Source organism: Primulina huaijiensis, chromosome 13 (genome assembly GCF_012295235.1).
Source record: "Primulina huaijiensis isolate GDHJ02 chromosome 13, ASM1229523v2, whole genome shotgun sequence".
Taxonomy (NCBI): domain Eukaryota; kingdom Viridiplantae; phylum Streptophyta; class Magnoliopsida; order Lamiales; family Gesneriaceae; genus Primulina; species Primulina huaijiensis.
In genome coordinates, this window is record NC_133318.1 from 11,392,405 (window position 1) to 11,464,493 (window position 72,089).

At 37.9% G+C, this 72,089-nt stretch overlaps 3 protein-coding genes across 4 annotated transcripts; 1 reads left to right on the forward strand and 2 right to left on the reverse strand.

Annotated features, from left to right (window-relative positions):
• Positions 1–8,882: 8,882 nt before the first annotated feature.
• Positions 8,883–11,098, forward strand: LOC140991062 (uncharacterized). Of its 2 annotated transcripts, XM_073460970.1 has the most exons (6): positions 8,883–9,162; positions 9,277–9,453; positions 9,520–9,627; positions 9,711–9,764; positions 9,856–9,954; positions 10,831–11,098. In XM_073460970.1, the coding sequence occupies exons 1-4, from the start codon at positions 8,981–8,983 to the stop codon at positions 9,760–9,762; spliced, it is 519 nt and encodes a 172-aa protein (XP_073317071.1). In that variant the 5' UTR covers positions 8,883–8,980; the 3' UTR covers positions 9,763–9,764; positions 9,856–9,954; positions 10,831–11,098. The 2 variants fall into 2 exon arrangements, with proteins under 2 accessions (XP_073317071.1, XP_073317072.1); XM_073460971.1 differs by lacking the exon at positions 9,711–9,764 and having other exon boundaries at positions 8,884–9,162.
• A 7,320-nt stretch (positions 11,099–18,418) lies between these two features.
• On the reverse strand, positions 18,419–20,068 carry LOC140991211 (uncharacterized). Its single transcript, XM_073461157.1, has 4 exons — positions 19,907–20,068; positions 19,233–19,768; positions 18,714–19,171; positions 18,419–18,669 (listed from the first exon to the last, which is right to left on the reverse strand). The coding sequence occupies exons 1-4, from the start codon at positions 20,066–20,068 to the stop codon at positions 18,419–18,421; spliced, it is 1,407 nt and encodes a 468-aa protein (XP_073317258.1).
• Positions 20,069–26,732: 6,664 nt separating this feature from the next.
• LOC140956256 (uncharacterized) lies at positions 26,733–32,639 on the reverse strand. The gene is made up of 2 exons (XM_073412955.1): positions 31,667–32,639; positions 26,733–27,066 (listed from the first exon to the last, which is right to left on the reverse strand). The coding sequence occupies exons 1-2, from the start codon at positions 32,637–32,639 to the stop codon at positions 27,011–27,013; spliced, it is 1,029 nt and encodes a 342-aa protein (XP_073269056.1). The 3' UTR covers positions 26,733–27,010.
• Between the last annotated feature and the right edge of the window lie 39,450 nt (positions 32,640–72,089).

Below are 72,089 nucleotides of genomic sequence, written 5' to 3' on the forward strand. Positions count from 1 at the left end.
CCCCTAAACCCTAAAACTAAATATATTAAGTGGCCACCCCTCCCTCTGATTCCGCAGCCTTTTCGAAAGAAAATAAATCAGCAACTCGAGTTCTTCAAGATTTTATCAAGAAAAGCTCCTCCCCCGCCTCTCCGATTCACGTCCCCTGCGTAGTTCTTCTAGTTTTCAAGCGTATAAACATTGAGGCACGCCTTGTATCACTCTTTTTCTCATCATTCATGCTATGTATGCTGATATATATGTATATTCATGAAAACTCCTTTGATTTATCATGTGGTGCCATCTTTGCAAAGGTTTGATACTAATCATGCACTTTATGGTTTCTTACTCATGTTTTTGTGATTTGCGTGCAAGGAGGCTGCCGTCTTGGGTAGATAGGAAGCTAATAATTTCGAGAAGGAAGAGGGTTAAGGGCTGGAGTCAAAGCTTGGGCGGTTAGGTGATAATGTTTGAGGGCCGATCGGTGCTAGTGGTGGTTTGGGTTCGGTATGGCAAGTTCTTGGGTTGGTGGTGCGCCGGCTGTGCAAGGGTCATCCCTAGCCATCGGCCAGACCCTGGTGGGTCTGATCCGTGGCCTAGTGTGGCTCGAGCATGGCTGGAGTTAGAAGAGAAGCCGACCGAGGGTGAGTGAGTCAAGTTGGTCGCAGGTGGAGGTCCCTTGGTGGCTCTCGGCTGTCGGCATGTTGCAGCATGCATGGGGCTGTGAGCTTGGGTTAGGTCGGTCTAGGAGGGTCCTAAGGTGGGCTAAGAAGGGTTTGTCCATGCCTGATCCGAGCCAGCAGGGCCTAGGGTCAAAAATGGGCAAGTTAAATGTACTAGGGTTTGAAGATATATTGTGCAAAAAATTCCAGCAACCTTTGGGGCTTGTTTCATGGGTCATAAGTGGTCTGGAAGGGGTGATTTAGAGGCTGGTCATGTAGGTTTAAGTCATGGTTTAAGTTGAGAAAAATTTGGTTAAGTTTCGGGTTGATTCGGGTTAAAATTGGGACTCCTATCCAAATTTTAAAACGAATCACATAAGTTTTGAATCGAGCTCGAGTTTACGTCTAAAAAATGCTTATAAATATGTTTTATGATGTTTTATGGAGTTTTATAAGCTTTGGGTCGAAATTTTGATGTCTAGGGGTAAAATGGTCATTTAGGGTTTCCATGGGCAAAATGGTCTAAGGAGTTTTATAAACTTTGGGTCGAAATTTTGATGTCCAGGGGTAAAATTGTCATTTAGGATTTCCATAGGCAAAATGGTCATTTTGAACCTGGTTCGAGTTTTTAGTCCTGGCAGAGCGCTGATCACAAATTGATCATGTTTTTAAACATTATGTATCACGAATATGATTTTTATGTAATTATGAAAATACATTGCATGTTTGATTTTAAGGAAAACTACGTATGTGTATGATTTTGATAAGTGATGAAAATAATGATGTTTTTGAAGGATGAGAGTTGGTTTTGACTGACGATATATGTATATGATGAGTAGTAAGGCCAAGGCTCAGTGGATGGGCAATACTGTCGCTGATGTCCCCGCCGCCGAGTATCACGGTTACATGTAGATGAATTCATCGAATAGAGCTGATACGGTAGAGCTGATATAAAATCACAACTAACGAACTGAATTCGATTAAAGAAAATGAACAATTATATGATGATACGATGAGATGATTTGACACGTCATGCTTTTACAATATGTTTAAGTTTACGTTTTTAAGATCATGAAATGTATTTTTTATGACAAAACTTTTAACTGTTGCTTGTTATGTATATGTATTCGTTATAAAGTTACAGGTGTGTTGAGTCTTTAGACTCACTAGGTGTAAATGATGTAGTTGAGCAAATTGATTAAGATGTTGGATGTGCCGAAGACTGAGTAGGCGGAGCTGGATATGCGCACGCGAACCTGAGGACCTTATTTCTTCCGCACATCACGTTTATGAGATAGGAGTGGACATGAATATTTTTACTCATTCATTTTATTATGTTATTGGTTATCAGGATTTTTACTCGTTCATATTTGTTTTATTTTTTTTAAATTGCAGTATTTTTATTCGGTAGATGATTACTATTATTTTTGAAAGGTGAATTTTCAGCAGTGTTGTATGCATGCATAATTTATGAATTTTCGAGAATGAGCTTGTAAAAAAAATTTGAAGCATTTTTAAGTAGTAGATGTTTCAATATATATGTTTGTATATAACCATACAAAAAATCATGATAATCTTAAAAACCTCTCATAAGGTCCCCAAATCATGGCTACAAAGATTGGGAATAGAACATGCTATTTTACAATGGTTTGAATGGTCAAACAAAAACTAAAGTTGATGCAGCCGTGGGTGGAACCATATTTGCCAAATCACCAAAACAAGTCTATGATTTACTTGAACAGATGAACATCAATGGCCGAGCGATCGATCTAGAGTAAAGAGAAATTCTGGAGTATATGTAGTGGATCTCATCACATCACTTACTGCACAAGTTTCGGCATTGAGCACTCAAATTGCAGCAATGTATAAAGGTCAAGGCGTTCTTGAAGCAGCTACATTTTCTAAAAAGGAGGGGCCTAGTATGGAAGAAGTGCAGTACGTGAATAACAGAGGTTATGGAGGCTATCAAAGTAACCGTACACCTAATGTCTATCACCATAACTTGCCTAATCATAAAAATTTCTCGTATCCTGATGGATTGGTTCGGGCACCCTTGAAGGTGCTTCAAAGACAATATTCTCCATGAGCTTCAATAGCTCATGTTTTAAGAATGTTTACACCGATGAATTAAATAGAGTTTGGTATTAAACCAAGCAGAAAATGCGTGAAATAATCCTTCGTCAAGAAAGCTGACTGATTTGAAAGAAATTTAACTTGTGTAAACTGATTAACTGAAGTAAATGGAATCAGTTCTTGCATATATCAGTTCAGTTATGGTAAGAACTGAACTGATAACTGCTCGAACTGATCAAATCAGTTTTAAAATGAAAGTTATGCAGTTAAGTACACAAGATATTTTATGGATGTTCGTAGACTTCAACTGCTCCTACGTCACCCCTTCTACAACCTCAGGTTGGATTCACTAAAAAACTACAACTTGTACGAACCTACTCAGCTTAGGACATACCCTAGTGCCAACTGAACTCCTAGCCTAGACTAAAGGCAACACCTTTCAGCCAACATTTGTTTAACGTCTGTATGTCAACGACTACATACATAAGTTTTACGTCTTTGTGCAAGACCCACTCAGCTATTCTATAAGCTCAAGTCTTTGTATTTGTGAGTGGTGGTATGTGTGTGTGAGAGCTGAACAATGATTACAACGGGAAGACGTTCTCACACATTGAGAGAAATAAGTTTCTAAACTAAGCCGATATAACTTTGGTGTATTCCATCAACTGGACTGATTGCTTCATTTTTTAAGCTGATATGCAATATGCGTACTCTTTCTTTTCTCTCTTGTTTTTCTCACAACTTCTTACCGATCTTCATTTTCTATTTATAGGTGGGAAGCTTGATCGTACAGTGAGACTCAATAAATGTGTCCGTTGCATCTTGAATGCGTTTCTTGAAATTTGTGTCTCAACTTTTCCGACAACCATTCTGGAACATTTTGACGTTAAGCTTTTCTGCAACGTGCATTGTTGTACTATTGATAGTACAAATGCTTTTGTATCGTTGTGCGTAGCTGGATTTCATTATATAAGCTTGACGTGTTCTGCAAACTAATTGATTTATAACTGATGCTTTGAACTGGTACGCTAAAATCAGTTGGCTCTTCAGCTGAACTGATTTCACTGATTCAATTGAACTGGATAGTTGGGCAGTTGAACTCTTCATCAGCTGACCGGGCTTCTGAAGGTCTTCTGCTGAATCACCTATCAATTGAACAATCAGTTGAATTGGACTTTGATACATCAGTTAGACTGGTTTAGTTTGGGCAATCAGTTGGCACTTTCAGTTTGCTTCTCGAAAGCTTCAGTTTTTGCTGAGTTAACTGATCAGTTCGAAACTTGATCAGTTACAGCTACCTGCGCACTTCGATAAATCATTAGTAACAAAATAACAAGTTTTTTTAACATCAAAGAACATGAAATGTTCCAACATATCCCAATAGTAAGAATGTGTTGAACCCTTTATAGGGGTTCAATAATCAAAGAGGTGAAGGCAAACCATAATTTGAAGACTTTGTGCACCTTTGTCACTTAATCATCAAAGAAAATGGAAAAAGACAGAGACTAGGCTTGACAGTCTTGAGACACACATGACCAACATGGGCGCTACATTAAATATCTTTAAAAATTATTCAGATAAAGAGTAAAATCATGCCTCTAACCCTTGGAACAGAGCCTGATAATGAAAAAAAAAAAGATCTTAAAGAGGTCAATGCTCTTTTTGTACAACATGAGGAAGCAAAAGTATTGAAGGAGAAAGAGGAGAAGGTCAAATCCATATGCAGCCAATGCGAGTTGTCCGTGGAGGTTCTTATACCTTTTGTAATTGAAAATATGTCATGTGATAGGACTTTATGTGATCTGGGTTTTGGTATCAATTTAATGTGAAACGTCCACTACTCGTTTTCCTTAAAATGTACTAGATTTTTTTTTCATTTTTCATTACTTTCGGCCGACNTATATATATATATATATATATATAATATTTTTTACACCATTTTAAAAACAAAACAACCAACTATATTTAAAAATCCAAAAGAAAGTAATTCAAAACATAAAATCGTAAATCGTTTACCAAACATAACTTTAACATCATCTCAAAAACCTCTCAACTCATCATAAGTCATAAAATCTTAAAAGTATTTAAATCATTAAAATAATTCATGAATGTAAGTGCGGAAAAACTAGCGCTGGTCCTCGGGTTGTGTGCACCTTCAGTCTAGAAAGATCAACCATCAAGTCCTTCATTAATATCAACATCATGCTGACCTGCATCGATCACATCTAGTGAGTCTATTGACTCAGCAAACCTTAAACATTATAACAAGTAATACATATACAATCACAAGCAACAATGAAAATATTTTTACTTAAAATACTTTTCATGAACATACTTAAACTTAAACATTTTTCTTTTCATCATATAAATTTCTTTTTTCATCATTTATGTATACGTTTTCCTTTTATTGAATTTGAGTTCTTAATTGTGACTTTCGTTTCAGCTGAACGTCGATGGATCCATCTACTTGTAACCATATTACTGGGCGGCAGGGACATCAGCGACACTCTCACCAGTCAACTGAGCCTTGACCTTACATATCATCATATCATCATAATCATTGTATCATCGTATTAGTCACAATCACTTCACGTCCTTCAATTTTTCATATTTTCATCACTTATAAAAATTGATGCACCTATAAATCATTTTTCTTTTAAACCAAGCATGCAACATGTATTTTAGCATTAACGTTTCGTCATATATTTCATAAACATTTAAAATAAACATTTTATCATATATTACAGCATTCAGGGCACCACCAGGACGTCTGCTATTTTTGACGTGTAAAATGACTGTTTTACCCTAGGACATAAGATTTCTCGATTTTGACTTTTTCTTACTTTTATTGACTATAGACCATCCCGATTAATTATTTAAACTTAAATTAAATTTCTAATATTTTTATTTAGCTTAAGTTCGAGGCTTTCGATTTAATTTCGTATTTATTAATTCCTAGAGCGTTTAGTACCCGAATTAATTCAAATTTTAATATTTTAATCCCAAACTTTTGTCATGGACTTTTCATACCTAAATTACTCTCGTGAACTATGAATCGACCCCTTGGACCATGGTTCGATCCCTTAGCCATTTAAACCAAAAACCCAAACCCTAGCATACTACCCCTTGAGCCAACGTTTTCTTCGAGCCACGCCAGAGCCGCCTCGAGCCAACCCCCGACCAGACCACCTAGAGACCCTACTGACCAACCCTGATCCCTAGCCCACACCACCATTTCTGAACGTGATCCGCGGCCGTAACATGCAATATAACACTCCAACTCGACGAGGACCCTTCTACCCGAGCCACCACCGAGACCTCATACTCCTGACCCACACTGGACCCTGTCAGACCTAGCCTGGACCCCCTGGCCAAGCTGTTACCCTTCGCCCAGCTGTTGTAATTGAATCGCATGGGAAGAGTCCTAACTTTCAAGGAATCTTCCCTAGCCACTGTGCGTGAGTCCTAACCATGCTAGGACTTTTCCTCACACCCAACCATGTCCAGCCCGAGCCCTGGTCGAGCCGCACGCTTGTTTTTCCTCTAGCAAAACCCTAACTCATGAAACTTCAATTTTTTCTTGTTAGCTTCCTCCCAACCCTTGCAGCCCTTGTCTATGCTTGTCTAGGCCCTTAAAACCTCTTAAACTTGTTCCTGTTTATTTTCCTAGTATGGCAGCCCCTTTGTGAAACATATACATGAGTTTGAAATCACACAAACACGAGTTCTTGATCATGGCATGTCAAAAACTAAATAAATACATGGTGAACATATTTTTTCATGCAAACGTGCTTCAAATTAATATTATGATGTGGTAGATGAGGAAAAAGAGATTAAGACGTGCTTTTGCGTATATTACGCACAAAAACGAGTTGGCGATGCGAAGAACGGCGACGTAGAAACATAGGCTGAAACCCCTTCCAAGAACCGTGGCTTTTCCTTCCAAAATTACATGTGGTGTGTGTGTTTTGGGGGAGAGGAGAGTCCTTGTAATTTTTAAGAGGGGTGGGCGTGAGTTTGAGGGGTTATGGGTAGGGTTTTTAGGCTTTTAATTTTATATAAAACAAGTGTTGTAAGTTTAGACCCATTAACATGTATAATAGGCCCATTAAGTAATTTTTAAAATATTTTATTTAGTAAAGTTCGTGAAAATATTAGCCGAGTTTTCAAAAAGGTCATATTTTTGTCGAAAATCCAATATCGTTTAAAAATACGACTAAGTGTATAACATCACCTCAAAACATCTCATTTTCAAAAATACCATATAGCATGCACCGTATTTTAAATAATTTAAAAAAATTATTTAATAAAAATATTTTCTCTTTTTCAGCTCTCGGTCTCCGTTCCTTGATCGCGTCTCGAGTAACCTTTAAAAATACAGTTTTATGCATTCTAACAGTTAAAACTATTTTTAAACATGAAATAATGCATATCATAATTATTTCATGCCATTAAAACTATTTAATTATTCGTTTCTCATTTTTCCTAGATTTGCATGCAGTTGGATTACGTCATCGTATTTTGGACGTTACAATTACTCCCAACTTTAAATAAAATTTCGTTCTCGAAATTAGAACTTACCGAATAGCTCCAGGTATCATGTAACACTCGTGACTAAACTAAATAATCATTGAGGAAGCTTTTAAATATAATTTGGAGAAAATGTGTAATTTTATAAAAAAAAATTGGACAGCATGTCCCCGCAATTAGGACATGCCACTTGCCTAAAGCAAACTATACACTAGTAGAAAAATCAGATTTTACTTTGACTAGTAGATTTGTTTGGCCGAACAAAGATAATCCTCAAAAGTTGATTTCTCCACCAAGTCAGTATCAACTCCCACTAGCGGATTGGAAAGCATTTGTGGATACGAGATTGGATCAATCATGGGAGGTACTTTAATAATTGATATGTTTCCTCACGAATTTATTAAATTCAATACTTAACTGAGCCAACATAATGATGCAGGTTACTCATGAAAAACAAAAACAACGGACCATGCATTGTAAATATCACCACAGAATGTCTCGCAAGGGTTACATCGGCTTGGAGGCTGAACTGGTAAGAAACAGAGCAATATATTTGTAATTTTTAGCATGTTCTTCATGTTATTAAACATGAGTTTTGCAATTGTAGCGGAACAAAAAATTGGTTGCTGAAGATGAGGAAGTTGATAGATATGTGCTTTGGCGTAAAGCTCGAGAAGATAAATCTGGCAACATAACATGTTCGGAGACATCAGAAGTAGCTGAAAAAATTTTAAATTTTTAGTTTTATTCAATCGCCATATTGCCTAGATAAATAACAATGTAGTTTGTGAATTGATTTGCCATGTCTCCAATTGTAGGATGAATTGCTGAAAAAGAATGGCAAAGGAGAGTTCAAATCTTCTGGAATGAATCACGTGTTAACCGCTGCCTTAGGAAGCCAAGAACACTATGGAAGGGTTCGAGGTGTGGGAGGTTTCGTAAAACCACAAGTATACTTTAAAACTCCAAGAAAGAAGAGAGAAACAATCTCAAAAGCTGTGATTGAAAATGTAAAAGCACAATCGGAGGAGACTAAAAGTTTGAAAGCTGAATTGGAGATGCTGAGGTCTCAACTTGCTGTTGTGATTCCATTAATCAATGATCGATCTTTTGAGACTGTAGCATCAAACACGTTCTCAGGAGTGAAAGACTCAAAATTGTCAGATGACGTGGAAGAAGTTTATGATTGCGGCACTTCAAATACAAAGGTTGTATGTCTCTGAATTTTGATGTCAATTAAATTCAATTCACCTCCATATAAAAATATATCATGTCTTTTTGTTCTTGAAAGGGGAAAAAATGTCACCTGGCTGTAAAAGAACACGAAAACGTGGTGGCTTATGGCACAATAATATCAGAAGGAGGTCCAAATGTTATGATTCACCATGTTCCACTTGGGGAAGAGAACTTCAAGGTATCTATTGATGTTGTCTTAGATGAAAAAGCACAGTTTCCGATCCCAATTAAGTTTGGACCAACAATCATCAATGATGCTGTTGGAGTCATTGTTGGTTGGCCTAAAGAGTTGGTTATTTTTCCAACGACAATGGTACTTCAGGTTTTCATTTGACTTTGTGTTTGCAACTGTCAGATATGTTGCTCGAACAATGTTTTATTTTAAAATATTTGTATAAATAATATTTTAAATTGTAGAGGAGGGGAAACCTCAATCATTTGCGCTTGCGGATGTTCCTGGTCAGCGCGACAAGTTCAAAGAAATTGAGAAAACATTACCCATGTCGTGCAAGTATATCTACTCTCATGTTGTTAGATTGCTGAATGAATCGGATACCATGTACATTGAGTTTAAGGACGCTATGTTTGGACGTCCTAAAAGCATACGGTTGCTAAGAGAAGATATCTTACGCTTTATGGAGATGAGGGAGATAGGTGCCAGACAAATTTTAGTTTACATGGGGTATATATAATGTCTAACTTACAATATTTGTGCATTTATATAATATTTTTTGTGGTACTTGTTCATATTTTGAAAATTTTCTAAACGATATATTTGTGCATCTATATCATGCAGTCACCTCTACCAAGATTTGAAGAAAAAAGACAAGGCTGATTATTTTTCGTTTGTGGATCCCGGTAATATACCTACATGCCTGATTGGCACAGATGGCCGTGACTTATCACAACATATTGCTGACCAGTTGGAAGCAGTGAGTAGAGATAGCATCTGCCTCATCCCATACAACACTGGGTAAGAATTTAGTTATTTATAGATTTATACTTCATGATAGTCAATGCTGTAATTTCATTTTTTCAGGTACCATTGGATCTTGACAATCGTCAACGAAGATAAGAATATGATATATTTATTGGATTCTACGTCTAACAGGAACCGAGATGATACATGGAAAACTATTGTGACAAAGTAGGTAGTAGCTTATGTTGATTTTGAATACATTAACTTATAAATATGCAAAAAAAAAACTTCTTACTTTTTAAAATGTAGAGATGTACAATGCCTCGAAGGGTATTTCTAAAGGGCCATGTTTTAAAATATTGACTGTATGTATCGTACTTATTTATGAATACATGAATTGGTAGTGGTTATTAATTAGATTGTGATTGTTGCATTTACTTTTCAATTCCATTATAGGGTAATCTGAAACAAAGTGGTTTGGTTGAATATGGATATTGTGTGATGAGGTACATGAAAGAGATAGTCGATCGCGATGATCCACAGTTGGAGAAGATTGTGAGTTTCTTCTTGGGATAAATTTGTTGATTGATTGAGATGAATTGTTGCCATTAAGATATATTTTATTGTTGAGATAATGTGTTGTCATTGGGATATATTTTATTGTTGAGATAATTGCTTGAGATGAATTGTTGTCATTGTGATATATTTTATATTAGTGATATTTTAGTTATCCAAGTTGTCATCTTCATGTCTTCTGTTATTATTTGATTATTCGGAGAACGTCGTGTCATGATTTAATAATTTTCAATTTTATGATTTCTTTTTTATTTGTAGTTTCTGGGATATGTACTCTATTCTATACCATTATTTTGTTTGCTTGATTCTTGTTGATTGGCTTTCGACATATGCATTTAGTAGTCTAAATAAATTACTCAACAACTACTGCACTTAGTTTATTGTTGTTTTGTTTCTTTGCATTAGAGCTAATGAATTTGTTTTATGCTTTCCATTTGTTGCTTGAGTAGTTCATTTATCGGTGTTGATTGAATGAGCTTCAGTACTTCTGTCTTTTGACAATTTTCCTTCTGATTTCTGTAATATGTTTTTTCGTGAGCTGCATTATTCTTTTCCAATCTCTTTCTTGCGTTGGCTTCAACAGAGATTAGGATCTCTGGTTTAGTAAGTGCAATTGTCTTCATGCAATTGGGGTAATCTATAATGGATGTAGACTAGATGGAAACAACTGGCGCTATCTCAGCTTGGAGAGTGGTGACATGTTATGAATTTTTATCTGGTGTTATTTCAAGATGCAAATGAAATAAGTTCGTACTTTCAAATGAAACCTGCCTCTACCAGTATTGATATATTTTATATCTGTCGATTTTTATTTGAAATAGAAGAATCTAATGTATTTTCTTTTTCAAATTTCAGTTTGCAGGATGCATCAAGAACCAATATTACACCCAATCTCAATATGACGAGGTCATAAGTGAATGGAGTGAATTTGTTTACTCCTATGTAGTAGGTGCTTAAATGGATGGTGTATAGTGGGATAAATATTTTGTTTCTCATTGTGGATTTTTGGATATACTTTTGGTTTTGTGGATACATTTTTGAGTTATTTGTAGATTGATGAATATGTAATTGTGGATTCGTGGATATTCATCATTTTTAGATGGATAATTTATGAATTTAATTATATTAGTGTATTAAGTCATATATTGCGAAGTCTTTTTTTAATAGTTACTTCATCAAAATAAAAAATAATGAAGTGTAACAGGTAAATTATCTCGTTGTTATTTGCAAATTGTGAAGTAACATAATATTAAATACTTCGTCAATAAGAAATCAGACGAAGTGAGAATTAATTTACTTCAACATTGTTATGTAAAAACGAAGTTGTTTTGCGCAATTACTTCACCAAAATACAAATTATTGAAGTCTTTCGAACCACTTACTTCGTCACTAAAATGTAAATTGTGAAGTAACATAATATAAAATACTTCAACAAATAGGATAAATTCTGAAGTTATAGATTATATTTACTTCGACAAATAGGATAAAAAGTGAAGTTGTTTGTGTCTATTACTTCACCAAAATACATAACTACGAAGTCTTTCAGATGAATTACTTCGTCACTCAATGTAAATTGTGAAGTAAAATAATATAAACTACTTCGCTAAATAATAATTAAGACGAAGTTATATAAAATATATTACTTCATTATTTACAAAAATCGATGAAGTAAAACACATTTCTTACTTCAGCACCAGTCCAATTCTGGACCGGTTTTCCTTCGAAAACTGGCCAAAGACTTCAGTATTTTCAATCATACAACTTCGGTTATTATGCGAAGTAAAAGGTACATCTATTACTTCACGTCCATATACTTCGGCAATTAACTACCTTATTACTTCATTGAATACGCGAAGTAAAAAGCGATTTTTCTATTAGTGATAAAACACATGCAAAATATTTTCATATACATCATATACCAGTTAATATAGTATCTACACATATTTTTAATTCAAATACCAAAACAAGATTTTCAATGTTTCCCAAAATAACCCAAAAGTTAAGGACATCAAAAATTTCATCCAACCACTAACTCCAAAGTTTGGCATATGCCCTTCTCTTGCTTCGACAACTCAAGGATGATCAATCTTTCTTACTTTTGCCTGCATCACATGAACATAACTGGAATGAGTATAAAACTCAGCAAATGGAATCAATACTAACAAGATACATATATATCATTTTGTTGTAAAATATAAAATGTAGCCTCCATTTCATTTTGTTGAAAACATTAATATCCTCATATCATAAACGACGAAACATCAATTAATATCATCCGTGAAGAATCATAATACAACAATACATAGGGATGATATTCACTCAATTGATTAACTGAAGAATTTATAGTTCTTATAAGATAGTTCATTCATTGTTAACCCTCTACGTAAAAACGAATCTTATAGGAGGGACATGTACCTCAGCATGAAATGTATCTTATAAGAGAGCACATGTTTTCATCGTTAATTGGCCAATTACATTACGGATATAGAATTGCCAGAGGTAACACCGCTACTATCACTATCAATCCAATCATTCAATCATATAAAACTTCATTCAGGCATTTTATCGAACACATTAGAGGCATCATTTAAAGTTTAACTCTTTTCCAAAAAAATGCATATAATTGCACTACCATATATATATATATATATATGGAATTTGAAAGGAGTTAACGTCATAAAATCATCAAAACACATACATATAGGATCATGTGATGGATTTAAGAAATGAATCCACTTACAACACTTGGAGCAATTGGTTTCCTAATCCTTGACGGTGATCCTACAACAATAATAACTAACCATCAGCACCCAAATAATAACTTTAAATGACCATTTAATCCAATACATCAATCACAACTACCATCCCCCCAACTTCACCATCTATCAATAACTCAAGAACAAGAAGAAAACCACATACCTTTACTTCTTACACTAAAAAGGTGAAGTTCCAACTTCGGATTGAAGATTAATTGCTTGATGAATGAGATAATAAGAAGAAAATGAAGAATCCTAGCTTAAAATCGATGGAAAAGAGAAGTAAGAGAAGGAAAGTGAGGGAAAATGAAGTCCCGATCGATTTTATACCTTAAAACACCCAAAACACGCTTTTCCACTGTACAGGGTGCTAGGGCGGTCGAATTTTACCGCTCTAGAGTGGACCTTACTGTCCAAAACCCAAAATTTCAGATCCAGGAGCACTGGGGAGGTCAAAAATTACCGCCCTAGCGCGGCACTTTCTGTCCCTGTTCACGCTCTACGCACAGCTTCCCCACAGATTGCTCCAGAAAGGCCTTTTCCCCTTATAATTTGAAAATGTGGTAAACATGAAAGTTGTAGCTCTATGTCTTTGCTTGCTTCTCCAATTAATTTCATGTTATTTGAAGGTCTGAGTAAAAATTTATACTTATTCTCCCAATATGTGTTAGTGCAGGAACAACGAAACATACGATACACTTCGAGCCACTTTTGGCTCATCTTCCATAATTATTTGAACAAAACCCGAAACATGAAAGTTATAGCCTTTTATCTTATCTTTCTAATGAAAGTGACCTAAAACCGTTTGGATCAAAATACTAATTATTATGCCAAAAACCACAACTACTGCCATAGTTTTCATACCGTTCCTACGCTTCAATTATATATTTGACTCAAGATCAACTTTCTATTCTACCCATACATTCTCTGTTCATTCTATATCATTCATTACCATTCATATCATAACTTGAAGCCATAAATCATCATCATTACATCACATATCCCAAACGATCATCATAATAAACCATAAAAGGAATAATGACCATACTTAATCATTATCATTACCTTACATCATATGCATACGAATTTCTAGGCGTTACAATTCTCTCCTCCTTAAGAAATTTCGTCCCCGAAATTGCAATTACTGTGTGAATAACTCAGGATATCGCTGTTTCATTTTCTCCTCTGGCACCCACAGTGCTTTTTCAACCAACTGATTACGCCAAAGAATCTTGATAATGCCGATCTCCTTATTCCTCAGTACTTTATGTGAGAACCCGGAAAATTCGATCTGAAGCAAATCACGTAAGAAATACAAACTTAAAATTAGCTTAATCTAAGCTCAAAGAACTTTCATCCTAACTATAGAAATTAAATATGAACTTAGATTTCAGCTAACTTAACTCGAGGAAATGGCTTCAAAGTTCGAAGATTAACTCAACATAAAGCCGAGCTGCAGATAACCGCATCCATTGAAGTATTGTAACTGGAGGAGTAAAACCCCAGCTCAAAGACTCGATCTTTCAGCTCAAAGCAGCTCAACCAAGTGTGTCCTAACAAGACCAAAAAGGGAGCTAAAAGGTGAGCCAAGGAATTGGACAAATTTATTATGCAAGAAACAACCTTTGAGAGAACCAAGGAAGAAGCTAAGGGATGAGCTAAAGGTTAGGACAAAGTAAGTATGCAAGAAATGACCGTTGAGATAATCCATGAAGGAGCTAAGGGAGGAGCTAGGAGACCAGGACGCATTAATGATGCCGGAAAAGACATTTGGTGCTTGGATTACCTTTGATCATCATTATGAGCACATTTAACTCAATTCTTGGTGGCCAAGAATTCGGCCATGAGGAGATGAGGAGGCCAAAACCTTTCTATAAATATGGCATCTTGGTTGAGAGAAAAGCACTTCAAAAAAGCCTAAATATTTCGGCCCTCACCCCTCCACCAAACTCTCCAAAATTTCGGCCAAGGCTAGCAAGGAAGAAGGAAGAAGGTTTCGTTCAGTCAAGTGCTAGAGTTCTACGTCGAGGTGCTGCCGAATTGAAGACAATATTTGTTGAGATTACGTCGAAGTGCTACCAAATTTTCGGAAGGAAATTTCGTGTCAAAGTCTGCAAATTTCGAACCTACCTTCGAAAAACTACGGTAAGTGGGCTTTTGTTACATATTTTGTTGTATTTTTAAACTTTGATATAAATAATGTGACATGCATATATGTGTGTCCTTATTTTCTAAAATGGCTATCTGTTTTGTTTAAAATTACGATCGTTTATGTGTTTCTTCTATGCTTCGAATTCTTTTGATTCCGCTGTGTCCGTATGAAAACTCTAAAATCTGAAAATCTGAAAAGTTCTGTCTGTTACTTCTGAATTTTGTTTACACTGTTACAATTCAATTTGATATGGGACGAGAATTGTGATTCTGTCTGGCCCCCAATGGTGGGTATAAAACCATTTCTGTTTGGCCCCCAATGGTGGGTATAAAACAATTTCTGTCTGGCCCCCACCGGCTGGTATAAAACCGAGTTCTGGCCTCACCCCTTAGAGGACTAACATATTGGGGACAATTTGACCATGGAAATGAGATGAGTAACAGTGTTATGTTTGTTCTGAAATGATCTGAATTGTTTCTGTTTTGTTTGACAAGTTCCGTCTTTCATTCGATTCGTTTCCGTCTTGTCAAATTAAGAATATTAAGTTTTGAAAGTATGTTAAAGAAAATTTTTAAAAAAAATTATGTTCTATATGTATCTTTGGAATCGATCGACCCCCACTTGCTGAGTGTTTCCCAAAACACTCACCCCTTACAAATTTCAGATAAAAATGAGGAAAAACTGAATGAAGAGGAGCAGGAAGCGTTCTGGGGATGGTGATCGACAGACAAGTTTCCGGAATTTTAGAATTTATTTTCCTTTATTTCAGTTTCCGCAATTGCAACTCTGATGTAATTTTATTTCTATTGTCATTGTAAAGACAATGTTTAAATTATGAAAAGACAGGTTTTTGGAATTTTGATACGGGGCTTAATTGTTTTCAAGTATTTGTTAAACAATGCCGGATGTCACCGACGCTTCGGATACGGGGCGTGACACTTTAACCTTGCGATCTAAAATCTGGATTGGTACTTCTTGATTAGCCAAGTTCGGCATCAGATCCAACGGTTCATGTCTAAGAACATGGGAAGGGTTCGAGATATACTTCTTGAGCATTGAGACATGAGATACATTGTGGACTCTATCCAAGTCCGGCGGTAAGGCTAGACGATATGCTCTTTCTCCAATACTGTCCAGAATTTCAAATGGGCCGATGAATTTTGGGCTCAACTTTCATTTCCTGCCAAATCTCATAATGCCTTTGAGAGGAGCAATTTTGACAAATACCTGACCTCCAACTTCAAACTCCAAAGGCCTTCTTCGGATATCGGCATAACATTTCTGTCTTGATTTGGCCGTCTTCATTCTGTCCTGAATTAAAGCAATCACATCAGCTATCTGTTTGACAAATTCTAGTCTTAACATCTTTATTTAACCGACTTCATCCCAATTCAACGGTGACCTACATTTCCTGTCGTACAATGACTCGTATTGTGCATGCCAATCGTCCCATGATAACTATTGTTATACGTAAATTCAACAAGTGGCAATTTACAATCCCAGCTACCAGGAAAATCAATTGTGCAGGCTCGTAGAATATCTTCAAGAATCTTAATCACCCTCTTTGACTGCCCTCACTCTGAGGATGATATGCTGTGCTAAAAGCCAATATGGTGCCCAAGGCTCTGTGCAAGCTCTTCCAGAATTCAGAAGTAAACCACGGGTCACGATCAGATACAATTGACATAGGGATACCATGAAGTCTCACAATCTCAGCTACATAGACTTCAACATATTGGTTCATTGTAAACGTGGTCTTGACCGGAAGAAAATGAGCCAACTTGGTTAACCTGTCAACAATCACCCAGATGGATTTGTAACCCTTTGGTGTTCTTGGAACTCCCGTTACAAAGTCCATGGTGATGTGCTCCCACTTCCACTGAGGTATTGTGAGAGATTGCAAAGTTCCAGCAGGTCTTTGATGTTCAATCTTTACCTGCTGACATGTTAGACATTCGGATAGAAACTTTGCAATATCACTTTTCATACCTGGCCACCAGTATAGATGTCAGAGATCTTGATACATCTTGGTGCTACTGGATGTATCGAGTATGGCGCAGTATGAGCCTCTGTCAAAACATCCCGACGAATGTCATTAAAACTGGGAACAAATTTCCGACCTCTAAACGTTAACAAATCATCAGTGTTCATCGCAAACTCTGTATTTCCTTTCTCATCGGCTTTGGATCGCAATTCCATCAACTGATTGTCATTAGGCTGCTCATGTCGTATCCTATCTGTCAACGTAGGTCGAATAATCAAAGCTGAAAGTCTAGCGATGTCCCATGCTCTACTATAGCGATCTCGCTCCTCTGAAGATCCAATAACAACGACTTCTGAATCAACGAGCTCAAAGAAGAAACTGACTTGCGGCTCAAAGCATCTGCAACGACGTTTGCTTTACCTGGGTGGTAGCTAATGGTCACATCATAATCTTAACAAGTTCTAACCACGTCCTCTGCCGCATATTTAGTTCCGTCTGTGAGAATAGATATTTCAAACTCTTGTGATATGTGAAAACTTCACATTTCTCGCAATACAGATAATGCCTCCATATTTGCAATGCGAAGACCACATCCACCAATTCAAGATCGTGGCTAGGATAATTCTTCTCGTAGTCTTTCAACTGACGAGAGGCATAAGGGATTACTTTCTCACGCTGAATCAGTACAGTTCCGAGTCCCATCTTTGACGCATCAGTGTATACATTAAAATCTTCAGTGCCGCACGAAAGTACTAGGATAGGGGCTGATGTCAACCTGTCTTTCAACTCTTGAAATCCATGTTGGCTCTCGTTTGTCCACTCAAACTTCACCGCCTTCCTTGTCAGATTGGTTAATGGCAGGGATATTTTGGAGAAATTGACAATAAAACGGCGATAATAACCTGCCAAACCAAGAAAACTACGCATCTCGGAAACTATCGTAGGAATTGGCCATTCTTTAATCGCTTCAATCTTCATGGGATCCATTGCAATGCCGTCTCTCGAAACGATATGCCCCAGAAATGGTACTTGCTCTAACCAGAATTAACACTTTTTCAACTTTGCGTAAAACTGCTTTTCCCTCAATAACTGCAATACAGTTCTGAGATGCTTGGCATGAATTTCCCGAGTCTTGGAATAAATCAGGATATCGTCAATGAAAACGATAACAAAGCTATCAAGATATGGCATGAAGACCCGGTTCATTAGATCCATGAAGATCGACAGAGCGTTCGTCAACCCGAATGAGATAACTAAGAACTCATAATGTTCATACCTGGTTATGAATGCAGTTTTAGGGACGTCAGCTTCCTTAAATTTCAGCTGATAATAACCAGAACGCATGTCGATCTTTAAAAATATTGTCGCTCCCTGTAGCCGATCAAAGAGATCGTCAATCCTCGGTAATGGATATTTATTCTTGATCGTGACTTTGTTGATCTCTCTATAATCAATGCATAACCGCAAAGATCCATCTTTCTTTTTGACAAATAAAACCGGAGCTCCCCACGGAGAAGAACTCGGACGAATAAAGCCTTTGTCTAATAGATCCTACAACTGATTTGTCAGCTCCTTCATTTCAGTCGGGGCCATTTGGTAAAGAGCTTTTGAAATCGGAGGAGTACTTGGAACCACATCAATCACAAGCTCAACTTCACGGTCAGGTGGCAATCCAGGCACATCATCTGCATATACATCAGGAAAATCCCAAACTACCTCAATCTCATTCAACTTCATTGTCATCTCAGTATTCACATCCATTGCAGCAGCTAAAAACCCTGACACCCCTTTGATAACATTTCCTGAGCTTTGAGACAAGAAATAAAAGGAGCGTTAAGCGAAATACCTGAAATCTTGAAAATCCCTCTATCATCATCTTCTGTAGGAAATCGCATCGTCTTAGCCACGCAGTCAATAACGGCACGATATGACGATAGCCAGTCCATTCCCAAAATAACATCAAATGCCACCATGGGAATAATAATAAGATCAGCAAAATAGATTTTCTCATTCACTTGTACTGTACAACCTTTCTGAATACTAGAAGGCCATATTTTGTCTCCCGATGGCAACAAAATACTATAGAGGGGTTCGTAAGATGGAACAACATTCAAGGAGTGCAAGAAAATTTCAAACATAAAGGAATGTGTAGAATCAGTGTCCATAAATGTAATAGCGGCCTTGCATGAAATTAAGTTAGTACATGATATAACAGAAGAATCAGGATTTGCGTCCTCTTTGGTCATTGTGAAGATTTTTCCTTGAACCCTATCCTTCTCTTTCTCACCCTTTACTGGACAATTTCTGATGACATGTCCAATACCTCCACAACGAAAGCATCGATTACTTCAAACCAAACACTCACCTGTATTCATTTTGCCACATTTTGGATTGATGCTCCACTTTTTCTTTGCCTCTGAACTGGCCCTTACCTTTCCATCCAGAACCTTGGCCCTTAGTAGAAAAATCTTGGCGCTTCAATTGTCTTTCTCTTTCAATTTCCTTCTCATCCTGCTCGGCCATCCTTGATTTTTCAACAATCTCTTTATATGAAGCAGCTTTAGACATTCGAACGTCTCTTTTAATTTCAGCCCGGACACCTCTCAGAATATGCTCGCCCTTTTCAACGTCATTACTGGCCAGATATGGGGAAAAATGACACCCCTCTTTGAATTTGAGAATATACTCTTGCATTGACATATTTCCTTGCATCAGTTCTAGAAATTCCTTCAATTTTTTACATCGAACATCTCGAGAAAAATATTTGCCGTTGAATAAATCTTTAAACTCTTTCCACTTGAGTGCCGAGACATTAACTGATACCTTGGTGGCATCCCACCAAATCCTCGCCGTCTTGGTCAGTAGAAAAATGGCATAGCTGACTCGATCTTTATTGTCAAACTGCAGATAATCATAAATAGCCTCCACAGCTTTGAAACATTCCAAGGCGACCATGGGATCAGGGCTACCATCAAATTCTGGTGGCTTTATCTTACGAAATCTTTTGTATGCGCCGTCACTACTGGGCTAAGGCCTCACTTGCTCTCTCTCTCCCCCTCGCCCTGCATTCTGCATCCGTAAGAGTTGCTGGATTTGCTCACCGTGTACCTTGGCCTGTTCTTTCAGTAACTTGCTAAATTCATCAACCACGCTAGATGATGAACTATCATCCCCTTCTGATGCTTTACGTTTAGGCGACATGATTCTATAATACATATTAGTTTAAAACCATTTCCACACATAACATATCATAATTTTTGAGGCTACACACCATATCATATCAAATAATGCAGGTACATACATACCAATTTGTCGACAGCATAGGAAGTCATATGCAAAATCATTGGTCAGAAAATTTCGGTTATAATACCACTAAATGTAACACTCGTGACTAAACTGAATAATCAGAGCGGAATCTTTTAAATATAATTTGGAGAAAAAGTTTAATTTTTTAAAAAAATTAGGTAGCATCTCCCTGCAATCAGGACATGACAACTGCTTAAAGCAACACATAAAACACATGCAAAATATTTTCATATGCATCAGATACCAGTTAATATAGTATCTACACATATTTCTAATTCAAATACCAAAACAAGATTTTCAATGTTTTCCAAAATAACCCAAAAGTTCAACACATTAAAAATGGCATCCAACCACTAACTCCAAAGTTTGGCATATGCCCTTCTCTCACTTCGACAACTCAGGGATGATCAGTCTTTCTTATCTTTTCCTGCATCACATGAACATAACTGAAACGTCTGCTTACTCGTTTTCTAAAAAAGTAATAGAATTTTTTTCTAAACCTTACATAGCATCGGCCGAATCATACACATTTGCATAACAATATTTTAGAACTATTTTAAAATTAAAACAACCAACTTTATATTTGAGAAATATAGCCCATACTATAATATCTCAAAAATCACTCAAAAGCATAAATAAAAAGTCATAAAAATCTTTAACATAAATCATAATCATAATTGCGGAAAGCTAGAAGCGTTGGTCCTCGGGTTGTGTGCACCTTCAGTCCAGTTGAGTCAACCATCATGACCTCCCTTAACATTAACATCATAAACACCTGCATCAAAAACACCTAGAGAGTCTAAAGACTCAACACACCATAATCTTGGCAACAAGTAATACATATAAAATCACATGCAACAGTGAAAAATACTTTTACATAAAATATCGTTTTAATGAAGATGCATAAACTTTAAACATGAACATTTTCGTAAACATTTTTGTGATGCATAAACTTTAAATAAAAACATTTTCATAATGTTGCATCAACTTTAAACATAAACATTTTCATGACATGCATAGCGTAAACCTCAACTTTTCATTTTTCCTCATTTCATAACATAAATCATTTTATCATGATCATAAATATTTTTCTTTTTCCTTTTCTATTGTTGAATTCAGATCGTTAATTGTAACTTTCCTCAATTCTCAAAAAGTCGATGGATCCATCTACATGTAACCACATTACTGGGTGGCGGGAGACATCAGCAACACTTCACCGGTCAACTGAGCCCTGACCAATCCTCATCGAATGGAAATACGATCGTATTTTTAATTTTGAAACCAAGCATGCAACATGTCTTTTAAATGTCAACTTTAAATCATAAAAATCCATGGACATTTAAAAATCATAATTTAACATTTAAAAATTCATAAACATTTTAAATAATCATAATAGCATACAAAACAGCTTTCAGAGCACTGCCATGACGTTTACTCATTTTTAGGTGTAAAAAGACCGTTTTACCCATGGACGTATAATTTTACGTTTTAGACTTTTTCTTAATTTTTTTGACTCCAACATGTCTAAATAATTATTTAAGCTTACATGAATTTTATCATATTTTTATTTAGCTTAAATCGAGGACTTTTAAATTAATCTTTAAATAAGACGTATTATTGCGTTTTATTTCCGAATTAAACCAAACCTTATTATAAAATTCTCAAATTAAAAACTTAGACTTTTAATAATTATTTGAGCTTAAATATAATTTTTCATAATTTTATAAAGCTAAAGTCTAGGCTTTCCAATTAATTCGTTAATTAGAGTTTCGTGCGGCGATTAAATCCTAAATAAATCCAAAACTCGATATTTTGATCCCAAATTTTTAACATAACCTTTTTATGATTTATTCTACCCTTGCAAGTCATAAGACACACCCGTCGACTCATGGATTCAATTTTTAGTTCTTAAATCTCGTTTTTGACCCTTAACCGAACACACCGAGCCATCTCCTAATTTACTCAAGCCACGCCTGAGCCACCTTGAGCCAAAACCTAGCCAACCCACCTAGGGGCCTTATTGACGAAGCCCAGCTCGAAAAACTGACGCTAGCCCGACCAAAAACTTGCTGGAACTCGACCCATGTTTCTGCCTGTGTGTTAGTGTGCTTCCTTGTATGTCTAGGGCTCCTAACCCAACTAGGTCTCTTCCAGCCAAGCCACCACCGAGCCCACCTATCCCTAACCTTCCCAGGACCACGTCCAGCCCAAACCCAGACCAGACAAGACTATAGAACCCACAAGCAAAGCCACCAGAATTCTGAAGCGTAACCTGCGCGTTCCCTAGCCCCCTCACGGTTTCCTCCTTCTCTTTAGCCATCAGCCAGCCAACCCACACCAGCCCCTAGATCGACCCCTTACCATCACCTTAGGACCCTGATGGACCACTAGCCCAGCCCCTACCAAGCCGCAGGCCCCCATGCACAGCAGATGTCGCGAGAAGTGCTTGGGGAGAGTCCTAACTTTAGTGGACTCCTCCCAAGCTTGAACCACGAGTCCTAGCCATGCTAGGACTCTTCTTAAGACCTAGCCATGACCCTTAGGACCCAACCCTCAGCCCTGGTCGAGCCCCAAGATCCCATGCGTAAGAACCCAACCTCTTGAATATTGTACAAGCCAAACACCCACGGCTCATTCCTCCTGAATCTTTCCTTCGGTTCCAGCATAAATTCACTTTTAATTTATCATGTTTTGTCCCTAATTCATTCGTATTTGATCATGTTTTGGCATATCCTAATTCATGGCAGCCCCTTAACACATAGAAACGTATTTTTGGAACCAAATAACACAAGTTTAGAACATGTATATTCATGGTTACGAAAATAAAAGATTGTGTAACTTGTTTTCATGCAAATTCATAAACAATTACACAATATTGGGTGATGATGAGTAAAAAGAGAATATGACGTACCTTTGCGTTTTAAACACACGAATATACGTTGACGATTTGTGAAGAACGGGGCAAGACTTTGGCTATAGTGCCCAAATTCTGTACACGTATAACCCATTCATTTATTTAATTGTTAAATCATTTGATTAATTGATTTTTTTTACCATGCATGATTTATTTAAATGCATTATTTTAAATTACTTATGTTATATGATGCACGTTAAAATATTTTTCAAGTTTCATGCTTCAGGTGATTATTCGAGGCGGGATTGAGGAAAAGACCCGGTGACGATTTTGGGCAATTTTAATGGAGTATTTTAATTTTAAGTTTGGATCGGGGCGTATTAATTGAATTATTAAGTTTCAGTATTTTAGAACCTAAATCATCTACTTAAATATTTTATGATTTTGTTAAATTTTTTAAAGTTTTGGCACTTGTACAAGTTATTTTAAATTTAGAGGTTTTATTAATTAAGGGAAAGTTAGTATTTTTAAATTAGCTTGTTAATTTTTAATTAAGCAAATTTATTCCCCAATTACTACAAACTCACGACACACACACTACATGCTTTACACACTTTTACACACATCTAGAGCCGATCAACACACACACACATAATTCATTCAGATTTTATTTTTTTTTTGAGAGAGCAAAACCTAGGTTCCTAAGAACCCTAGCAGCAGCCCCACTTCCCCATTGAAATTCCAGCAAATTTCGCTGGTTTCCTTCAAAGAAAAATCAAGCCAAGTCGTCCCGGATCGACCTCGCTTCTTTCTCCGCTTCAGTATCGCCGTTTCGGTAAAGTTTATCATCATAAGGCACGCATATTCTGTTTTTTTCTGCATCGATCATGTCATAGTATGCGTTGCGATGTATTTTGTATGAAAATCATGTGTATGTTGTGTAGAAGTTTGAGCAATAATGTTTCGATCAAGTTTGAAAGAAATTTAGGATCACAAATCACGATTTTGCTGTCTTTTTAAATACTACGATTTTTCGGTCCTGATTTTGAGAAAACTTTCAATACAAAAATCGTAGAAATTTTTAATACCTTCGATTTGTTATAAAATTTGAAAATTTTGGGTTACAATTGAGTGAGTTATGACCTTTTTTGTGGGACTGCTCAAACTGCGTTTTCCGAAAAATATGTTATTGATGAATTCTTCAAGTTTTATTATTGCAGGCTTCGTTGGGGATCGACGGGTGATCGCTGCTACGTATAGGTATATTGTTAATGATGTTGGGATGGTTATTGATGTTTTGTTTCGTGTCGTTAGGCACTTGGGGGGACGAGTAGTCGTAAAAACTATTTTGGTGTCAAAATTTGAGGTTATGGGTTTTATTGTATTGCGTTGGGTGGGTCGTTTCTTTGGGAACGTTTGGGACGTTTTTATGGGGTCGAGTCAGTGTCATAGTGTCCTAAGATGAGTCTCGATGGATTGGTTAAAGAATCGTAATATTGAGTTAGGAGTATTAAGATGCAAGTCGCGGAGTCCAGTAGACTCAGCGCCCGAGCGGTAATTTCTTACCGCCCGAGCGCCACTCTTTCTGTTCGAGTGCAGGTCTCCAGAAGACCTGGCACTCGAGCGGTAACATATTACTGCCCGAGCGCCACCCAATCTGTGAGAATGTTTGGTTTCCACTCATGTTCAAGTTCAAATAGTGAGTTCATGTCTTTTATTGTTGGGAAATGTTCACACGTCATCTTAGAGTGTGTCTCGGGGTTTGATGCCATGGTTAGTACGATTAAATGAGGTCAATTCCCGAGTGATCTAGAATGTCATAAGCTACTTAGTCACTTTGGTGGTGAGCTTGAGTACCTAAGTCTAAGTTATGCAAGTTAAGTATCTTAAAATCATGTTAGTCTGTGCAGCAGCGGCCCCAAAGCGAGCTCCAACGAATCCCTCAACGCCAAGTAAGTATGTTCGACGTGCAAAGAAAATATTTTCAAGTTTTTGAGGTATGCTAATTGTCTTGTGACAAAATTATGTATGGGGTTGGAAAGCGTTAAATCATGAACGGGGACCAACCGACCCCGTTAAATTATGAACGAGTTTAGATCAGGATTGGAAAACGTTAAAGAATGAACGGGGACCAATCCACCCGTTAAAGATGAACGGGGATCTCATGTATGTGGCAGTGGATACGTCCCTGTCAGCCCAGTACTGTGGTTTGTCTGATCAGGCATTTATTACGTATGGGTTACTTGCTTTGAAACTTGCCTCTACGCGAAAATGATGAAGTTATGTATGTTCAAGTATGTTCAAGTATGCAAGTATGTTTAAGAAAAGTTTTATGTTGATGGCACGTCTATGTATGTATGTACATATGTTCAAGCTTTTGATATGCAAGTTCAAGTTTCAAGTATGTAAGCTCTATTTTGAAGTTGCATGTGGTTTTATTACGTATTATTCGTTACTTCCAGTTTATACGTGTTGAGTCTCTAGACTCACTAGACTTGATCGATGCAGGCGAGGATGTTTATGAGGAGGCTGGAGGTGGGGACCAAGGAGTAGGCTTGGACTGAGCGGGAGGCTAAACCCGAGGACCGCCATGTTTTAAGTTTTATGAAAACATTTATTTCTTATGTCAAACTTTAAATTTCAAATCTATTTTTGCAACAACTTGAGAGACGTACAGTTTTACTTCTTTTATCGAATTTTGAATGTTCACTTTTTTTAAGAAAATTTTAAAATTTTCCGCAAATTTTTAGTAGTAAAAGTACGGTACGTTACAGTTGGTATCAGAACGGTGTTCTTGTAAAGGGTTACGCCTACTGCCAGTCGCAAGAAGCTCACGAAGTCACACCTCAAGTCTTTAAGTTTTAAAGTTTTGCATTATGTATGTAGTCAGCATTGAATCATGATTTCAGCATGTCCATGTTTTAAGTTTAGATTTCGTGCATCTTATGATATTGCTATTATATTCATGCATATTGGGCTACGTGTTGGGTAAATCGTTGTAGCAGTATGCCTCCCAGACGTGTGATTAACCGGGAAGTTAGGGATGAGAACAGAGAGCATCATGATGAGGAGAGGGTCACTCCTCCTCGTCCACCTCCGGATATGCAGGCGCAGCTGCTCGCAGGTATGACGCAGTTCTTCGCGCAGTTTGCGGGGAACCAGACTGCAGCGAATGCAAGGGCAAGGCCAAGACCTGAAGCGGTGTATGAGAGGTTTCAGAGGATGAATCCTAAGGAGTTTTTGGGAACTACGGACCCGATGGTGGCAGAGGGATGGATTAAGTCCATCGAAGTGATCTTTGATTTCATGGAGCTGCAGGATGCAGACCGAGTCCGTTGTGCCATATTTCTTTTAGCAGGGGATAGTGCGTCGGTGGCAGTTAATTTGCCGACTTTGTCTTGGAATGGGTTTAAGGAAATATTCTTCGCCATGTACTTCACTGAGGAAGTACGATCCAGACTTACCAGAGAGTTTCATTCGCTGCGACAGGGAGACAGCAGCGTGGCAGTCTTCGTCCGGAAGTTTTAGAGGGGGTGTTACTTTGTGCCCCTGATAGCTAATGATGTCCGGGAGAAGTTGAGGCATTTTATGGATGGATTGCGGCCGGTGTGAGGGCCCGTGCTCTTAATTAATATTAATTACCAAACAACAAGGATTAAATGGTGTAAACAACGAAAATGAGTTTAAAACGTTTATTTGGGCCTACTGAAATTTCGACATGACCTCCCCGTAAGTAGGACATCCCAAAAATTTCAAAACACAACAATAACACTATACGCTCGAAAATAACATCAAGTTCACAATCAACCACACAAACATCCTACAGCTGCACTGGTCAGGACTAGACACAACATACCACAAATGAAATCCAAAACAACATAAAAACATAACACCATACAGCTACACAGGGCATCTCCCTGGCAAATGTATCAAACCAGCATAATATATATAAATATCTGGGAACTCTGACACAAACCGACTGACTACTGGGTACCACTCGCTGACGCTCCACCAGACGCGTCAAATCCCCTAGAATGACCTGCTATGGCATAAAAACAACCACAACATATAAAGAAAACAGGGGTCGGACCCCAGTACGACAAACCAGTAAAATCACGACGTATATAAAAGACATGTAATAATACCAAGTAAATGCAATGATATGCGATGCATGAATGATAACAATGGAATAACGGATATCAAATGGAGTCCAAACGAATAGCATCATCAACAGTAACAGTGGCCACCCGTGCCAGGAATGCAGCATCAAATCGCCTCTCGTCCATGCACGTAGCATCGGGAATGCGAGTAGCTAAGTCACTTGTCCCTAGCTGTCATCTGGGAATGTGGCTAATCCTAACCCACTCGTCCCTCTGATGACTCAATATATCTCAACAGAATCAACATAAATCGCCGTCAAAGGAGTCAAGGCTCAATATGTTATGTCAATATAATTTATGCATGAATGCATCAGAATAAACATTCAAGGCACATAATAGCAAATAACTTTCACCGAATATTCTTACACGCCAATATAAGCGTCATAATAATATAGGTTTGAGCGTACCTCAACTTCAACTTACAATACCACAGTAATTTCTTAAGGACTATCGAATGAACTCGTCCAACGATATAACCTACAATATAAATTCACTATACACTTCAATATAACGCATTCCAACTAACTAAAACATTTTATATTGGCTCGGTAAAAATTAAATTTCCGGACAGCCTATAAACCCTTAATAATCTGAAATTTCAAGCTAATACCTCCAGAAACGAAGCCTAAACACACAATAGTAATCTCGCGAAGATGGCTCGCCGGAAACGTCGTCGGAAACACTGTCATGATATAGAACCGAATCGAAGCTCACGTACAGTGCTGGAAAACAGGACCGATGGAGCTCGTAACCTTCCGATTCATGGCAGGAAAGAAGCTAATTGACTGGAGGAAGAAAAGTGTTAACCTACTGAAAAAAAATCTGGCCGCTGGGACGCTGCACGATTGCTGCAGAATGAAGAAGAAAGGAGACAGTGCAAGGCAGGGGAAGAGCTTCTGGATTGATCGATATGATTTTCTTCTATCAATTGGGTTGGGTTATATTAAATAAAATGGAAAATGGTCTGGGCTTATTATTGGGCCTCACATTCTCCCACACTAATTAAAGATTTCTTCCTCGAAATCTAACAAACACAACACTGATATTTACAACATTACGTCTGATAATACATAGGAAATTCAGAATACATCGCGTAATTCATTACATTCTCAAACAAATGAGGCCATTCTTGTCGCATCATTGCCTCTAATTCCCATGTAGATTCTTCTCTTCCACGCCTACTCCATTGTACCAAAACTAGTGGAATCGTCTTGCTCCTAAGCTGTCTTTCCTTGCGGTCCAAAATTTGCACTGGATGTTCAACAAAGCTAAGAGAACTGTCTAACTCCACATCCTCGACATTAAAGATATGAGACGGATCTGGCTCATACTTCCGCAACATAGATACATGAAACACATTATGTATCAAAGACAAACTCTGCGGCAAATCCAAACGATAAGCCAATGTGCCAATCTTCTCAACAATCACATACGGACCAATATAACGCAGAGCTAACTTCCCTTTATGTCCAAATCTCATAGTACCCCGGAACGGTGATACTTTCAAGAAAACATAATCGCCCACTTGGAATTGTAAAGGTATACGCCTTTTATTAGCATAACTGTCTTGACGATCCTGGGCTGCTTTCATCCTTTTTCTGATCAACTCAACTTTATCTTTCATCTCTTGAATAAATTCTGGTTTCGACATCTGTATTTCTCCTACATCTTCCCAACATATCGGCGATCTGCACTTTCTTCCATACAAAGCTTCAAATGGTGCCATACCGATTGTTGTCTGAAAACTATTATTGTAAGAGAATTCCACCAAAGATAATGATTCTTGCCAACCCCCTTTGAAATCCATCACTACTGCTCGTAACATATCCTCTAGAGTCCGGATGGTTCTTTCTGACTGACCATCTAACTGCGGGTAATAGGCGGTGCTCATAGCCAACTTTGAACCCAAAGCCGATTGCAAACTTCCCCAAAATTTCGAAGCAAACCTTTGATCACGATCGGATATTATGGTTACTGCCACACCATGCAATCTCACTATATGATCAATGTACAGTTTCGCCATTTTCATATAAGTACAAGTACGATCATATGGAATAAAATGAGCGGATTTAGACAATCTATCAACAATCACCCAAATGGCATCACAACCACGATTAGAACGAGGTAGATGTGTCACAAAATCCATAGCAATATGTTCCCAGTTCCACTGCGGAACTTCAAGACTATGTAACATTCCACCACGTCTCATTCTCTCGGCTTTAACCTGTTGACACGTTAAACATTTAGCAACAAAATGAGAAATATCTTTCTTCATACCTTCCAACCAGTAATGAGCTCTCAAGGTATGATACATCTTTCGAATTCCTGGATGACTACTGTGTCGACTACAATGTGCTTCCCGTACTATAGCTTCTTTCAGATCTAACAAATTAGGAACCACAAGTCTACCATTAAAGCGCAGACTACCATCTGAGGCAACACTAAACTTTTCTGTCTGACCTGTTTGAGACAATTCTTTTAATTTATGAATGTGCGGATCAGTTCTCTGTGCTGCTTTGATTCTGGACAAAATCTGTGGCTCAACTTGAATAGATGATACTAAAAAGTAGTCTCCACTAATCTGATAAGTCCATCCTGAAGTTCCCAAGTGCTCATGAACTTTAGAGATAGTCAAAGATGTCAGCATAGCATTCTGAACTTTCCTGCTGAGGGCATCTGCAACGAGATTCATTCGCCTTGGTTGATACTGAATCTCACAATCGAAGTCTTTAAGCAACTCCATCCATCGACGCTGTCTCATATTCAAGTCCGGCTATGAGAAAAGATATTTAAGAATCTTTTGATCCGAATAAATCACAAACTGCTCACCGTACAGATAATGACGCCATAACTTCAATGCAAACACAATGGCAGCCAACTCTAAGTCATGAACTGGATATCGAGTCTCATGCGGCTTCAACTGACGAGAAGCATATGCAATCACTCACCCATTTTGCATTAAAACACAACCAAGTCCATTTAGAGATGCATCTGAACAAACAACATATCCACCTGAGCCTGATGGCAAAGCTAGCACTGGAGCTGTTGTCAACTTTTCCTTCAAATTCTGAAAACTTGACTCACATTCATCAGTCCACACAAAACATCCATCTTTTTGCGTTAATTGGGTCATAGGCCTTACTATAATAGAAAATCCTTCAATAAAACACCTATAATATCCTGTCAATCCCAAGAAACTACGAATATCGGAAATATTCGTCGGTGTTGGCCAATTGATAATAGCTTCCCCTTTACTAGGATCCACTGATACTCCTTGAGGATATAACATGACCCAGAAATACTACTCTGTCCAGCCAGAATTCATATTTAGAAAATTTTGCATACAATTGCGCTGCTCTTAGTGTCTGGAGGACTAACCTTAAATGTTCTCGATACTCTTTCTTTGTCTTTGAATAAATCAGAATGTCATCTATGAAGACAATAACAAATCTGTCTATAAATTCTCGAAAAACCCGATTCATCAAATCCATAAAAACCGCTGGTGCATTAGTTAATCCAAAAGGCATAACTAGAAATTCATAATGTCCATAACAGGTTCGAAATGCTGTCATCGGAACATCTTCCTCTCGATCTCTAAGCTGATGGTAGCCAGAACGAAGATCGATCTTTGAATACACTGATGTACCTTGCAACTGATCAATCAAGTCATCGATACGCGGCAGAGGATACTTATTTTTCACAGTAGCTTTATTCAACTGTCTGTAATCAATGCACATTCTCATCGTTCCGTCTTTCTTCTTTACTAACAATACCGGAGCTCCCCAAGGTGACATACTTGGTCTAATATAGTCTTTTTCCAGTAAGTCCTGTAATTGCTCTTTGAGTTCTTTCAATTCCGCTGGAGCCAAACGATATGGTGCTCTTGAAATAGGATTTTTCCCGGACACCAACTCAATGCTAAAATCGATTTCCCTCTGGGGTGGAAATCCAGGAATCTCATCGTGAAATACATCAGGGAATTCCTTGACAACAGGAATATCAGAAACTTCAAACCCTTTTCCCCGAGTCGCATCAACTGGATCATGAATCCTTCATTTCCTGAAGACAAGATTCTAAACATTTCCATTGCTGACACTAATGGAATACGTGATTGCGAATCACTACCGTAAAAATTCCATTTACTGCCATAATACGGTCTGAATCTGACAACTCCATGGAAACAATCAACGGTAGCTCGATAATTTGACAGAGTATCCATTCCCAGAACACAGTCGAAGTCAGACATATCTAGCTTGATTAGATTAGTTATCATAATATTATCATCGAATCTAATCACACAATTCAGAATTATCTCATGAGACATCAAACATACACCGACAGGTGTAGAGACTGACACAGTATCTATCAACGGAGTAGTAGCAATCTCATGCTCATCAACAAATACAACAGATACAAATGAATGAGATGCTCCTATGCTTATCAGTATACGCGCAGGATGATTAAAAATAAGGTAGATACCTGCAATAACTCCGCCCGGTGCGTCTTGAACTTGAACCTGAGTTAGAGCATGAACTTGAGCCTGCTGTGGCCCTGGAAAACGCTGCAGAACAGAACCTCTAGGATGAAGATAGCTAGACTGCTGAAAAGACTGAGTCGGAACAAAAGGTCTAGTTGCTGGTCCTCTAAAACCCTGACCAAACTGAGGTTGCTGAAATTGTTGTCTTGCTGCATTCGGACATACTCTAGCATAATGTCCAACTTGCCCACAGATATTACAAGATCCATGAACTCCCGTACACTGAGTACTGATATGCTTACCACCACAACGATCACAAAATACTCCAACTGGTGACCCAACTGAACTTCCACGCTGATTGCCGGAACTAGAAGAACTACTACGAGTCTGTTTCTTGAACTGTTTTCCTTTGGCCTTAAAGTGTTGCTGCTTTGGTTGCTGATAAGACTGCGAAGGCTGATACGGCAGTAAAGGACGGTATAGTGGTGCACCAACTGGCATCGGCACATTTCCTCCGAAACTCTGAGGAAAACCTGGCTGAACTGATTGTGGTTCTGCCAAAAGTAGACTTGCCTCCACATTCTTGGCTTTCTCTATAGCATCGGCATAATTAACAGGCGCTCCAGCAACTACTAAAGTGCAAATGGTTCTATTCAATTCTTGCATAAAATGCGATAGCTTGTTCCGATCACTGTTAGCAACATGAGGAACATAGGCAAGAAGTGCTGAGAATTGAGAGGCATACTCCACTACAGTCATGTTACCTTGAGTCAATCTATTAAATTCAGATTCCTTGGCCGAATAATACGAAGGCGGTGAATATTCTCGAGCAAATTGAGCACAAAATACATCCCAAGTAACTGTTTCACCTGATTCCTTCAGAGCTTCCTCGGTAGTTTCCCACCATAACTGAGCTCGGTCTTTTAGTTGACAAATAGCCAACTTAAGTTGCAAATCAGGAGTGTACTCCAACATATTAAACAAGCGTTACATACTTTTTAACCATGCTACAGCTTTCTCACCATCTTCATTTCCAAATAATCGAGGAGGACGCATGTTCTGAAATCGGGATATCACTAGTTCCATTTCACCCATTCCTCTAGTCAACTGATCCACATCATGCTCAACGTTAACATTTCGAGCTTCACCGCGAGGACGACGACCTTGTCTTCCCCATTCAGTCTCATTAAGTCCTCTCACATTAGGAGCTTCAGATTCCTGAACAACTTCCTATCCTTTTCTACCCTTACGTCCAGGTGCCATCTACAAGACACAAGGATTTAATCCACAGGCAAAAAACAAAATAATCGGCTGAGTATAAGAGCATAAACTTAAAATAATACGCTCTAGTCATGCTGATACAATGAATTCCAAACATAGAAACAATTAAGAGCAAATAATCAAACACATGCCCAATCATTTTATTTGTGTCTAAACTCGAGTGTCCTAGACTCTAATTCGAGCGTATCCCAATTACGCTCTGATACCAAACTGTGAGGGCCCGTACTCTTAATTAATATTTAATTACCAAACAACAAGGATTAAATGGTGTAAACAACGAAAACGAGTTTAAAACGTCCATTGGGGCCTACAGAAATTTCGGCATGACCTCCTCGTAAGTAGGACATCCAAAAAATTTCAAAACACAACAATAACATTATATGCTCGAAAATAACATCAAGTTCACAATCAACCACACAAACATCCTACAGCCGCACTGGCTAGGACTAGACACAACATACCACAAATGAAATCCAAAAGAACATAAAAACATAACACCATACAGCTACACAGGGCATCTCCCTGGCAAATGTATCAAACCAGCATAATATATATAAATATCTGGGAACTCAGACACAAACCGACTGACTACTAGGTACCACTCGCTGACGCTCCACCAGACGCGTCAAATCCCCTGGAATGACCTGCTATGGCATAAAAACAACCACAACATAAAAAGAAAACAGGGGTCGGACCCCAATACGACAAACCAGTAAAATCACGACGTATATAAAAGACAAGTGATAATACAAATAAATGCAATGATATGCGATGCATGAATGGTAACAATGGAATAACGGATATCAAATGGAGTCCAAACGAATAGCATCATCAACAGTTACAGTGGCCACCCGTGCCAGGAATGCATCATCAAATCGCCGCTCGTCCATGCACGTAGCATCAGGAATGCGAGTAGCTAAGTCACTCGTCCCTAGCTGTCATCTGGGAATGTGGCTAATCCTAACCCACTCGTCTCTCTGATGACTCAATATATCTCAACAGAATCAACATAAATCGCCGTCAAAGGAGGCAAGGCTCAATATGTTATGTCAATATAATTTATGCATGAATGCATCAGAATAAACATTCGAGGCACATAATAGCAAATAACATTCACCGAATATTCTTACACGCCAATATAAGCGTCATAATAATATAGGTTTGAGCGTACCTCAACTTCAACTTACAATACCACAGTAATTCCTTAAGGACTATCGAATGAACTCGTCCAACGATATAACCTACAATATAAATTCACTATACACTTCAATATAACGCATTCCAACTGACTAAAACATTTTATATCGTCTCGGTAAAAATTAAATTTCCGGGCAGCCTATAAACCCTTAATAATCTGAAATTTCAAGATAATACACTAGTAGAATTTTGGGTTTTTACTTCGTCACTAGTTACTTCGGCGATTGTTAATAATGAAGTAGTATATACCAATCAACTTCGGTAATAACATCGACGAAGTAAAAAATTATTTTTTACTTCACAATTTAAAAAACACGGGTTTCACTTCTAATTTATTGTAACATTTTACTTCGATAGATTAGTTTTGATGAAGTAAAAACTTAAAAAAAATTTAAAATTTATATTTAGTGAGGTAAAAAAATGAACCATAATTTTAATTAATCTCCCTTAAATTATCTCTTAATTCATCGAGATCCTTATTGAAAAAAAAATCGAGATTTGCGGATACACACTTGTAGATTCGTGTATATACTTGTGGATTTGTGAATATATACTCGTGGATTCGTGGATTTTCATTATTTTTAGATGGATAATTTATGAATCAAATTAATATGTAAAAGTTATATATGTGTGTATGTGTGTACATAGTGTATTATTGTATATTAATTAAATTATTTTGATAAAATGAAAAGTGTAATTTTCACTTCACTATTTTATTAAATTAGTGTGATAATGATCAAAAATTACTTCGTTAAATTAGAATTGCGTTGCAATAAAATATGATTATTTACCTCAACACTAAATTAAATGATGAAGTAATAAAATATAAAATAACTCTTCATATTAAAATTGTGTCGAAGTTAAAGAAAGAGAATTTACTTCACCACAATTCAATAATTGTGCAGTAGTTCTCTATTAATTACTTCACTATATACAAACAAATGAAATTTTTTTAAATATACTACTGCGTTTAAAAAACTGTGCGACGGTTTACTAAAACTGTCGCTAATTAGCGACTGTTTTGTTAAACTCGTCGCTAATTAGCGACCCTTTTTTGTACATGTCGCTATTAGCGACTGTTTATATAAACTGTCGCTCATTAGCGACGGTTTACAATAGCCGTCGCGAAAGTAAATCAGCGACAGCTGTAAAAAACTGTCGCTAGTAGCAACGATTACAAATAGCCGTCGCTAATTAGCGACAGACTTTATGTCCGTCGCTAAATAAATCGGCAACAGTTTATATAACCGTCGCTAATTAGCGACAGGTTTAGATATACTGTCGCTAATTAGCGACAGTTTATTTTATACTGTCGCTAATAGCGACGGTTGTATCACAAAACCGTCGCAAAGCACCTATAAAATGCCACACTTCTACCTATTTTCCACCACACACCATTTCACATCTTCGGTCTATTGTTCTCTTCTGCCCGATTATTGTTTCGCTTTATGTATGGTAAATATTTTAGCTTTTATTTTAATTTTAGATCAAAAATTTTAATTTTTTTCCTTTATTTTATCATAAAGTTATAATATTTTTATAAATTATTTATAAATTCATAAATGTGATATTTAGATGAGTTGAGAAAATTATTTAAAACTAATTACGAATAATTACAAAACTAAATATTATTTATTGAATTATGAAATTTTTTATTTTAAAAATAATAACATTAGCGACGGTCTTTTAAAAATAAATTGTCGCTAAATAGCGACGGTTTTAATCAAAGCCGTCGTTAAGTACTTAGCGACAGCTATCTAAACCGTCGCTAACTAGCGACAGTTTATTTTTAAAAGACCGTCGCTAAGTAGCGACAGTGAATGTAAATCGTCGCTAATCAGCGACGGTTGTTTATTCCGTCGCTAAATCAATTACTTCACAATTATCCGAAGTTATAACAACACATTTACTTCGTTATTAAATGTGAATTATGTAGTTATATATAAGCTATTACTTCTGCACTTTACGAAATCGATGACGTCTAAGGCGTTTTTACTTCGGCATCGGTCTAATTTCGGACCGGTTTTCTTCATTGAACCGGTCAACGACTTCGCTAATTTCTTAGATACGACTTCGGTGATAATGCGAAGTAAAATGGTACTCTATTACTTCACGTGCGTCTACTTCGGCAGTTATCTACCTATTACTTCATTTAATATGCGAAGTAAATCAAGGAAATTCTACTAGTGATACCTCCAGAAACGAAGCCTAAACACACAATAGTAATCTCGCGAAGATGGCTCGCAGGAAACGTCACCGGAAACACTGTTCACGATATAGAACCGAATAGAAGCTCACGCACAGTGCTGAAAAACAGGACCGATGGAGCTCGTAACCTTCCGATTCATGGCAGGAAAGAAGCTAATTGACTGGAGGAAGAAAAGTGCTAACCTACTGAAAAAAAATCTGGCCGGTGGGACGCTGCCCGATTGCTGCAGAATGAAGAAGAAAGGTGACAGTGCAAGGCAGGGGAAGAGCTTCTGGATTGATCGATATGATTTTTTTCTATCAATTGGGTTGGGTTATATTAAATAAAATGAGAAATGGGCTGGGCTTATTATTGGGCCTCACAGCCGGTCTTGCGCCATGACGTTCGAGTTGCTGGTCCTGCTACTTACTCAGTTGCCGTATCGAGAGCTTTGGCGGCAGAGCAAGATCAGAGGGATATTGAGGCTGACAGGCAGGGCAAGAGGCCTTACTAGGCACCAACGCATCAGCAGCAGCAGCATCAGAGGCCCCAGTTCAAGAAACCTTACCTGGGGCAGCAGGGGAAGAAGCCTTATCAAGGACCACCGAAAGGCAATGGTCCTATTTAGCAGCGGAAGGCGCCTCAGAGACCTGGGAATTTTTTAGTGTGTCCTATATGCAATCGCCAGCATCCGGGAGAGTGTTTATACGGATCAGGCAAATGCTTTAAATGTGGAGCAAGTGACCACATGTTGAAGCAGTGCCCACAATGGAAGCAGCCAACCCAGGGCAGGGTATTCGCTATGCATGCTCAGGAGGCGAACCCAGACACTACACTGTTGACGGGTAATTTATTTAATTCAGTACAGTATTAGATTTTTACCTTGCATGCTCGTTTTGTTTTGGGATTATTAAGTTGCTAGTTGGAATTTTGGTATATTTTGTTGCATAAGATTTATGATAGAGCTTTTGGGATATAAGTTTCGTGTCGTGCTAACGTCTCTCAGGAAATATTTTCATTAAGAGAATAGCCACTCAGGCCCTGATAGACTCAGGAGCCACCCATTCTTTCATATCAGAGACGTTCGTCAGTCACTTGGATATCAAGATGATTGGTCTTGACATGAATTACTCAGTGACAGTCCCATCAGGGGAAGAATTATCAGCTACTAGTGTGGTCAGGGACAATGATCTGGAATTGCAAGTCCACCTAGTGTATGCCGACTTGATCGTCTTGCCAATGCCGAAATTTGATATTATCTTAGGTATGGACTGGTTGACAAAGAACAGAGTCTTGATCGACTTTCAGAAGAGATCAGTGTTGGTTAGACCGATGGGAATGGAGCAGTTTCTATTTGAGCCAGACAGATGGAGAAGCTTCCCTCATATGATCTCCTGCATGCAGGCACAGAGACTTATTTCTAAGGGGTGTCAGGCTTTCTTGGCCACCATTGTTTCGGCACCTGATGCGCCCACTCCATCTATATAAGATGTGCCGGTAGTCAGAGACTTCCCAGACGTCTTTCCTGATGACGTCACAGGTCTTCCACCAGATAGAGTGGTGGAGTTTTCCATTGATCTTATGCCAGGCACAGTGCCAATCTCCAAGGCACCGTACCGATTAGCTCCAGCTGAGATGCTAGAACTTAAACAGCAGATACGGGAGCTTCTTGACAAGGAATTTATTCGCCCTAGTTTCTCTCCATGGGGCGCACCAGTGCTGTTCGTAAAGAAGAAGGATGGGAGCATGAGGCTGTGTATCGATTACCGAGAGTTGAACAAGATAACGATCAAGAACAAATACCCACTTCCAATGATCGAGGACTTGTTCGATCAGTTGCAGGGAGCTTCCGTGTTCTCTAAGATAGATCTTCGATCGGGGTATCATCAGCTGAAGGTAAAAGATACAGATGTTCACAAGACAGCCTTCAGAACCAGATATGGGCATTACGAATTCTTAGTGATGCCATTTGGACTGACGAATGCCCCAGCAATTTTCATGGACCTCAGGAACCGAGTATTCCAACCTTATCTTGATAAATTCGTCATAGTGTTTATTGAGGATATCCTTATTTACTCAAAGAGCCATGAGGAGCACAGTCAACATTTGAGGACGGTTTTACAGACCTTGCAGAGTCGCAAGTTAATTGCGAATTTCAGTAAGTGTGAGTTTTGGTTGGAGAAGGTAGCGTTTTTGGGGCATATAGTGTCTAGCAGTGGTATTGAGGTAGATCCAGCTAAGGTAGCAGCCGTTAAGGATTGGGTCGACCCGAAGAATGCTTCAGAGATCCGCAGTTTCCTAGGCCTAGCAGGCTACTACAGGAAATTTATTCAAGGATTGTCTTCGATAGCAGTGCCACGCACTTCACTGACAAAGAAGAATGCTAAGTTCGTATGGAGTGTCGAGTGTCAGAAGAGCTTTGATGTTTTGAAGCGAGCTCTTATTTCCACGCCAGTGTTAGCCATGCCATCAGGGCAAGGGGATTTTGTGTTATACACCGATGCATCTAAGCTCGGTCTAGGCGCAGTGTTGATGCAGCAGGGTCGGGTTATAGCCTATGCTTCCAGGCAGTTGAAGGTACATGAGAAGAACTACCTGACTCACGATTTTGAGTTAGCCGCTGTAGTCTTTGCGTTGAAGATTTGGAGACACTACTTGTACAGCGAGAAATGTCAGATTTTCACTGATCATAAGAGCCTCAAGTATTTCTTCACGCAGAAAGAACTGAATATGAGACAGAGACGGTGATTAGAGCTGGTAAAAGACTACGATTGTGAAATTAGCTACCATCCGAGAAAGGCTAACGTTGTGGTAGATGCCCTAAGCAGAAAAGTCGCAGTCATAGCACAATTGTCAGTGCAGAGACATCTTCAGTCCGAGATTCAGAAATTTGGTCTAGAGATTTATCGTAAGGGCAGAACTCCCAGGCTATCTAATCTGACAGTCAAGTCTGATTTGCTAGACCGTATCCGTCAAGGACAGTCTTCAGATGAACAGTTACAGAAGTGGAAACTGAAAGATGAAGCCAAGGGCAGTGTGCTCTACTCAGTGTCAGACGGTATTGTGAGATACAGGGGAATAATGTGGGTGCCTAACGTAGGTTCGATCAGAGAAGATATCTTATCAGAGGCACATGCATCTCCGTATTCAATCCACCCAAGAGGTACGAAGATGTACAAAGACCTGCAGATTTTGTATTGGTGGCCAGGGATGAAAAGAGACATTCGCAGATTCGTGTCTGAATGCCTCACTTGTCAGCAGGTGAAGACAGAGCACCAGAGGCCAGCAGGAATGCTTAAGTCACTCCGTATCCCCGAGTGGAAATGGGAGAATATTACCATGGACTTCAAAGTCGGTTTGCCGAAGTCAGTCAGGGGTTTTAATGCCATTTGGGTCATAGTGGATCGACTCACTAAGTCAGCGCACTTCTTTCCAATGAAGACGACTTTCTCAATGACACAGTATGCGGAGCTTTATATCAGGGAGATCGTTTGATTGCATGGGATCCCAGTTTCCATTGTGTCCGACAGGGACCCAAGATTTACGTCGTCCTTCTGGAAGAGTTTGCACGCGGCCATGGGGACGAAGCTGCAATTCAGCACAGCTTTCCAACCGCAGACAGATGGCCAGTCGGAGCGAGTGATTCAGCTTTTGAAGGATCTATTGTGAGCATGTATGATCGATTTCCAAGGGACGCGGGAATCGAAGCTACCTCTAGTGGAGTTTACATACAACAACATTTTTCAAGCATCCATTGGTATGGCTCCCTATGAGGCATTGTATGGACAAAAGTGTAGATCACCGATTTATTGGGATGAAGTTTGAGAGAAAGCAGAACTTGGGCCAGAGATAGTTCAGCAAACTGCAGATGTGGTGGTCAAGATCCGAGATAGGAGACCGCCTAGAGTCGCCAAAAGAGCTATGCTAACAAAAGGAGGAGAGATCTCGAGTTTGCCGTGGGTGATCACGTTTTTATAAAGATAGCACCTATGAAAGGTGTTATGAGATTTGGGAAATGAGGCAAGCTGAGTCCGATGTTTATTGGATCGTTCGAGATTCTTGACAGAGTTGGGACGCCAGCGTATCGTATTGCCCTTTTGCCGAATTTGGTCGGCGTACACAACGTGTTCCACGTCTCGATGCTGAGGAAGTACCTAGCTAATCCTTCGCATATTCTGAGCTATGAGCCGCTACAGCTTACTCCAGACCTGTCTTATGAGGAAAGACCCATCCAAATCCTAGACAGGCAGGAGCGCAGACTCCGGAACAAAGTGACCAAGTTGGTCAAAGTCCGGTGGTTAAACCAATCCGTGGAGGAAGCCACTTGGGAGTCAGAAGTGGACATGAGGATTCGCTACCCGGAGTTGTTCGGTAAGATTTAATTTCGAGGACAAAATTTTTATAAGTGGGGGAGGAACTGTAGTCCCCAAATTCTGTACATTTATAACCAATTCATTTATTTAATAGTTAAATCATTTGATTAATTGATTTTTTTACCATGCATGATTTATTTAAATGCATTATTTTAAATTACTTATGTTATATGATGCACGTTAAAATGTTTTTCAAGTTTCATGTTTCAGGAGATTATTCGAGGCGGGATTGAGGAAAAGACCCGGTGACGATTTTGGCAATTTTAATGGAGTATTTTATTTTTAAGTTAGGATCGGGGCGTATTAATTTAATTATTAAGTTTTAGTATTTTAGAGCCTAAATCATCTATTTAGATATTTTATAATTTTGTTAAATTTTTTAAAGTTTTGGCACTTGTACAAGTTATTTTAAATTTAGAGGTTTTATTAATTAAGGGAGAGTTATATTTTTAAATTAGCTTGTTAATTTTTAATTAAGCAAATTTATTCCCTAATTACTACATACTCACGCCACACACACACACTACACGCTTTACACACTTTTACACACATGTAGAGCCGATCAACACACACACATAATTCATTCAGATTTTATTTTTTTTAGAGAGCAAAACCTAGGTTCCTAAGAACCCTAGCAGCCGCCCCACTTCCCCATTGAAATTCCAGCAAATTTCGCTGGTTTCCTTCAAAGAAAAATCGAGCCAAGTCGTCCCGGATCGACCTCGCTTCTTTCTCCGCTTCGGTATCGCCGGTTCGGTAAAGTTTATCATCATAAGGCACGTATATTCTGTTTCTTTCTGCGTCGATCATGTCATAGTATGCGTTGCGAATTTTGTATAAAAATCATGTGTATGTTGTGTAGAAGTTTGAGCAATCATGTCTAGATCAAGTTTGAAAGGATTTTTGGAGCACAAATCACGATTTTGCTGTCTTTTTAAATACTGCGATTTTTTTGTCGTGATTTTGAGAAAACTTTCAATATAAAAATCGTAGAAATTTTAGATACCTTCGATTTGATATAAAATTCAAAAATTTTGGGTAAATATTGAGTGAGTTATGACCGTTTTTCTGAGACTGCTCAAACTGCGTTTTCCGAAAAATATGTTATTGATGAATTTTGAAGTTTTATTATTGCAGACTTCGTTGGGGATCGACGGGTGATCGCTGCTGCGTATACGTATATTGTTAATGATGTTGGGATGGTTATTGACGTTTCGTTTCGTGTCGTTAGGCACTTGGGAGGACGAGTAGTCGTAAAAACTATTTTGGTGTCAAAATTTGAGGTTATGGGTTTCATTGTATTGCGTGTGGTGCGTCGTTTTTTTGGGTACGTTTGGGACGTTTTTATGGAGTCGAGTCAGTGCCATAGTGTCCTAGGATGAGTCTCGATAGATTGGTTAAAGAATCGTATTATTGAGTTAGGAGTATTAAGATGCAAGTCGAGGAGTCCAGTAGACTCGACGCCCGAGCGGTAATTTCTTACCGCCTGAGCGCCACCTTCACTGTTGAGAGTATCATTTTTGTAAGCTCGGCGCCCGAGCGGTAATGTTTTACCGCCCGAGCGCCACTCTTTCTGTTCGAGTGCAGGTCTCCAAAAGACATGGCGCTCGAGCGGTAACATATTACCGCCCGAGCGCCACCCCATTTGTGAGAATGTTTGGTTTCCACTCATGTTCAAGTTCAAATAGTGAGTTCATGTCTTTTATTGTTGGAAAATGTTCACACATCATCATAAAGTGTGTCTCGGGGTTTGATGCCATGGTTAGTATGATTAAACGACGTCAAGTCCCGAGTGATCTAGAATGTCATAAGCTACTTAGTCACTTTGGTGGTGAGCTTGCACTACTACAAAAACAGCAAACGACAACGGATTTTATCCGTTGTCGTAGCCATTTAAAAACTGTTGTAACTGAGGTTGTTGTTGAAAGTTCGTTCAACGACAACGGTTTTTATCCGTTGTGGTAGATCAAATTTGCGACGGTATAGCGACGGGTATGAATAAAACTGTCGCTAATTCAAAGTTAGTGACGATTAAAAAAACAGTCGCTAGTTCAAATCAAAACCGTCGCTAATTTAAAATTAGCGACGGGTAGCAATCACGACCGTCGCTAATTTTAGCGACGGTCATCTGTCAAGATTTCCGTCGCTAATTTGTTTCGAAAAATAAAAAAGTTACTTTTAATAATTTAATAAATCTAAAAAAAAATAATAATCCAAACTAAAATCGTGTAAAAGAAAAAAATTTAAGTGTTGTGAAGTACTAAAATCGTGTAAAAGAGAAAAATTTTAAGTGTTATAAAGTAGTTAGAAAAATTTTAAGTGTTGTGTGAAAGTGATAAAATTGTGTAAGAGAAAAAAAATTTAAAGTGTTGTGTGAAGTGATGAAATGGTGTAAGAGAGAAAAATTGTAAGTGTTATGAAGTGGTGAGAAAAATTTTAATTGTTGTGTGAAGTGATAAAATGGTGTAAAAGAGAAAATTTTGAAGTATTGTGAAGTGTTGTGGAGGAAAATGGATCGAAAATGGAGATATTTATAGACAGTTTGCGACAGGTTTTGGTTAAACCGTCGCTATTTACGAGAGTAAATGATAAACCGTCGCATATTTTTATTTGGCAACGGTTTGGATTCAAACCGTCGCTAAAATTAGCGACGGTTTCAAAACAATGTCGCTAATTTTAGCGACGGGTTTGTTAAAACCGTCGCTAAATTTAAAGATGCGACGGGTTTTCCGTCGCTAATTTAAACTTCAAAAATTTAGCGACGGTTTTTGAAATAACCGTCGCTAAATATTGCAACGTTTTCTAAAACGGTTGTTGTTTGTCAAAAAAACCACGCTAATCGATAACGGTTTCTTCAAACTGTTGTCAATTGTCCAAAAAAACACGCTAATCGACAATAGTTCATAGAACCGTTGTCGTTGACCCAAAAAAAACGCTCAAAGACAATGGTTCTATAAAACCGTTGTCATTGATCCCAAAAACCGTTGTCTTTGACCCCAAAAAGACAACGGTTTTAAAAACCGTTGTCTTTGATCCCCCAAAGACAACGGTTTTCAAAAACCGTTGTAAAACCGTTGTCTTTGCCCCCCAATGGACAACAGTTTTCGATAAAACCGTTATTAAAAAACATACGACAACGGTTTTGTGAAAAACCGTTGTCGTATGTGCGTTGTTGTATGCAGAATTTCTTGTAGTGTTGAGTACCTAAGTCTAAGTTATGCAAGTTAAGTATCTTAAAATCTTGTTAGTCTGTGCAGCAGCGGCCCCAAAGCGAGCTCCAAGGAATCCCTCAATGCCAAGTAAGTATGTTTGACGTCCAAAAAAAATATTTTCAAGTTTTTGAGGTATGCTAATTGTGTTGTGACCAAATTATGTATGGGGTTGGAAAGCGTTAAATCATGAACGGTGACCAACCCACCTCGTTAAATTATGAACGGTTTTAGATCAGGATTGGAAAGCGTTAAAGCATGAACGGGGACCAATTCACCCGTTAAAGTATGAACGGGGATCTCATGTATGTGGCAGTGGATACGTCCCTGTCAGCCCAGTACTGTGGTTTGTCTGATCGGGCATTTATTATGTATGGGTCACTTGCTTTGAAACATGCCTCTACGCGAAAATGATGAAGTTATGTATGTTCAAGTATGTTCAAGTATGCAAGCATGTTTAAGAATAGTTTTATGTTGATGGCACGTCTATGTATGTATGTACATATGTTCAAGCTTTTGATATGCAAGTTCAAGTTTCAAGTATGTAAGCTCTTTTTTGAAGTTGCATGTGGTTTTATTACGTATTATTCATTACTTCCAGTTTATACGTGTTGAGTCTTTAGACTCACTAGACTTGATCGATGCAGGCGAGGATGTTTATGAGGAGGCTGGAGGTGGGGACCAAGGAGCAGGCTTGGACTGAGCGGGAGGCTAAACCCGAGGACCGCCATGTTTTAAGTTTTATGAAAACATTTATTTCTTATGTCAAACTTTAAATTTCAAATCTATTGTTGCAACAACTTGAGAGACGTACAGTTTTACTTCTTTTATCGAATTTTGAATGTTCACTTTTTTTTAAGAAAATTTTAAATTTTTCCGCAAATTTTAAGTAGTAAAAGTACGGTACGTTACATTGGCTAAACTTTTCCTTGCAAAAATCTCGTGTTCTTCCTTGATTTTTTATGTGTGTTGTGTCGTGTGTGTTGGGGTGTCTTTGGGAGAGAATTTCAGATCAAGGGGCGTGTGATTTTGTGTCAAAAAGTGTAGGGTTTGAAGTGGTTTAACATATTATATACTAATTATTCTTTTAATTAGGCTTAAGCCCATTAAGTCATCCAATTAGGCCCACTAATGCTTGATTAGAAATTAAATAAAATATTATCATAGTTTGTTTAAATAAATTTGTAAATTTATTAGCCGAGTTGTCAAAAAGTTCGTATTTTTGTTGAAAACCAACACCGATAAAATTTACGTTCGGGCGAATAAAACCACCTCAAAACCTCATATTTTCGAAAATAAGAATAAGCATCAACTTTAATTTAAATAATTAAAAACAATTATTTAATAAAAACTTTTTCTATTTTTCAGCCATCGGTCTCCGTTCCTCGATCGTAACTCGAATAACCTTTAAAAATTACATTTTAATGCAACCATGTAGAAAAATATATTTTAAACATGCAAATATGCACAATATAATTAATTCTTGGAATTAAAATATTTAATTAATATACAAGAGAATTTAATAACTTGCGTGCATGTTCGCGTGGACCTTTAAAAATTTCGGGGCGTTACAATAACTGGAATTAGTATAAAACTCAGCGGATGGAATCAATACTAACAAGATACATGTATATCATTTTATTGTAAAACATAAAATGTAGCATCCATTTTATTTTTTAAAAAACATTAACATCCTCATATTATAAACGTCGAAACATCAATTAATATCATCCGTGAAGAATCATAATACAACAATACATAGGGATGATATTCACTTCATTGATTAACTGAAGAATTGATAGTTCTTATAAAATAGTTCATCCATTTCTAACCATCTTCGTAAAAACGAATCTTATAGGAGGGACATGTACCTCTGCATGAAATGCATCTTATAAGAGAGAACATGTTATCATCGTTAATTGGTCGATAATATTGCGGATTTATAATTGCCAGAGGCAACACCGCTACTATCATTATCAATCCAATCATTCAATCATATAAAACTTCATTCAGGCATTTTATCGAACACATTAGAGGCATCATATAAATTTTAACTACTTTCATTCACAAATGCATATAATTGCACTACCATATATACATGATCCACTTACAACACTTGGAGCAATTGGTTTCCTAAACCTTGACGATGATCCTACAACGATGATCCTACAATAATATACCCAATAACTAACCATCAACACCCAAATGATAACTTTAAATGACCATTTAATCCAATACATCAATCACAACTACCATCCCCTAACTTCACCATCTATCAATAACTCAAGAACGAGAATAAAACCACTTACCTTTGCTTCTTACACTAAAAGGTGAAGTTCCAACTCCGGATTGAAGATTAATTGCTTCATTGAATGAGAGAATAAGAAGAAGACGAAGAACCCTAGATTAAAATCGATGGAAAAGAGAAAGGAATAGAAGGAAAGTGAGGAAAAATGAAGTCTCAATCGATTTTATACCTTAAAACACCCAAAACACGATTTTCAACTGTACAGGACATTGGGACGGTCGAGGTTTACCGCCCTAGCATGGAACGTACTGTCCAAAACACAAAATTTCAGATCCAGGCGCGCTGGGGAGGTGCGCGGCACTTTCTGTCCCGGCGAGTGCTCTGCGCACAGCTTTCCCACAGATTGCTCCAGAAATGCCTCTACCCCTCATAAGTTGAAAATGCGGTAAACATGAAAGTTGTAACGCTATTTCTTGGTCTGTTTCTCCAATTGGTCTCATGTCATTTGAATATTTGAGTAAAACGTTATGCTTATTCTCCTAACATGTGTTAGTGCAAGAACAACGAAACACACAATACACTTCGGGGTACTTTTGGCTCATCTTTCATAATGATTTGAACAAAACCCAGAACATGAAAGTTATAGCCTTATATCTTATATTTCTAACGGAAGTGGCCTCAAACTGTTTAAATCAAAATACTAATCATTATGCCAAAAATCACAACTACTGCCACACTTTTCATACCGTTTCTGCACTTCCATTACCTATTTTGCTCAAGATCAACTTTCTATTATACATATCCATTCTCTGTTCATTCTATAACATTCATTATCATTCATATCATAACTTGAAGCCATAAATCTTCACCATTACATCACATATCACAAAAGATAATCATAATAAAACATAAAAGGAATAATGACCATGCTTAATCATAATCATTACCTCACATCATATGCATACGAATGTCTGGGCATTACATAGCAACTCCTCATGTCCCTCTCGGTTTCCTAAGTAGCTTCTTCCTCCGATTGATTTAGCCACTTGACTTTGATCATTGGTGTAACTTTGTTTCGGAGTATTCTTTTTGGTCTACTCAAAATTTGAATAGGTCTTTCCTCGTATGACATGTTTGGATTCAACTTCAGTGGCTCATGACTTAGTACATGTGAACGGTTCAACATGTACATTCGCAGCATCGTGATGTGGAACACATTGTGTACTTCGGCTAGCATTAGTGGCATGCCACTCTATAGGCTAATGTCCCAATCTTCTCCAAAATGTCAAATGGACCTATGAATCTTGGACTAAGTTTGCCTTTCTAGCCGAATCGCATAACACCCTTCATAAGTGCTATTTTCACAAATACGTGGTTGCCTACTGCAAACTCTATCTCTCTTCGTCGCTTGTCGGCATAGCTTTCCTATCGGAATTGTGCAGTCTTTATCCTATCTCGAATTTTGACTACCAGCTCCGCTGTTTGCTTGTTCAATTACTGACCAAATTCTCATCTTTCACCAACCTCGTCCCAATGAATGTGTGATCTACACTTCCTCCCATATAGTGCCTCGTAAGAAGCCATTCCTATTGATGATTGATAGTTATTATTATAGGTAAACTCCACTAGAGGTAACTTTGGCTCCCACAAGCTCAAAGTAGATCCTCCTATAATTGAATCACCCTTTCAGACTGACCATCAGTTTGAGGATTGAATGCTATACTGAATAACAATTTAATCCCCATCGCAGCATGCAGACTCTTCCAAAAGGACGATGTGAACCTCGGATCTCTGTCAGAAACAATGGATATTGGAATGCTATGCAGTCGAACTATCTCTCGTATATACAGCTCAGCATACTGCGTCACGGTGAATGCCACCTTGATAGGTAGAAAATGCGCTGACTTTGTGAGACGATCAACTATCTATCACCCATATAACATTAAATCCTTTGATAGTCCTTGGTAATCCCACAATAAAGTCCATAGAGATATTTTCCCATTTCCAATCGGGAATAGGAAGTGGCTTAAGTTTTCCAGCTGACCTCTGATGCTCTGTTTTAACTTGTTGACATGTCAGACAATCAGATACAAAATGGAGGATATCTTGCTTCATGTCCGGCCACCAATACAATAATTGAAGATCCTTGTACATCTTCGTGCTTCTAGGATAAATGGAATAAGGAGAATCATGAGCTTCCTTCATAATGACTTCCCTCAAAGAATCGCCACTACGAACCCAAAATCGATCTCGATATAGAACTATACCATCACCTCATAATACAGCTTCCGGCCCTTAGCTTCATCTCTCAATCTCCACTTTTTCAATTTCTCGTCAGTAGACTGTCCCTCACGGATTTTATCTATAAAAGTAGACTGTCCCTCACGGATTTTATCTATAAAAGTCGACTGTACTGTCATGGTGGCAAGATTAGGGGCCTTGCCCCTATCATATTGTAAGGTCCAAAATTATGACGACGTAATCCAACGACATGCGAATCTAGGGAATATGGATAATAGTTATTAATTGATTTTAATTGATAAATTGATTATGTGATATGTTTATAGGATGTTTAAGTAGTTTTCTACTTGAATTCATTAAAATGTATTTTTAAAGGTTATTTAAGTTGCGATCGAGGAACGGAGACCGAGGGATGAAAAATGAAATTTTTTTATTAAATAATTATTTTTAATTATTTAAAATAAAAGTGATGCTTTCTCTTAATTTTGAAAATAATGAGTTTTGAGGTGATTTTATATGGCGGGACGTAATTTTTATCGGTATACGATTTTCATAAAACATACGAGCGTTTTGACAACCCGACTAATAATTTCACGAACTTGCCTAAACGGAATAATTTTTAATTGCACAATTGGGCTTAATGGGACTATTATACCATACTAATGGGCCCTAAGCTTGCACACACAATTTAATTAATATAATTAAGATAAACCGCACCCCATAACAATCAAATCACACGCCTCACTCCCCTAAACCCCCTAAACTCTTTTTTCTCAAGCAACACATGGAACACACAATTACTAGGAGAGGAAAGCATCGGTTTTGCCAAAAAAATTCAAACCAATGTCGTCCGTCGTCGTTTTTCGCAATCGTCAACGTTTATTCATACGTAAATTACACAAAGGCACGTCATATTCTTTCCTTTGCTCATCGTCATAACTTATTTAGTATTTAATTATGTTTTGTATGAAAAACAAGTTGCACCTTTAATTATTTTTGTTTGTGCATCAAACATGAATTTTAAAGTATGTTGTTTTGATTCAAAATCATGATTTAAGTGTACATGAAGGGGCTGCCATGTATAGGATTAAAAGGGGCATGTCTTACACGATTTAAGGAGTCCTAAGACACACAAACACTCTGCACAATAAAAGAGTCCTGGTCCATTAAAGAGTCTTGGTCGTGGCTTGCTGCTGATGTGGGAAGCTTTGGTTGGGGCTAGCGTTGAGTCCTAAGGGTGCTAAGGGTTCATGAGGGTCCACGGGAGGGTTGGTTCGACGTTGACTTGGGCTGGATCGAAGAAGGATCATAGAAAACGTAAGGTGGCTCGTGGTTGGTTAGCACGGTTCAAACTAGGGTATCTTAGTTTTAAAAATTTGAAACCTGGCTCAACGGGGGTCGAGTCATGGGAGGGCTAAATAAATATTAAAAGTCTATGTTTTTAATTTGAGAATTTTATATTAAATTTTGATTTAATTCGGGATTAATACGCATAAATAAGTGATAATTAAATAAGAAATTAAAAATCATCGATTTAAGCCAAATAAAAATATGAGAAAATTAATTTAGGCTTAAATAATTATTTTGGATGGTCTAGAGTCAACTGAATTAAAAAATGTCAAAATCGTGAAATTTTACGTCTAGGGGTAAAACGATAATTTTACACCCGAAAAATAATAAACGTCATGGCAGTGCTCTGAATGCTGTTTTTTATGTTAAAATGATTATTTTGTATGTTTATGGAATTTTATGATGAAACGATAACATTAAAAGACATGTCGCATGCTTGGTTTAAAATAAAAACATTATATATATGTTTAATTTTTATAATTGATGAAAATACGAAATGTTGAAGGAAGTGATGTATTTTGTGACTAACACTATGATACGACGATACGATGATATGTTAATACTTAGGCCAAGGTACAGTTAACGAGTGAGAGTGTCGCTGATGTCCCCGCCGCCCAGTACTGTGGTTACATGTGGATTGGATCCATCGCCCCAATACGAATACGAATACGAAAGTCACAATTAACGATCTGAATTCAACAAAATGAACATGAAATACGAATATGAATATGTTGATATGAAAACGTTTATGAAACAGTTCATGTATAAAGTTTTTACATCTTCATGAAAATGTTATTTTTCGTACAAGTATTTTCACTGTTGCATGTGTTCTGTATATATATTACTTGTTATCAAAATTATGGTGTGTTAAGTCTTTAGACTCACTAGGTTTGATTGATGCAGGTGAGTTTTATAATAATGATAATGGAGGTCTTGATGGTTGATTTGCTGGACTGAAATTGCACATAACCTGAGGACCAGCGCTTATCTTTCTGCACATATCTTTATGTTTATGATTAAAGATATTTTATGACTTTGATTATAATTTTGAGTGGTTTTTGAGAGGTTGTTAGTTTTAGCATTTTTGCTAAGTTAGGAGTTGCAAACGATTGACGTTGTTATGATTCAAACTATTTTCCTTGGGATTTTTAAATGTTAGTTGGTGTTTTATTTTTAAAAATGGTGTAAAGTATGTTATAAATAATTATATAGTTTCGGCCGAATCATTGAGAGTTAAAAAAAATTCTAGTACCTTTTAAGAAAACGAGTAGTGGCGTTTCAGTTGGTATCAGAGTAATGTTTCTTTAAAAGGTTTTGCTACTATTAATGCCGAAAAGCTCAGTCGTCAAGCCTCAAATTTGTAAGTTATACATGTCACATGTGTAATAGCTTTATGATAATATATGATTTATATGATTAAAAGGGCTAAAATGGATTTGGATATGTTGCTTGATTAGAAAAATTAGATTTAAAAGAATGTTGGTTACGTTAGAATTTGGAAAACGTTCAGATATAATGCCTCCTAGACGCGCACCTATTGCTGTTTGACAAACAGAGACTACGGAGGATCGTAATGTTAATGCACCTCCGCCTCCTAATGGGGATGCTGCTACTCGTGCATTGGAGGGTATGGCTCGTTTCTTTGAGCAACACTTACAGCAGGCTCCTAGGCCGTAGCTTGATGTTTATGATCTGTGCCGGGGGCTAGGGCAGAAGGAATTTTCTGGCACCACAGACCCGTTTGCTGCAGATGCATGGATTCGAGCACTTGAGGTGCATTTTCGCTACTTGAATATGGGAGATGCCGATTGTGTGAGGTGTACTACTTATATGTTTAAGGATGATGCTTCTTTAGGGTGGGAAAGAGCTGAGCACGATATAAATCTTGCTACACTTACTTGGGCTCGATTCAAGGAAATTTTCTTTGAGAAGTATTTTACTGCTGATGTCTGAGGGCGATTGAAGAGGGAATTTATGACTTTCCATCAGGGAGACGGTTTTGTTGCTGAATTTGTGAGGAAATTTGATAGGGTTTGCAACTTTGTACCCCTTATTGCGAGGGATGTTGCGGAGAAGCTTAGACACTTCATGGATGGTCTACGACCTATCATACGGCATAACGTTATGATGATGCGTACCTTGGATTATGCTGCAACTACCACTTATGCATTTCAATCTGAGCAATCTTTGAAAGACATCGATTTTGAGATGCAGCGCAAGAGACAGCAATACCAAAATAATTCGCAGCCGAATAAAAAGACATACATGGGACCTCCTAGACCTCAAAGGCCACCAAAGCCCCAAGGTCAATTCAAGAAGCCAGGACCACCAAAGCCACCACAACCTGGAGCACTGAAACCTTCAGAGGGACCACCGTACAAGAAGTGCAATCGCCTACATTATGGACAGTGCGTGTGGGGAACTACTAAGTGCTTCATATGCAAGGAAGAAAGACACAAGGCTGCTGATTTCCCAAAGAAGAGAGCACCTACTGTGGGGCGAGCTTATGTTATGCATGCCGAGGAGGCCGAAGAGGAGGCAGACACGACCCTTATCATCGGTAACATAGTTATTTAACGTTTTTATATTGCATGAAATGTTAAATTGGTTATTGGAATTGATTTGGGATTAAGGATAACCTAGTGAAAATTAGGTTGTATGCTCTACCTTAGATGAAATATAGAAATGATTTTAGAAACCATAGAAATTGGTATTGATTTTTGGTGCTTTAATTTATGTGAGGGGTGTAATAATTCCAAATAAAAGTTTTATGGCAAAATATTGAGAAAAATCTAAATCAAGGACATTTATTGAATTTTCGAAATTTTGAGGGTCTAAAATGCATTTTCCGAAAAGTCCAGGGACCAAATTGTAATTACAAAAAACTTAAGGACCAAAAGTGTAATTTTTTAAAAATGAGGCACCAAAATTGTAAATTCCGAAAATTTAAGGGGTCAATTGGCAATATTCAAAAATTTCTGCGGACTAAAATGAAAATTTCGAAGAATTGAAGGTTCAAATTGCAATTAATCAGAAATTTATAACGGGGAAATTACAAATTTTCCTACGAACATTTGGATCCAATGAATAATCTTCTGAAATTTTTTAGAAATTAATGGTACAAGTTCCTTAAGCTTTAACAAGAATAATCTAAAACGTTTTCGCCACAAGGAGGATATTCGTAGCAACCTATGTACTGCTAGATTCGGGAGCTACACACTCTTTCATATCCAAGACTTTCGTTAAGCGACTGAATATTATTCCTGAGAATATGGGATTGAGTTTCAAGGTTTCTTTTCCTTTCGGTGACAAAACAATCACAGCTATTGTGGATACTGCTGTATGAACATCCGATGCTGGATATATCACGCGCAGGCTTGTTGAATTAGTTCAACACATTACTATACGTCGAACAGATTGTGGTACTATCCATGGTATTTCTGTGAGTCCTCATAATGGGATCATGTCAGAAAGGCTTTTTATCCAAACATTAATAGGTCGTTAATTAGCCGATGATATATATATGGGCGCACGGTGTATTGCTACTATAAATCAAGACATTGTGATTGGACTTGTAAATCGATTCATAACCTTTCGAGCATAACTAGCATTGTGAAGAATCTGGAGCTTCGTTTATTTAAAGATATGGTTCCGACAGATCTTATTGTACTCCCCATGCCTGAATTTCACATCATACTCGGTATGGATTGGTTATCAGCGAATGGAGCTTCAATTAATTTTCGTCAGAGATCACTGGCTATTCGACCGCCTAATGGGAAATCTTTTATCTTTGAGACGACGAGGAACAAGCAAATGCCGCACATTATCTCTTGTCTATGTGCGAGGAAACTTATGAGACGAGGATGCCAAGCTTTTCTAGCATGTGTTGTCAGAAACTTTCCTAGTGTCTTTCCCAAGGACGTTTTTGGATTCCACCCGACCGTGAGGTAGAATTTTCTACTAAGTTGATTCCGCGCATTGTTCCTATATCTAAAGCACCTTATTGTCTAGCACCCGCTGAAATGAAAGAATTAAAAGATCAAATACAAGAATTTCTAGACAAGGGTTTTATTCGCCCTAGTTACTCTCCGTGGGGTGCACCGGTATTATTTGTGAAGCAGAAGTATGGTAGTATGAGACTCTGTATTAATTATCGAGAGCTGAATAGACTTACTGTCAGGAACAAGTATCCTCTCCCGAGAATTGAAGACTTATTTGATCAGTTACAAGGAGCATCAATTTTTTCGAAGATTGATCTTCGTTCTGGGTACCATCAGTTGACAGTGAAAGAGTCTGATGTTCACAAGACAACATTTCGGACTAGATATGGGCACTACGAGTTTATGGTCATGCCATTTGGGTTGACCAATGCGCCAGCGATCTTCATGGATCTCATGAATCGCGTATTTCAGGCGTATCTGGATCAATTTATTATTGTCTTCATTGATGATATTTTGATCTATTCGAAGAGAAGAGAAGAGAGGAGCATAGTCAACATTTGAGGACACCACTGCAAGTACTGCAAGATAGGAAGTTTTTTGCGAAATTCAGCAAGTGCGAGTTTTGACTTGATAGAGTGGCTTTCTTAGGCCACATCATTTCTAGTGATGGAGTGGAAGTGATCCAAGTTAAGTCGAGGCAGTGAAAGAATGGCCAGTAATGAAGAGTGTAACCGAGATCAGAAGTGTCTTGGAACTAGCTGGCTATTATCGCAAGTTTATTCAGGGATTCTCATCTATTGAGGTATCCATGACCGTCTTGACAAAGAAAAATGCAAATTTTGTATGGGGATCCGAGTGCCAAGGCCGTTTTGACAAGTTGAAGCAAGCCTTGATTTTAGTGCCAGTGTTATCTATGCCATCGGGGCAAGGAGAGTATGTTCTATATAATGATGCTTATAAACTTGGTTTGGGCGCATTTCTGATGCAAAATGACCGAGTTATAACATATGCGTCGAGACAGTTGAAAGTTCACGAGAAAAACTACCCTAGTCATGATCTTGAGCTAGCAACGGTAGTTTTCGCATTGAAGATTTGGAGACATTACTTGTATGGGGAGAAGTGTAAGATTTTCATCGACCATAAAAGTTTGAAATACTTATTCACCCAAAAAGAGTTGAATATGAGACGGCGACAATGGCTTGAATTAATGAAAGACTACGACTGTGAGATTAGTTATCACTCGGGAAAAACTAACGTTGTGGCAGACGCATTGAGTCGAAAGACAGCATTTATCACTCAATTATCACTTCAAAGACCATTGAAGTCCGAGATACATCAGTTTGAACTTACATTATATGCTAGGGTCGAGGCTCCTAATCTTGCCACCTCGACAGTTCAGTAGACTTTGAGAGATAGAATCCGTGAGGGACAGTCTAATGACGAACAATTGCAAAAGTGGAGATTGAGAGATGAAGCCAAGGGCCGGAAGTTATATTCTGAGGTGGATGGTATAGTTCGTTATCTAGATTGTTTATGGGTTCCTAGTGACGACTCTTTGAGGGAGCTCATTAGGAAGGAAGCTCATGACACACCATATTCCATTCATCCGAAAAGCACGAAGATGTACAAAGATTTGCAGTTGTTATATTTGCGGCCGGTCATGAAGAGAGATATCCTACGATTTGTATATGAGTGTTTGACGTGTCAACAAGTAAAAGCTGGACATCAGAGGTCAGCGGGAAAGCTTAAGCCTCTTTCTATTACCGAGTGGAAATGGGAAAATATAACTATGGATTTTGTTGTAGGATTGCCAAGGACTATTAAGTGATATAATCCTATATGGATGATAGTGGATCGTCTTATGAAATCAACGCATTTTCTACTTATTAAGATGACATTCACCATGACACAGTACGCGGAGTTATATATTCGAGAGATAGTTCGTCTACATGGGATTCCTGTATCTATTGTTTCTGATAGAGATCCGAGATTTACATCATATTTTTAGAAGATTCTGCATGCAGCGATGTGGACCAAATTATTATTCAGTACAACATTTCATCCTCAGACCGATGGTCAGTCAGAAAGAGTTATTCAAAATTTGGAGGACCTACTTCGAGCTTATGTTATTGATTTTCAAGGAAGTTGAAAACCAAAATCACCTCTAGTGGAGTTCAACTACAATAATAGCTATCAATCATCTATAGGGATGGCTTCTTCTGAGGCACTTTATTGAAGGAAATGTAGATCTCCTATTCATTGGGACGAGGTTGGCGAAAGAAGAGAAATCGGTCCTTATTTGATCGAAGAGACTGTCGAGCTAGTAGTCAAAATTATAGATATAATGAAGGTTGCACAAAGCTGACAGAAAAGTTATGCCGACAAAAGACGAAGGGATCTAGAGTTTGAAGTGGGAGACCAAGTATTTGTGAAAATAGCACCTATGAAGGGTGTTATGCGATTTGATAAGAAAGGAAAACTTAGTCCAATATTCATAGGACCGTTTGAGATTTTGGAGAGGATTGGAACACTATCTTATAGAGTAGCATTGCCACCTATGCTTTCTGGAATACACAATGTATTTCATATGTCGATGCTGCGAAAGTACATGTAAAATCCATCACATGTACTAAATCATGAACCTATACAATTAACTCCGAATATGATTTATGAAGAAAGACTTGTCCAAATCTTGGGTAGGCAAGGAAGGAGACTCCGAAACAAAGTCATTCAAATGGTCAAGGTCAGGTGGCTGAAACACTCGGAGGAAGAAACTACTTGAGAAACCGAGAGAGACTTGAGGAGTTGCTATCTTGAGCTATTTGGTAAGTTCTAATTTTGAGGACGAAATTTTATTTAAAAGGGGGAGGAATTGTAAGGTCCAAAATTAAGACGACGTAATCCAACTACATGCGAATTTAGAGAATATGGATAATAGCTAATTAATTTATTTTAATTGCTAAATTGATTATGTGATATGTTTATAGGATGTTTAAGTAGTTTTCTACTTGAATTCATTGAAATGTATTTTTAAAGGTTATTCGAGTTGCGATCGAGGAACGGATACCGATGTCTGAAAAATGGAAAATGTTTTTATTAAATAATCATTTTTAATTATTTAAAATAAAGGTGATGCTTTCTCTTAATTTTTAAAATAAGGAGTTTTGAGATGATTTTATGCTCCGGAACGTAATTTTTACCGGTATACGTTTTTCATAAAAAATACGAGCGTTTTGACAACCCGGCTAATAATTTTACGAACTTACCTATTATACCATACTAATGGGCCCTAAGCTTGCACACGCAATTTAATTAGTATAATTAAGCTAAACCCCACCCCATAACAATCCAATCACACGCTTCACTCCCACAAACCCCTCAAACTCTTTTCTCTCAAGCAACACATGGCACACACAATTACTAGGAGAGGAAAGCTTCGGTTTTGTCAAAAAAATTCAAACAAAGGTCGTCTGTCGTCGTTCTTCGAAACCGTCAAGGTTTATTCGTGCGTAAATTACGCAAAGGCACGCCATATTCTTTCCTTTACTCATCGTCACACCATATTATGTATTTAATTATGTTTTGAATGAAAAACAAGTTTCACCTTTAATTATTTTCGTTTGTGCATCAAACATGAATTTAAAAGTATGTTGTTTTGACCCAAAATCATGATTTAAGTGTACATGAAGAAGCTACCATGTATAGGATTAAAAGAGGCATGTTTTACACGATTTTAAAGAGTCCTAAGACACACAAACACACTACACACAAGAAAAAAAGCTTGAACCAATCTTCTCGGTTGGTGATCATAGGCCTCGGGTTCAAGGGAAAGCTTTTCTTGGTTTGGCTTTGGCTAGACCAGGGCTAGGCTAGGGTCACGTACGGTTTAGAGATGGGTAGGACTCGAGTTAGAGGGATCGGGAAGAGTCCAAGCACACAAGGACTCTTCCCCAAGCCACCCGAGAGAGTTGCGCTCGTGCAGCAGCGCAGGGAAAGAGAGGCTCGGCCAGGGGGCTTCGGGCTGGGTTAGGTCAAGTCCTTAGGGTTCTAAGAGGGTGCACAAGGGGCTGGGTTAGATGATGGTCCAGTGGTTAGGGTCCTAGCAGCACAATTGATGAGTCCTAGTACATTAAAGAGTCTTGGTCGTGGCTTGATGCTGATGTGGGAAGCTTCGGTTGGGACTAGGGTCGAGTCCTAGGGGTGCTAAGGGTTCAAGAGGGTTTAGGGGAGGGCTGGTTTGAAGTTAGCTCAGGCTGGCTCGAATATGGCTCATAGAAAACATAAGGTGGCTCGTGGTTGGTTAGCACGGTTCGAACTAGGGTTTCTTATTTTTAAAAAGTTGAAACATGGCTCAACGGGGGTCGAGTCATGGTTCACGAGGGCTAAATAAATATTAAAAGTCTAAGTTTTTAATTTAGAAATTTTATATTAAAGTTTGATTTAATTCGAGATTAAAACACATAAATAAGTGATAATTAAATAATAAATTAAAAGTCATCGATTTAAGCCAAATAAAAATATGAGAAAAATAATATAGGCTTAAATAATTATTTGAGATGGTCTAGAGTGAACGAAATTATGAAACTGTCAAAATCGTGAAATTTTACGTCTAGGGGTAAAACGATACCTTTACACCCGAAAACTGGTAAACGTCATGGCAGTGCTCTGAATGCTGTTTTATATGTTAAAATGATTATTTTGTATGTTTATGGAATTTTATAATAAAACGATAACATTAAAATACATGTTGCAATGCTTGGTTTAAAAAAAATGTTATATGCATGTTTAATTTTTATAAGTGATGAAAATACGAAATGTTGAAGGAAGTGAAGTAATTGTGACTAATACGACGATACGACAAAACAATGATATGTTAAAACGTAGGCCAAGCTCAGTTGATAGATGAGAGTGTCGTTGATGTCCCCGCCGCCCAGTACTGTGGTTACATGTAGATTGGATCCATAGCCCCAATACGGACACAAATACGAAATTCACAATTAACGATCTGAATTCAACGGAAGGAAAATGGAATACGAATATGAATATGATGAATATGAATATGAATATGTTGATATGAAAACGTTTATGAAAATGTTTATGTTTAAAGTTTATACATCTTCATGAAAATTTTATTTTTCGTACACGTATTTTCATTGTTGCATGTGTTCTGTATAAGTATTACTTGTTATCAAGATTATAGTGTGTTGAGTCTTTAGACTCACTAGGTGTGATTGATGCAGGTGAGTTTGATAATAATGATAATGGAGGTCTTGATGGTTGATTTGCTGGACTGAAGGTGCACATAACAAGTTTCGAAGCGTCTGTTTAAAGAACATACTCTCCTTACCCCAATGGCATCGATAATACTGGCGCTGAAATCAAAGCTTGCTTCAACTTGTCAAAATTTTCTTGGCATTCGATTCCCCATATAAACTTTGCTTTCTTCTTTGTCAAGACGGCCATGGGTATATCAATAGAAGAGAATGCTTGTATGAACTTTCGGTAATAGCCAGCTAGTCCTAAGAAGCTACGGATCTTGGTTACGCTCCTAGGTACATGTCATTCTTTCACTGCCTCGACTTTACACAGATCAACCTAAACTCCATCTCTAGAAATAATGTGGCCTAAGAACGCCACTCTCTCGAGCCAAAACTCGCACTTGCTAAACTTTGCGTATAATTTCTATCATGCAGTATTTGCAGTTCTGTACTCAAATTCTGACTATATTCCTCTTTACTCTTCGAATAAATCAAAATACCATCGATGAATACTATAACAAATCAATACAGATACGGCTGAAATACGCGATTCATGAGATCCATGAAGATCGCTGGCACATTGGTCAACCCAAATGGCATGACCATAAACTCATAATGCCCATATCGAGTCCTAAAAGCTGTCTTATGAACATCCGACTTCTTAACCTTTAATTGATGGTATTCAGAACGAAGATCTATTTTTGAGAATATCGACGCTCCTTGTAATTGATCAGATAAGTCTTCAATTCTAGGTAGAGGATACTTATTCTTAATGGTGACCTTATTCAGCTCTCTACAGTCGATGCAAAGTCGCATACTTCCATCTTTTTTCTTCACAAATATTACTGGTGCACCCCACGTAGAACAACTAGGGCGAATAAAACCCTTGTCTAGCAATTCTTGAATTTGATCTTTTAACTCTTTCATTTTCGCGAGTGCTAGACGATAGGGCGCTTTAGAAATTGGTACAGTACCCGACATCAACTCAATAGAAAATTCCACCTCACGGTTCGGTGGAATGCCAGAAACATCCTCAGGAAAAACACTAGGAATGTCTCTTACGACCTCAACATCCTCTAGCTTCTGACTAACAGGAACATGTGCTGAAATAACGCATACTAGAAACGCTTGACATCCTTGTCTCATAAGCTCCCTCGCGCGAATACAAGAGATAATGTGCGGCATTTGCTTGTCCTCGCTGTCTCAAAGACAAAAGATTTCCTATTGGGCTGTCGAATAGACACTATCCTCTACCGAAAATCTATCGAAACTCCATTCGATGATAGCCAATCCATGCCAAGTATGATGTCGAATTCAGGCATTAGAAGTACGATGAAATCTGCCCGAACCATATCTTTTTGTAAACCAAGCTCCAGATTCTTTACAATGCTCGAAGTGATCATGTGATCACAAGAAGGAACAGAAACTTTGAAGCCCAATCCCATATCCTCGGGTATAATATTTAGTCGTTTGACGAATGTCTCGGATATGAATGAGTGTGTAGCTCCCGAATCCAGCAATGCATAGGTAGCTACACCTAGAATGAATATCCTTCCTGCGACGAAAACGCCGTTAAATCTATTCATGTTGAAGCTTAAGGAATTTCTATTATTCTTTTTCCACAATTTTTTTTACTCGCTTGGACCATAGTTTTTGTCGAAAATTTGCATTTTAATCCTTTAATTTTTTTCCGAAATTTTAATTTTTGACCCCAAGATTTTCGAAAATTTCGATTTGGTCCGTATATTTTAAAAAATTTGCATCATAGCCCCAAAAGTTTCAAAAAATATGATTTAGTCCCTAAATTTTTGTTAAATTCAATCAAGTCCCTTAAGTTTTTGGAATTTGCATTTTGGTCCCCATAAATCTCGAAAATCTAAAGTATACCCTTATCCTTGATTTTTTCTCAATTTTTAAGCCTTACATTCTTATTTGGATTTAATCATCTCCTTCGTATAATTAAGGCTCACAATTCATGCTCAATTTCAATAATTGCTAATGTCATCCCTTAAATCCATTTATAGTAGAGCATGCAACCTATTTTTCACTAGGTTCTTCTTGATCCCAATCAATTCTCATAACCAATTTAACATTTCATGCAATAAAATCAATATAAAAACGTTAAAAAACTAGGTTACCAGTGATTAGAGTCGTGTTTGGCTCCTCCTCGGCTTCCTCAGCATGCATAACATAAGTTCTACCCACCATCCGTTCTTTCTTCTTCGGGCAATAAGCAGCTTTATGCCCTCATTCTTTGCATATGAAGCATTTGTACGTCCCCCACATACACTTGCCAAAATGTGAACGATTGCACTCTTTGCACAATAGCCTCTCAACAGGTTTTGGAGCTCCAGGCTGTGGTGGCTTTGGTGGTCCTGGCGTCTTCAATTGCCCTTGGGGCTTTTGCTGCCCTTGAGCTCTTGGAGGTCCCATAAATGGCTTCTTATTCGGCTTGGAATTCTATTGGTTCTGCTGTCTGTTGCGCTACATCTCATAATCAATATCTTTCAAGGCTTGCTCATCTTGGAATACATAGGCCGTGGCAGCTGCATAGTCCGCCGGTACCATCATCATCACATCGCGGCGTATTGTAGGTTGAAGGCCATCCATGAAGTGCCTTAATTTATCTGTACCATCTCTAGCAATGAGAGGCACAAAGTGACAACTCCTATAACATTTCCTCACAAATTCAGCCACAATCGTGTCCCCCTGGCGGAGACTCAAGAACTCCCTCTTCAGGCGCCCTCGTACATCGGCACTGAAGTCTTTTTCATAGAATATTTCCTTGAATCGTTCCCAGGTAAGTGTAGCCAAATCAATCCCATGCTCCGCCCCTTCCCACCAAAGGGAAGCATCATCTCTAAACATATAAGTAGCAAACCTAACACGGTTAGCATCTCCCATATTCAAGTAACGAAAGTGCACCTCAAGTGATCGAATCCAACCCTCAGCAGCAAATGCGTCGGTGGTGCTAGAAAATTCCTTCGGGCCTAGCCTCCAGAACTGATCATAAACGTCGTTTTGTGGCCTCGGAGCCTGCTGACACTGCTTCTTATTGAAGCGAGCCATGCCCTCCAGTGCACGAATAGCAGCATCCCCATTAGGAGGTGGGGGTGCATTCCCTTGACGATCCTCAGTATTCTCAACTTGCCTATCAGTACTAGGTGCGCGTCTAGGAGGCATTATATCTGAACTTTTTCCAAATTCTAAACGTAGCTAACATGCATTTAAATCTAAGTTTTCTAATCATGCAACATATACTAATCCCTTTATGAGCAAATTTTAAGCATATATATAACATTTAAACTCAAAAAGCTTTTAAATATGTAATGTAAGCATATAAATCATATAAACATGCATTTATCATCATAAAAATCATGTAAAGCAATTAAACTTATAAACTTGAGGTTTGACGACTGAGCTTTCCGGAACTGGCGGTGGCACAACCCTTTTACAGGAACTTTGCTCTGATACCAACTGAAACGTTAACTACTCGTTTTTCTTAAAAAGTACTAGTAATTTTTATTTTCATTTTTCATTACTCTCGGCAAACTATATATATAAATATATTATATTTTTGACACTATTTTAAAAACAAAACAACAACCTATATTTAAAAATTCAAAAGAAAATAATTTAAAACATAAACTCGTAAATCATTTACCAAACCTTACTTTAACTTCCTCTCAAAAACCTCTGAACTCATCATAATTCATAAAATATTAAAAGTATTTAAATCATTAACATAAGTCATAAAAGTAAGTGTGGAAAAACTAGCGCTGGTCCTCGTGTTGTGTGCACCTTAAGTCCAGCAAGATCAACCATCAAGTCCCTGATTAACATTAACATCAACATCATGCTGACCTGCATCGATCACACCTAGTGAGTTTATTGACTCAGCAAACCTTAAACATGATAACAAGTAATACATATACAATCACAAGCAACAGTGAAAATACTTTTACTTCAAATATTTTTCATTAACATGCATAAATTTAAACATTTTTCCTTTCTTCATATACATTTTGTTTTTCATCATATACATATACGTTTTCTTTTTATTGAATTTGGGTCGTTAATTGTGACTTTCGTTTCAGCTGAAAGTCGATGGATCCATCTACGTGTAACCATAGTACTGGGCGGCGGGGACATCAACGACACTCTCACCCGCCAACTGAGCCTTGGCCTTACGTATCATCCTATCATCAAAATCATCGTATTAGTCACAATCATTTCACCTCCTTCAACTTTTCATATTTTAATCACGTATAAAAATTCATGAACCTATAAATCATTTTTCTTTTAAACCAAGCATGCAACATGTCTTTTGTCATTAATGTTTCATCATATAATTTCATAAACATTTAAAATAAACATTTTAGCATATATTACAGCATTCAGGGCGTCTACTATTTTTCACGTGCAAAATGACCATTTTACCCTGAAATATAAAATTTCTCGATTTTGATTTTTTCTTACTTTCATTGACTCTAGACCATCCCAATTAATTATTTAAGCTTAAATTAAATTTCTAATATTTTTCTTTAGCTTAAATTCGAGGCTTTCGATTTAATTTCATATTTATTAATTCGTAGAGCCGCCTCGAGCCAACCCCAGACCAAACCACCTAGGGACCCTACTGACCAGCCCTGACCCCTTGAACCAACCCCTAGCCCACGCCACCATTTCTGTAAGATCCAAAATTAAGACGACGTAAACCAACTACATGCGAATATAGGAAATAATGAAAAACGAGTGACTAACTGATTTAATTGCTAATTAATTATGTGACATACTTGTTTATACGCTAAATGAGATTTTTATTGTCATCATGCATAAAATTGTATTTTTAAGGAATTATTCAAGTGGCGATCGAGGAACGGGGACCGAAGACTGAAAAACGTAAAATGTTTTTATTAAATAATTATTTTTAATTATTTAAAATATGAGTGTTGCTTTTTAGTATTTTTGAAAATAAGGGGTTTTGAGGTGATTTTATATGCCGGGACGTAAATTTTATCGGTGTTGATTTTTCAACTAAAATACGAGATTTTTGACAACCCGGCTAATAAATTCATAAATTTACTTTAACAAAAAACTTTGTTAATATTTTATTTAAATCCTAAAGAGACTAATGGGCTTAATTTAATTGGCTTAATAGGCCTAACCTAGTTAGCAAATTAATTAGCTATTCAAAAGTTTTTAATCACCAAAACCCTACACTCCTATCATCACAACAATCGGCCACCCACTTTTAAAATTCATAAACTCTCTCCCAAGACACCACACACACGGCACTACACATCCTAGCTTTGGGAAGAAAAATTCGAAGGGGCTCAAGGAGAAGATAGCCTAGGTTTTGTTCTGTTCTTCATCGTCAACGATTATTCGAGCGTATAATTCTTCTTTTTCTCGTCTTTCACACAATAGTAGATATTATAAATCATTGTGCATGAATAAACAAAGAACACTTGATTATATTTCGTTTTTCATGCATATGTGTTGTGTAAAGCATGGTTTTTAAATCCAAATTCATGTTTTATTGTGATTAAGGGGCTGCCATGATGTTAGGATTGATCAAGCAAGGTTTATACATGATTTAAGGCCCTAGAACACACACCAAACTCATGGCTATCACAAAAGGATCAAGCTGAAACCGATTTTTGCTGTCATGGGGTCGTGGGGTTCGGTTGTCATGTCTTGGAGGTTTGGCTTGGTTCGGCTAGGACCAGGACTAGCCACGGTTGTACGGGAGTAGAGGGAGAGTCCTAGCCATGCTATGACTTGAAGTTGAGGGCTGGGGAAGGAGTCATAGCCATGCTAGGACTCCTACCCGAGGGGTGCGTGCTGCGCAACTCTAGTGCAGCAGCACGCAGAGAGTCAGGGTTCGATTTAAGGGGCACGGCGTGGGCTAAGTCAAGGTTTAAGGGTCCTAGGTGGGTGCACGTCATACTGGTTCATGGGTTGGGTCGAAGGCTAGAGCCCTAGGCTCACAAAGTTAGAGTCCTTATGCACTAAGGATTCTCGGCCGTAGCATGGGGCAACTTCCAGCTTTCGTTTTTCGTTTTTGGGTTGATGTCTTGGCAAAATTAGGGTCCAGTAGGGTACTTTGGGTTGTTGGTCAAGTTTTGGTTGGACATGGTTTGGGGGTAACTCGTGAAAATCGAAAGGTGGCTCGGGGTCGAAGTTTAGGTGTCAATTAGGGTTTTTAAAATAAAGAAAATCTGAAAACGGCTCACGGTGGTCGAGTCGTGGTCCAAAAGGGCTAAAATAATATAAAAAAGACTAAATTTAGAATTTAGGAATTTTATATTAAAGTTTGGGATTTTTCGAGATTAAAACACCGTCAAAACAATTAATTAATGATAAATGAGGAAGTCTAATTTTTAAGCTAAATAAAATTATGAGAAAATTAATTTAGGCTTAAATAATTATTTGGGACATGTTAGAGTCAATTAATTAAAGAAAAATTCAAATTCGGGAAATTTTACGTCTAGGGGTAAAACGGTCTTTTTACACCTAGAAATTAGTAATCGTCATGGAAGTGCTCTAAATGCTATTTTTATGATATCATGATTATTTTTAAATGTTTATGAAATGTTCATGATTTAATTATGATTTTTAAATGTCCATGGGATTTTTATGATTTAAAGAAGATATTTAAAATTACATGTTGCATGATTGATTTCAAAAACAAAATGTTATGTTATGCATGATTTTTTTATAAAGTGATGAGAATATAAATGTTGAAGGAAGTGAAGATATTGTGACTAATTCGATAATGTTAGAGATGTCGTGAGGGTTATGGTCCCAGTGGGAGCCCAACGATCGTATTTTCATCAGTTCGAATATGTGGTAATGGTTATGTGGTAACGGATTTGTGGTAACGGTAAGAATGAGAATATCGTGAGGGGAAAAGGCCCCAGAGGGAGCCCATTTATGGGAAAAGTCCCCAGAGGGAACCCCGACGATCGTATTTCTATTCGAAAAATGATAGGTCAGGGCCCAGTTGACCCATGATAGTGCTGCTGGTGTCCCTCGCCGCCCAGTACTGTGGTTAAGTGTAGATGGATCCATCGACTCTTATGATCATGATCAGTAAAGTCACAATTAACGATCTGAATTCAACAAAAGAAAAGGAAAAGTAAAAGGGAAAAAGAAAATGTTTATGATCATGTTAAATATTTTATGTCATGATAAGGAAAAAGAGAAAAGATTAAGATTTATTTATGCATGTCATGAAATGTTATTTTTACCTAAAAGTATTTCCACTGTTGCATGTGGTTTTATACGTATTATTTGTTATAAAGATTATAGTGTGTTGAGTCTTTAGAGTCACTAGGTGTGATGGATGCAGGTGAGTTTGAGGGAGGTCTTGACGGATGATCTGACTGGACTGAAGGCGCACGCAACCGAGGACCAACGCTTCTATTATTCCGCATTATGACTTTTGACTCATGATTTATGATTAAAGATTTTCAAGACTATTTACTTATGCTTTTGAGAGATTTTTGAGAGGTTTAGTATGGGATATACTTTCAAACTTATTGCTTTTAGGTTTGGTAAACATGCGACGATTTCATTTTATGACTATTGCACTTGATTTTTAAAATGCTAGGTGGTTGGTATTTTATTTTTAAAAGGTTAAAGTATTTTAAGATTTTCATGGGGTTTGAGTACATGGCCGAAAATTGGGTGTTTATAAAAAAAAAAAAATTTCCTAGTACTTTTAAAGCAATAAAAAAGGCAGGACGTTTCATGGACGGACTACGACCTACCATTTGGGATAAAGTTATGATGATGCGTCCTGGAATTATGCTACCGCAGTTACTTATGCATATCAGGCTGAGCAGTCTTTGAAGGACATTGATTTTGAGATTCAGTGCAAGAGGAAGCACTATCAGAATAACAATCAGCCAAATAAGAAGCCAAATATGGGTCCTCCTAGACCGCAAGGGCCTCAAAAGCCCCAAGGTCCAGTCAAGAAGCCAGCTCGACCAAAGCCACAAAATCCTGGAGCACCGAAGCCTGCCGAGAGGCAACCATGCAAAGTGTGCAACCGTCTACATCTTGGAAAATGTGAATGGGGATCATTTAAATGTTTCTACTGCAAGGAGGATAGACACAAAGCTATTGAATGCCCCAAGAGGAAAACAGCTACTACGGCTCGAGCTTATGTTATGAATGCCGAGGAAGCAGAGGAAGAGGCAGACACTACACTCATCACGGGTAATCTAGTCATTTAGCATTTTTATATTGCTTATTATTGCATGAAATGTTATATTGGTTATTAGAATTGGTTTGGGAACAAGATTTAACCTAGTGAAAATTAGGTTGCATGATCTACCTTAGTTAGATTTAAGTTATGACTTTAGAAACCAGAGAAAATGACTTGAATTTTGTGCCTTATTTTATGTGAAGGATGTAATGCTTCCAAATAAAAAGTTTAGGGCCAAAATTAAAGGAAATCATAACTAAGGGGTTGAATGAAGGTATCGAATTTATTGGGGTTAACTGGGCAACTTTTCGAAAATTGAGGTCTAAATTGTAATTTTCGATAATTAAGGGACCAAAACGCAATTAACCAAAAGATAAGGAGCTTTAATGCAATTACCAAATTCTTAAGGACCAAAATGAAATTTTCGAAATTCTAAAGGACTACGATGGAAATTTCCGAAAATTATAAAGGCCAAATTGCAATTATTCGAAATTTTGGGGACTATAGTGCAAAAATTCGAAAAAAATTGAAAGGCTAAAACACAATTTTTTCAGAAATTCTTAAGTTCAACACGCAATCTCCACCTAACTTTGGGAAATTAATAATAGTAAATCCTTAAGCTTCAACACGAAAAGATTTATAAGACATCTTTCACCGCATGGAGGATCATCATTCTAGGTGTAGTTACCTATGCGTTGCTAGATTCAGGAGCTACACCTTCATCAAAAGACTGAATATTATTCCTCAAGATATGGGTCTGGGTTTCAAAGTTTCAATTTCATCCGATGATCAAATGCTCACGTCTAAGATTGTCAAGAATCTGGAGCTTCGTTTATTCAAGGATGTTGTGCGAGCAGATCTTATTGTACTTCCTATGCCCGAATTCGATATTATACTTGGGATGGATTGGCTATCAGCGAATGGAGCTTCGATTGATTTCCGTCAGCGATCGGTATCTATTAGGCTACCTAGTGGTAAATCTTTTGTCTTCGAGGCGGCAAGAAACAAGCAAATGCCGCACATTATCTCTTGTCTATGTGCGAGGAAGCTTATTAAGCATGGATGCCAAGCTTATCTATCATGTGTCACTACCGCACAGGAATCTATCAGTCATAAATTAGAAGATGTTGATATTGTGAGGGATTTTCCTAGCGTCTTTCCCGAGGACGTTTCTGGTATTCCACCTGACCGTGAAGTGGAATTCCATATTGATCTTATGCCGGGCACTGTTCCTATATCTAAAGCACCTTATCGTCTAGCACCCGCCGAAATGAAAGAGCTAAAAGATCAAATCCAAGAATTGCTAGACAAGGGTTTCATTCGCTCTAGTTACTCTCCATGGGGCGCTCCGGTATTATTTGTGAACAAGAAAGATGGTAGTATGCGTCTTTGTATCGATTATCGTGAGCTTAATTGGGTTACAATCAAAAATAAGTATCTACTGCCAAGAATCGAAGATTTATTTGATCAGTTGCAAGGAGCATCGATATTATCTAAGATTGACCTGCGATCTGGATACCATCAATTAAAAGTGAAAGAGTCTGATGTGCACACGACAGCATTTCGTACTAGATATGGGCACTACGAGTCTATGGTCATGCCATTCGGTCTGACTAATGCACCAGCGATCTTCATGGATCTCATGAATTGCGTATTTCAGCCGTATCTGGACCAGTTTATTATTGTCTTCATTGATGATATATTGAATTATTCGAAGAACAAAGAGGAGCATAGTCATCATTTGAGGACAACACTACAAGTACTATAAGACAGGAAGCTATATGCAAAATTCAGCAAGTGCGAGTTTTGGCTCGATAGAGTGGCATTCTTAGGCCACATCATTTCTCGTAATGGCGTTGAAGTTGATCCAAGCAAAGTCGAGGCAGTGAAAGAGTGGCCAGTACCGAAGAGTGTCACCGAGATTCACAGTTTCTTGGGACTTGCCGGCTATTATCGTAAATTCATCAAGAGATTCTTATCCATTGCAGTACCATTTACATCCTTGACTAAGAAGAATGCGAAATTTATTTGGGGATCCGAGTGTCAAGACAATTTTGACAAGTTAAAGCAAGTCTTGATTTCAGCACCAGTGTTATCTATGCTATCGGGGCAAGGGGATTATGTTCTTTATACCGACGCTTCTAAACTTTGATTGGGCGCAGTTCTGATGCAAAATGACCGAGTTATAGCCTATGCGTCGAGACAGTTGAAGATTCACGAGAAAAACTACCCCACTCATGATCTTGAGCTTGCAGCAGTAGTTTTTGCTTGAAAATTTGGAGACACTACTTTTATGGGAAGAAATGTAAGATATTCACCGATCATAAAAGTTTGAAATACTTCTTCACCCAAAAGGAGCTGAATATGAGACAGCGCAGATGGCTTGAGCTAGTAAAAGATTATGATTGTGACATTAGCTACCATCCGAGAAAAGCTAATGTAGTGGCAGACGCACTGAGTAGAAAAGCAGCAGTTATCACTCATCTATCACTCCAAAGACCGTTGCAGTTCGAGATACAGCGGTTTGAGCTGACAGTGTATGCTTGGGGCGAGGCACCTAATCTTGCCACATTATCGGTACAGTCGAACTTGAGAGATAAAATTCGTGATGGGCAGTCCACTGATGAACAGTTACAAAAGTGGTGAGCTAGAGATGAAGCCAAGGGTCGGAAATTATATTCAGAGGTGGATGGTATAGTTCGTTATCGAGATCGGTTATGGGTTCCTAGTGACGATTCTTTGAGAGGCCTTATTATGTAGGAAGCTCATAACACACCTTATTCCATTCACCCGGGGAGCACGAAAATGTACAAAGATTTTCAGTTGCTATATTAGTGGCCAGGCATGAAGAGAGACATTCTGAAGTTTGTATCCGAGTGTTTGACTTGCCAACAAGTTAAAGCGGAGCATCAAAGACCAGCAGGGAAATTGAAGCCACTCCCTATTCCCGAGTGGACATGGGAAAATGTCACCATGGACTTTGTTGTGGGATTGCCAAAGACAGTTAAGGGATTCAATGCTACATGGGTGATAGTCGATCGTCTTACTAAATCAGCGCATTTCCTACCTATTAAGACAACATTCACCATGATTCAGTATGCGGAGTTATATATTCGGGAGATAGTTCGTCTGCATGGGATTCAAGTGTCTATCGTTTCTGACAGAGATCCGAGATTCACGTCATCATTTTGGAAAAGTCTACATACAGCGATGGGGACCAAGTTATTATTCAGTACAGCATTTCATCCTCAAACCGATGGACAGTCAGAAAGAGTTATACAGATTTTGGAAGATCTACTTCGAGCATGTGTTATTGATTTCCAAGGCAGTTGGGAACCAAAGTTACCTCTAGTGGAATTCACATATAATAATAGTTTCCAATCGTCAATCGGGATGGCTCCTTTTGAGGCACTTTACGGAAGGAAATGTAGATCTCCTATTCATTGGGACGAAGTTGGTGAAAGAAGAGAGATTGGTCCAGACGTGATTAAAGAGACTACCAAGCTTATAGTAAAAATCCGAGATAAAATGAAGACTGCACAAATCCGACAAAAGAGTTATGCGGACAAAAGACGAAGAGACTTAGAGTTTGCAGTGGGCGACCATGTATTTGTGAAAATAGTACCTATGAAGGGTGTTATGCGCTTCGGCAAGAAAGGAAAGCTTAGTCCAAGATTTATTGGTCCGTTTGAGATTTTGGAGAGGATTGGTACACTAGCTTATAAAGTGGCATTGCCACCAGCTCTTGTAGGAGTTCACAATGTGCTCCACATTTCAATGTTGCGGAAGTACATGTCGAATTCGTCACATGTGCTTAATTATGAACCTCTTCAATTAACCCCAAATATGACATATGAAGAAAGACCTGTCCAGATATTAGCAAGGCAAGAAAGAAGATTGCGAAACAAGGTCATTCCAATGGTCAAGGTCAAGTGGCTGAATTACTCGGAAGAGGAAGCTATTTGGGAAACCGAGAGGGACTTGAAGGGTCGCTATCCAGAACTATTCGGTAAGTTCTAATTTCGAGGAAGAAATTTTATTTAAGGGGGGAGGAATTGTAAGGTCCAAAATTAAGACGACGTAAACCAACTACATGCGAATCTAGGAAATAATGGAAAACGAGTGACTAACTGATTTAATTGCTAATTAATTATGTGACATACTTGTTTATACGCTAATTGAGATTTTTATTGTCATCATGCATAAAATTGTATTTTTAAGGAATTATTCAAGTGACGATCGAGGAACGGGGACCGAAGGCTGAAAAACGTAAAATATTTTTATTAAATAATTATTTTTAATTATTTAAAATATGAGTGTTGCTTTTTAGTATTTTTTAAAATAAGGGGTTTTGAGGTGATTTTATATGATAGGACGTAAATTTTATCGGTGTTGGTTTTTCAACTAAAATACGAGCTTTTTGACAACCAGGCTAATAAATTCATAAATTTACTTTAACAAAAAACTTTGTTAATATTTTATTTAAATCCTAAAGAGACTAGTGGGCTTAATTTAATTGGCTTAATAGGCCTAACCTAGTTAGCAAATTAATTGGCTATTTAAAAGTTTTTAATCACCAAAACCCTACACTCCTAGCATCACAACAATCGGCCACCCACTTTTAAAATTCATAAACTCTCTCCCAAGACACCACACACATGGCACTACACATCCTAGCTTTGGGAAGAAAAATTCGAAGGGGCTCAAGGAGAAGATAGCCTAGGTTTCGTTCCGTTCTTCGTCGTCAACGATTATTCGAGCTTATAATACACAAAAGCACGCCATAATTCTTCTTTTTCTCGTCTTTCACACCATAGTAGTTATTATAAATGATTGTGCATGAATAAACAAAGAACACTTGATTATATTTCGTTTTTCATGCATATGTGTTGTGTAAATCATGGTTTTTAAATCCAAATTC

Coding starts and splice junctions, on each gene's coding strand:
- LOC140991062 (XM_073460970.1), top strand. CDS start 8,981: ATGTCGTGCAAGTATATCTACTCTCATGTTGTTAGATTGCTGAATGAA. Junction 9,163..9,276: donor CAAATTTTAGTTTACATGGG/GTATATATAATG, acceptor TATATCATGCAG/TCACCTCTACCAAGATTTGA. Junction 9,628..9,710: donor TGGAAAACTATTGTGACAAA/GTAGGTAGTAGC, acceptor TAAAATGTAGAG/ATGTACAATGCCTCGAAGGG.
- LOC140991211 (XM_073461157.1), bottom strand. CDS start 20,068: ATGTCGCCTAAACGTAAAGCATCAGAAGGGGATGATAGTTCATCATCT. Junction 19,769..19,906: donor GAGGGGGAGAGAGAGAGCAA/GTGAGGCCTTAG, acceptor GATTATCTGCAG/TTTGACAATAAAGATCGAGT. Junction 18,670..18,713: donor AGGGATTTTCAAGATTTCAG/GTATTTCGCTTA, acceptor CTCAAAGCTCAG/GAAATGTTATCAAAGGGGTG.
- LOC140956256 (XM_073412955.1), bottom strand. CDS start 32,639: ATGTTGGAGTACACTCCTGATTTGCAACTTAAGTTGGCTATTTGTCAA. Junction 27,067..31,666: donor ACCGGGCGGAGTTATTGCAG/GTATCTACCTTA, acceptor ATGCCATAGCAG/GTCATTCTAGGGGATTTGAC.